This window comes from Nothobranchius furzeri, chromosome 9, assembly GCF_043380555.1.
Source record: "Nothobranchius furzeri strain GRZ-AD chromosome 9, NfurGRZ-RIMD1, whole genome shotgun sequence".
Classification (NCBI taxonomy): domain Eukaryota; kingdom Metazoa; phylum Chordata; class Actinopteri; order Cyprinodontiformes; family Nothobranchiidae; genus Nothobranchius; species Nothobranchius furzeri.
Genome location: NC_091749.1, coordinates 58,218,591 through 58,290,679, shown reverse-complemented (window position 1 = coordinate 58,290,679; position 72,089 = coordinate 58,218,591). Strand labels below are relative to the sequence as shown.

Sequence of the window (72,089 nt, the reverse complement as noted above, 5' to 3'; positions counted from 1 at the left end):
AATCACGTTATTGATTTAGCAATGCAGCTTAATTTCAGATGCTTTAAGGATGATACTAACTTGTGTTATAGATGGAGGAGTAGCACAGAAACACTTCTAGATGAGGAGATAAGGAAAAAAACTGCTGATTACCAATACTATGCACAAACAAACCTGTAACTGCAGTTTCGTTATTTATGAATTAACCTTAAGTAGTGAATTAATTCTTAGGATTTCTTGTGCGAGTAGTGTTCCTAAAAAAGAAAGAAAGAAAGAAAGAAAGAAGGTAAGAAAGACAGGTAGTTTAGGTAAGGGACAACCTGAAACTATTTGGTTGAATTGATAGTAAAAGTGGTTGTCCTAATTTCTAATTGGAGAGATCACACCGCAACATGAGTTTAGAACGGCAGTTATGGGAAGTTTTGTTGGATTAATTTGATTACACGCTTTAGGTCTTATTTTTTTTTCTTTCCACTGATTTAGCGTTAGGTTAAGTGTTTTCACACTTTCGCTTCAGTCTGACATTTGCTTGGTGTGTGAGGGCACAGAGACGTGTATGGACCGTGTGTTTGACTGTGTTTGTCTTGTTTGTTTGTTTATTTATCTATATGGGCGTGGCTGAGCCTTGAGAAACATCAACAAAGCCATTGGGCTATTCTGAGTAAATTGACCAATTCAACTTCAGGATCCTGAAACAATTTGGCTATAACCTCTAATTGATGAAGGACATCTTAAGAATTCATTGTACAAGGCTTCCTCTCCAGTGTTGCCGGAACTGTTATAAAACCCATGCATGGTTGTATATTTTAGTTTGATCATTTATACTCATTGAATTATTGTTGTTTGCTTTGTGTTTTAATTTCTTTGTAATTTTTTCTCTGTGACACAGGTGAAGATGCTGGTGGCAAAGTGGATCCCACTCATTTCTTTCTCCCACACACATTCTTACTCTCTCCCTCTCTCTGTGTGTGTATGTGCATGTGTATGTGTTTGTGTGTCTGTGTGTGTCCATGTCGTGATGTCACTGTACCTTTAATTGCGCTTGCTGTTCGTAACTGTATGTGTCTGATGTTGAAGGTATCAGAGGCTAGGGTCAGTAAGAGCTAGGACATTTTTGTGCATAACCTTTAATCCCTAGGCGATCGGTTCGGGGAACTTCTGGTCCGGCCGGAGTGTGAATCTTCCTACCAACTATCTGCCAAGATCAATTGGACTGCACAAGCCGAGAAAGCCTTCATTGGACCAAAACTACACACACGAAGAGGCTTCGCCTTCGGTGCCAGGCGTCTGGGTCCTGCTAAAAGTCACCAAAAGGAAGTGGACGGAACCGAGGTGGACCGAGCCATACAGGATCACGGAGAGGACGTCACACGCTGTCCGGCTGGACGGGAGGAGCCTAACCTGGAAGAGAAGCAGCCGACATCTGCCTGACCAGAAAAAGTACCCAAGGACCAGGACGAGAAGCAGCTGACATCTGCCTAACCAGAAAAAGGATCCAAAAACCAGGAAGAGAAGTAGCTGACTGCAGTAGCGTGCCAAGCTACCAATTCTGCGGGACGAGGTAGCATGCCAAGCTGCCACCACATCCTGCAGGACGAGAATCGTGACATCATCACCCCCTGCAGCTGCCTGGAGCCAGTGAAGGGACCTCAACAGGGGGAAGAAGTAACCACCCTATGAACATTCTACAAGGGTTCTATTTAACACCCTCATTTATTTTACAAGGGTAATATTTTACACCCTCCACCTGCTGACCCAATTATCCAGATGCCCTTGTTACTAGCCAATCCTAACATCTATTTGGGAGGGGAACCCTCTGATGATAGTGATGACTCTCATGATGAAGAAGATGATAGAGTGTGAGAATGTTCAGTGATTTATGTAACAATCCCTTCACCTGTTCATTTCTATGAGTTTTTGATTGTGTTGTTTTTATTTTTTGACCATTGATGAGCTAGGCATGCTCACACTGTGCCAAAAGGTGTTTGTCCCAAAATGGGAAGACATGGGGGAATTTTCCCTATTAACGTACGACAATTAGGGTTTTTCGCCCTCATACGGTGAGCATGCGATCCGTTCATGTTGTAACATGTTCAGTCAAAAATATGATCATGTTTTTGTATTAGTTTACTGCTAGAAATATGAGGAAATGTAATCTGATTGATTGTTTGTATTGGTATTTTAAAACTTTGCTTATTAGATTCTTTTTGATGAAATTTGGTGTTGTTGTTTTGATTTCCTACATCTTTGTTGAACTCTTAAAAGAGTTCAAAAGGGGGATTGAAAATATATTCTCATATGAGCTCTTTTATATTAGTATAAGCTCTTTTATATGAACAAATATGTATCTCTCACTTATGCTCCTTATATATTATCATGAATACATTATTATATGCCTTTTCTTGGAATCTTGTTATAATATCGAAAACCTCTCTGTGCCTTTTCTGCTCAAGCTGAACAGCTGCATAAGGGAGTGAAAGTGTTCCTTCCTTCATTTCCTCAATACAAGAACAACTGTCTTTGTTAGCAAAGGATGTTGCAGGATGTGTCCTGATCATCTCAAGGTTGCAAGTCCTTGGGATGAATTGGTCTTTCATTAACAAGGCTATTAGCTGACGTGCGTCTGCAGGTGCAGATGGCAGAATTACGTGTGTGTATGGTAAACTACGTATGTAACATTCCTGTAATCTTCAATAAAAATCAGCCGTTTTCAGCAGAACGGCGAGAGTCTGTCCGAGGCAACTGATGGGAGCAGGTCGCGGGACCTGCTGTGTGTTGCAAAGGCTCTCCCCCTCTCGAGCGGTGAAACAGTGACTGGACTCATTTGTCTCCTCATTCTACCAACTCAAAAGGTGTTTAACTCCATCTTCTCCGTACCCGTGCTTGGTCTAACAGAAGAAAGACCAACAGGGACCTAAGGTGATATTCTAACATTTATGTAAGTGAACACTTGATAAAGTTCAGAGTAAAAGTTACAACATACTAAATGCATATGCAACCTTCTCAGTTTTCTGAAATATATTTGATGACAAATTTCTTGATAGGTTGATGTTACATTGAAGAAAAACATAAACTATCTTAAAACTAAAATCATTTTGATATGTTATTGCACAGATAAGCTGTATTGTTGAATCCCAGCAGTATGGGGTTTTCGGTTTGTTTGTTCTATTTTGTTCCTCGCAGGTACTCATTTTCTCTCTGCGGTTGAGTTCCTGCCAGTTCACCCCCAGTTTCAGCTGCTGAACGTCATCAGCTTATCTGAAAGTAAGATTTAAAAGACCCTATCATCTTTGGTGATCTCATGCCTACACAACATCCTTTGTTCTAATGGTGAAATTAATGTAAGCTGATCTTTTACCTGCTGACCTCTATAACTTTATTCCTGTTCCTAATTACAAAGAAACACCTGTGCAGAGGAGGTGTTTTGAAGGTGACAGTTTCTGCTTATCAAGCAACAATTGACAGCTACAATAAAGCCTGATTCATGCTTCTCAGTCAGCTCCAACAGGGAGAGACACGCACGGACGGAGACGTTTAGCTCTCATACTTCTCCGTCTCCTGGGGAGTGTTGCAAAGCAATTCCCGGACCAGACAGCAGAGGGCAGAGAGCTGTTCTGTGGTATCCTGTCATGTATCGGTCCAAAATAGTGTGATGATATTGTGTTTTTTGTACATAAGAGACTTTTTAACAGATACATTTGTCTCATTCTCCTACACCTCTTCATGGGCTCGCCACCTCTAAACCCACGATTCCTGTCATTTCCGTCTACAAATAAAACGCTTGCTGTGCATCGTTTCACTCCTCCAGTCACGGGGAATAAAAACGTTCATGTTTTTAGAGATTTTTTGCGAGGTGTTCTTCAAGTTTCCCCATGTCTGTCGCTAGTTATCCTCAGCTCTTTGTTTTTGAGTGCGCAATGGCGGCGCCGTAGACGACAACGGCATGCTGACCAATCACAAGCTTGCGCTGTCCGTCTCGTTAAACAGATGTTTAAAAAAGTGGGCTCGACTCCGTGCGTACTTGCGTGCCTGCTGGGCCCTATGCAAGGACGGATAATGGAGTTGTGTGTCTCCGCACTGACGCAGGAGAAGCATGAATCAGGCTTAAGATCAACCCTCCTATATTCATGAAACCAAAGAAGTCCAATTGCCTTCTTTAAAAATCCATTTGATGTCATACTGAACAACTGTTGTATTTGATTCTAATTTGAATGATTCTGTTTCAGGTGGAAATGCTGTGTGATTCCTGTGTCCTGTGGCCCATGGCCTGTGTCAGCCCGGTTCTGGATATGGCCTTGCTGAGTTCTCTGTAGCAAGGTTTTCTGGCGCTTGGGGCCGTTCCAGAGTGCACCTGGTCCTTGGCGGTCTCACACTTCATATCCCAGCACACGCACGAAACCATGCTTATTGATGTTTGTTGTTCATGATGTTTGTGGTTCATGGTTTACATGTTTATAGTTGTTCATCCCACGTTTTCTTGATGACTCTTAGAAATGTTTCTTCACAGGTGCAGCTGCTGGTTGCTGTTTTTATGTTGGTTTCCTAGTCGTATTAATTTTTCTCCGATTTACTTGTTTATCCTCTATCAGCAGTCTTTATTCCAGATTGGTTCAGCATTTACATGCTGATGTGGCGATACATAACCCAAACCAATATTACTCAAGGGGAACCTCGTACACAAAAGGCTCCTCTTGATAGAACAAATCTGTTCAGCACATTCTGACAGACAGACCACCATTCTTCTGTCATGTTGCTGTACAGGACATTTTTAGTTTTTCTATTTAAAAATAAGTAGTATTACATTTAAAGAGCAATACTTTCACGTTATCATTTTCCAAAACTTTCTGTATACCTGTATTTTGTTGTTTTTCAATAAAGAATGACAAATTATTTAAGTTTGGTTTTTGTTGCACACAAATATCTACAAAGCTAATATTTACATAACAAGTATGATTGGGTTTTGCAATACGGCACTCTGTTTATTTTAGTAAGATTTTTAAACCAAGTATAGTTATTAAAGAACACATTTCTATTGGCTGCTAAGAAACTGTTGGGATTTAAAATGGGCCTGTTGTACAAATAACTTGTAAATGATTATTCCTCACTTTGTAGTCTTAACCAAAGAAATTCCAGTAATTGAGCAAAAACATTTATTTTTTACACTACATTTAATAAAACAACAGGGCACAAAGTGTCGACACATTAAAAGAAAAAGTAAGATATTAAAATGGGCCCAGAGAGCTGCAGAGTGAGTGTAACATAGTGGTTTGAAGGAAGAACAGATCAACAGTGTAATGGCTACAGATAAATTAGATCATCCACACTGTTGGGTAGATAACCCGGAAGGAGAGGACTGTAAGGTGTTGAATCCGGTTTGCAGCTGCCACTCCCCGGAGTGTCGGCCAGAACACTACTCTAGGCCCGGATGGCGATTCAGGAAGAAGACACCGAAGACACCCAGGATGATTTAAACGCTTGTATTGCCTCCACACAGTCAAAGGTAACAGGCTTGTTGGAGGAGCAGGTGTTACATAAAAGTTTAGGTACAGGTGTGTGTGTGTGTGTGGTCTCTGAAATGAACAGAAAGAAAATAGTACATCACTAAAATGTTCATAATAGTAACTCAAGAGTACATCAACAGAAACACAGGTAGGAAAGAAACGAACGTCCCCTTTGCTACCATAAATCAGATATTACCCACATCCCATATATAAACCCACTCAGCACACAATTATCCCCAATCACACGGCAGGAGAGCTAGCCTAACTTAGCTTAGCTTAGCACTCGCTAGCGACACAAACAGAAACCTCGTCATTTCCCTCTAACTTCGATTACAGTCACAAACACATTTTATCCGCACAGCCTCACACATCACAGACTTACGTTGCTCAGTAACGCACACTTCTCACGAAATGACCACTTCTCTGCTGGTAATCGGGAGCGAACACACTCATATAGATCTCACCCACGTATCCACCTGTCCAAAACCTCTCCCATCCAAAGTGGTGGGTTGACATCTACAGGTCACTCTAAGCAACTACAGGTGAACAACTGAACAGAATGGAAAGGAGAACTCAAAACTATGGGGCCTTTTGTACAGCCGCCCCCAAATGTATGAAGTACATTTGCTCACAACAAAAGGTAACTTCTCTAATAAAGTCACTGTGACTGTCCTTTGTCTTCGTCCGGGAGGGCAGGCAATACCACCAGCCTCGCCACAGGCCGGGTGAAGGTCCTGTCTCCCACCTTGACGTCAGCAGACCTGATGTGCCCATCGGGACTGGGGTGGACCTTGGAGATGCGACCCAGGAGCCAGGAAGCGCGGGGTAGCTGAGGATCTATGATCATCACCACCGAACCTTCGGTGACGTCCGCGGGGGATGATTGCCATTTCGGGTGAAGCTGTAGGCTCGGAAGGTACAGTCGGATGAATCGAGACCAGAAGTGGTCAGCCAGCACCTGAGAGTGTTTCCATCTGCGGTGACTCAGGAGCTCTTCTTTAGGGTAAACGACTTGAGGAAGCGCCCCATCAGGCCGCCCCATCAGAAAACAGTTGGGGGTCACTGGTGTTGAGGGTCTGACCTCATGAGGAAATTACTATGCAGTGATTTTCTCCAAAATGACTGTGCTTAAATTGCTCTGAAAAGCAAATGATCACATCAGCGCCAAGAAACTTCATTTCCCATGATGCTTTGCACACGGAAGCATTGGGATGATGTCACCGCCTAATACCAGAAACACATTCTGCGCATGTGCGGGAGGCGGGAGCTTGGAGCTTTCCCGTGACTTCAAAGACTATAAATCTTCAGCAAAGACAAAGGAACCTTGTTCTTTTGCCCAGGATACCTGGCGGTAAGGACACGCTTGTCGAACGCTCCGACAACTTGAGCACGCGGAAGCTCTAAGTGCCCAAGTTGAGCCCACGGAACTGCTGGAAACTACACTCCAACTCCATCGGGACCTGACTGGGAACGAGCGGAGCTCCATCCAGCTCTCAGAGACACTGTAAGTTGTCAAACTCAGCACAAAAGAAACTTCGTTCTCTTTGTGTCCAGCCCGTGGAGAAACACTCCCGGAGAACGCCAAAACAGCAGAGAAAGCCATCAAACCGACGGACGACACCAAACTGCGGAGAAACACGGAGAACCGTCAAATCAAAAGAGGGAGGGACGCCTCGCTCTTCTGGTGATCAGAAACTCATCTCTTTCTCTCATTCTTTCCTTCTCCCGTTTCCTCTATAGTCCAGAATAAGCAATAAACCGCTTCTATTGCTTAAAAGTAGCTTCGTGTTCTCCTCTTTCGTTCCCAAACACGTCCGTCGGGTCATTTTGAATAAATAAACTGCTTATTGATCATTGTTTGGTATCTTTAAATGTTTTCTGCTTGGCCACGTGGTTAAACTAAAAGATATTATTCGTGATTAATCCTTTGTGTTGTTTCATGATCCTTTGAAATGTTTTGAGTGAATTTAAGGTTAAGTTACTGATGATTCTAAGTGCCTTGGAAGTTACAGTGCAAGTTGCCACTCACACTTTAGCCAGACAAAGGGGTCAGCCATCTTGCATACAGACTCCATTTTAGAAACACACACACACATACATACACACAAAACACCTTGAACATTATTTTGAATATACATCCTTTTATTATATCACATGGTTATTATTCATTTATGCCACTGTTTATTCATTTGACAAATTGTTAATTAAACGTTATAAAATTCAGATTTTCGTCTCCAGTAGCTTTGTTGTGTCGAAGAGAAGTCTCTGCTCCGAGGATTCTACGAACTTCAAGAAAGACTGATAAGAGTTTTGGATTCAATTTTTCCCCGGTTAAAGGGGAATGGTGCCCCGTATATCTAAGAATATCTTAATTAATTAATAAATCAGTAAATATTCCCATATTTACAGAATTTATTGAAGAATCCAAAAGTAAGTTAAAGCTTACGAATTGTTCGCTCCTAATAACCCCAACATTAATTGGTGCCCCGTGTGAGGCTTGGATACACAGAGATTTCTATCCGGCACAAACAAACAAATAAATCCAAAGAGCTTGAATTAAAAATAATCAGTTGTTCAGCCTTGAACCAGCAACAGAGTGGTGCTGATTTCGCTGAGCAGGAAGCTGCATCGAACTCTCACCAGTAACTCAGTGCTTCTTTAAAGGTGCAACGTGTAAATTAATTCTGGTTGACCTTTTACGTTAAAATTCAGTTTTTCCTTAAAGGTGCAACGTGTAATTAATTCTGGTTAACCTTTTAGGTTAAAATTCAGTTCCTCATTAAAGGTGCAGTATGTAAGTGATTCTGACTAACCCTTTTAGGCTAAAATTAACTGCTAATTTAGCGACTTTAACTCACAGTGGCTATTATAACTAACTGAAACCTTCACTCAAAGACTGATAACACCCTGTTTGCTAATATTCTGAAGGAATAACTAGCATATTTAACACCACAAGTGTTGTAAGACGTTGCTACGGCAACGCACCAGCTTTTGCTAAAATACTGAAAGGAATAGTATTTTAAGCGTCAGTCACGGCATTCCGTGCAATCTTAAAACGCTAAAACCTGTGCGCACAAAGGTTAATTTAGTGTTTTTCTGCTACAAAGCTAGCAGTTGCTGCCCAAAAGGTGCAGCTTGAGCTATCTGCAGAAGCTCTACTAGGCTATTTTTGGTTCGGTTGTTAAAATGGAGGGACAGAGTAGTGAACTGACCAACTCCCAGCAACCAGGTGGTGCTGCGGCCCACGAATGTGAACCTGGCCTACTTTCTGGACAAATATTGTCCAAACTGGTCGCGGTTGCTCGAGAACCCGACTACCCTTCTAGGGAATTCACTGAAGAACAGCTTGACGCTGTAATTGATCAAATAGAAAACCCGGATGGTACAAAACCAATCCAGGTTCACTTAGCTAAGTTAGCCCTGATCCTCTATCAGAGAGGACTCCAACATGATCGAGAGATCATGAACCTCCAGAGTATGCTAGCTGAAAAACAGCAAAATGGAAGTCTGAAGGATGAGGAGGAAGACAACAGTAGCACCGATTCTGGGGAAGATGGGGAGAAGACCCCGCCCCCCTCTGCTGATGACAACAGACAGTGGGAAGGGGGGAAACACCATGACTCTCTGGACGGACGCACGCCGCAGGGGAGAGATGAAGCTTATCTGTCCCAACCTGCGGCCCCGTTCCCTACACACACTATAGGGCATTCAGGACCACCTAGGGGCCGAGGGCAGTTCGCCCTCGAACCCCAGGTTGGACCACCACCCTCATCTTCACAGCCTTCTCAATCAGTGAGAAGTCGACCAGCTGAGCGGCACCTCTATTTAGACCGCTCCCCCAGTCCACGAAGGGTGCAAGGTGCCGATTGGGGTTATGCACCCCAACCTGCACCTCAACCATCCACCCATCCTAGCTACTCCGGTATTCGGCATGCCGGCAACCAGCTGCATGACAGAGCATACTACTCAGACGTGCCCCGGGAGGAGGACCTCCCAGGACACCCACGTGACGTGCCAGCAGCCCGCCACAACATGCCGGACCCCGATTTGGGCCCCAGGAGTCAACATTGGGAGCCCAGAGCACACCAGCGATATCCAGCGCCCTCTGAGACAGACCGTGGGTCAGAGTCAGAGGATGACGCGCCTTACCGTGAGTCAGGGCTCCGTGTACGTCAAATTGAATCGCTAGCTAAAGACATAGAACGCTTTGATCCTAACACCGGTGAATCCAATGTCGACGATTATCTCAGGGAGATAGAACGTTGTCTGCTTGACCTTCCAGCACCCTCTTCAAGGGAAAAGCTCAAGCTAATTTGGAAAACCACATCTAGAACGGTGCATGGTTTCATGGAAACTCTACCACCTGACATTCGAGATCGGTACTCCTCGCTCTGCCGAGCGTTGAGGGATGAATACGCCACGTATGCAGACTCTGCGTCAGCTACAATGGGGGCCTTCTCCATCAAACACGGGAGGAACGAACCCCCCAGAGAGTATTATCGCCGACTCAAAAGTGCTTATTTCCAAGGTCGAAACGGCCCTGGGCTCGAGGAAGACCCTGCCTTCAGATCCCTGTTCATTCACAACCTGCACGAGTGTGTTCGATCCGAAGTCTCAATGTATTGTCGGATGAAAAAACTGACAACTCAGGAGATTAGGAGATATGCTCAACAGGCTTGGGAAGCCGGCGGAAAGCCCCAAAAGCCTGACGCACATCACCGCGTCATGCACCTAGCTCCCGACGCCGAGCCGCGTTTGGAGCTCGAAGGCACAGAAGCTCCACCCACTAAGCCAAAGTCCGCCAAACCTAGACCTGCTAAACCGCGAAAGCAGTCCCAATCTCCTCAACAGGGAAAGGGGGGTGCTGATTGGCCACCTAGGTCTGGACAATCAGACAGGAAGTGGCCCAACCAAAACCAACGGCAGGCAGGTCGGAACAGTGGAAGGTTTAAGGAGCGCCGCCAACAGGTAAGTCCCGAACGCAAGTCCGCAGGTGAGTACTTGACCAAAGCCGACCTCCAGGAAATGTTTCAGAAGTTCCTAGCTAAACAGAAGGAACAGTTGAGATCTGCCGATGAGACCCCTGCACCAAAGTCTTCTTCTAAGAAGCCAGACCCAGAGCTAACGTCCGCATGACTAGGCGTGGCTCAACCCCCCAGCGTGGCCAGGACCTACCTGATCAGCTGGGGGAACACTACTGGTAGATCACAGGAGTCTCCTGAAATCTACCCCCCAGAGAAACCTGATACTAATTTTCTGAAGTTCCTTGGTGACTTAACAAACCATGATCATGCTCGCCGTTTGTACTGTAGCACCAACGTAGGTGGATGCATACAGGTTGATGCTCTGCTGGATACCGGCTCAGAAATCACCCTGATGTGCTCCACACTGTTCCATCGCATGTCTGACACCATGCGGTCGCTCGGGAAACCAGTCCAGGTAGAACCCTGTGACCTGAAAATCACCAGCTACACCCAGACCCGGGAGTGCATCACTCACCGGGCGTGGCTGGACATCACCTTCCAAGACATGACTCTGGTTCACCCGTTTTATGTCTGCCAGCTAGACACTGAACCACTTCTCATTGGTCAGGACCTGCTTGAACGTCTAGCTCCCCTCATCGACTGCCAGAAGGGTCAACTTTGGGCTCAGGTGGACACACCTAAGCCCTGGAACCCAGATAGCAGCCGACCATCCTCCATTCTTGAAGTCAGCCTAAGTGAGCCGCAAAACCCTTGTTCCAAGGTCATGCCCCTCCCTACGGCTCCCACAGACGATGTCCGCCTGCAAAGGCACGAAACCGCTCCTGGAACTCCTCTCTGCACACATTCATCTTTTCTCTGCTCGCTGAAGAACGTCAGCCTGCAGCCATATGCACCACACATAGTTGGTGGTCTCACCATCAACTGCACCCACATCTCAGAGGCTCGCCTTGCTCTTTGGTCGGAAAAGTCAGCCATCAACCAGCAGACGTTTGAACACCTGCGTCAGAAGGACCCCCTGCTGGTCAGCGTGACACGTAGCCACCGGCTCTTGTCAGCTACTTGGCCGCAGAGGCTCCTGAAAGCGCCAGAGGTCTGCTCCCTGACTATCCAGCTTGGAGCAAGACAGCTCACACATACATTCAGCATCATACCACAGCTTGATCCACCTGCACTCATTGGAGCAGATCTGCTGGTTCGACTCGGTGCCCAGCTGGACACTTGCAATCAAGTCCTTTGGGCCCGGGCCACACCATCCTCTGAGCCTCACTCAGAAGGCCCTGAACACTTGCTGTCCGGACAGACCATTCCACAGGCCTGCCGTGCAGTGGTTGAGGCCCGCACGGTTCTGCCCCCACTGGTCAAAGGAGTGCCTGTTTGTCTGACTCTGATGAAGTATCAGAAGCTGCCAGGCACACAGGCCTTCTTCCAGCCATTACCACACTTCTTGGAGCTCAACTTAGCCGTCTGTGGCACGCCACTCTTGGAGCTGAACAATCGTTCTGCCTACTTGTTGGTCGAAAATCCGACCCGGAGTCCTATCCACATGCCGGCAGGAAAGCCCTTGTGCATGCTGATGGATAGCTCATTCCATGGCTTCAAACTTTCAGTCCCCGTGATCGGACAACTTCCGTTGTTCTTGAACGACAGACAGGTTGGTGTAGACACATTCAGTACTTTCCCCTCACAAATGATTACCATCAAGCGGCATGAAGCCCTTCCTGAGGAACCCATTTGCAGTGCAACCTTAGATACTGACGGCGGTCAGTGTCTAACGGTTTTTGCAATAAATACTCAACCCTCTGAGTCACCGGTTGAAAGCCCGGATCACCAGAGACCCTCCTCCTCTGAACCTTATGACGGCTTCGAGGCCGAAGTCAGCCAGAAGCTTGACAAAGCGGATGCGCTGGAGTCAGAGGAGCAGAGAGCAGAGCTTAGAAGCCTGTTCTATGAGTTTCAGTCCGTCTTATCCAGGGACTCCCTGGACTGTGGACTCACAAACCTGCATACGGTTCGCATTCCAACTAACCCGAATGCCCCTCCTACTTTTGTACGTCAGTACAAGATTCCCCTCGCTGCTTATGAGTCGATCCAGGAGATCCTCGATCAGCTGAAGGAGAAAAACATCATCAGAGAGTGTAACTCCACTTACAACTCTCCCATCTGGCCGGTTCTGAAACCGACTGGAAAATGGCGTCTCACCATAGACTATCGTGCACTGAACAAACAAGTGCCTCTCTCCAGGTGGCCTATGATCCATTTAGATCAGGAGCTAGCCAGAGTCAGAGATGCTCGTTTCTTCTCTACGGTTGACGTAGCCAACTGCTTCTGGACCATGAAGGTTGAGCCGGCGGACCAGTATAAACTGGCTTTCTCCTTTGGAAATCGCCAATATACTTGGAACCGCTGCCCGTTTGGCTACTCTAACTCACCTGCAGAGTTCAACATCTTCCTCCACAAAGCCATGTCAGATGCTGCTTCCAGAGGGAACCTCATATATGTCGATGACATCTTGATGAGGAGTCGAACCTTCGAGGAGCACCTGGCCGAACTCCGTCACGTGCTGCAACAGCTCGCTGACGCCGGAGCTAAATTGGCGATTCTCAAGGGACAGTGGTGTCGAACCAAAGTGGAGTATGTTGGACTGCTGGTTGGCCCTAATGGAGTCGAGCCCCAAGCGGGACGCATTAGAGCCATTCAGGACATCAAAGCCCCAGCTAATCTGACTGAACTCAGGAGCTTCCTCGGAGTCTGCAACTACTCCAGGCAGTTCATTGAGGAGTACGCTGAAACAGCGAGGCCCCTCACTGAGCTGCTTCGGAACGACACACCTTTCGTGTGGGACAGACCCCAAGAACTCTCCTTCCAGTTCCTAAAACAGAAGTTGGCGTCCGCACCCTGTCTGGCTTACCCAGACAAGGATAAAGAGTTGTACATAGAGGCTACTTTCTCCTCTCACTGCCTGAGCGCTGCTTTGAAGCAGAAACACGATCAGGACATGAGAGTTGTGGCATACGCCAGCAAGCCTCTGAGCAAGGTGGAACTCCAGTTCTCAGATTGCGAGAGAGCTCTCCTCTCTACAGTCTGGGCCGTCGAACACTTTCGTAGTTACATCGGTGGACAGAAAGTGATCATTGAAACGTGTCATCAGCCTGTCACCTTCCTAAACAGCCAGCGTCTGCGCGAAGGAAGAGTGTCAAACAGCCGCATTGCGACGTGGATGATGGTGCTCCAAGGATACAACATTGAGGTCAAGTATGGTCAGAACACCAAGCTAGCGCTAGGACAAGGGCTAGCAAGCTGCCAGCACTGTGACTCTGACTCCGTCATGGGCCCCCTGGACACACCTGCCGCAGTCTACCCAACCGCATCCAATCATCGCTACTTTGATGAGAATGTTTGCCAAGGGCTTCCGAAAGTTTACACTGACGGATGCGCCTACCTTCACGAAGGCCAGCTCCGTGCCAGGGTTGGAGTCGTTTGGGTGGACTGTGACACCAAGCAACCAAATCACTACCGGTTGGGCCAAAAGTCTAGTCAGTACGCCGAAATCGCTGCAGTGTTGATAACCCTCCAGCAGGCGGCAGCCTTGGACATCACTCAAATCGTCCTTTGCTCTGATTCAAACTACGCTAGACACAGCTTCATTTCTCACTTCCCCATGTGGAAGGAGAACCACATGAAAAACGCCAGGAACAGAGACGTGAAACACTCGGAGTTATTCCTAGCGTGTGATCTGCTCACCACTGAGAAAGGCATAATGGTCTACTGGAAAAAGGTCAAAGGTCACTCCAGGACCATAGGTCCGGAGAAAGATGGTAATGACGAAGCTGACCGCCTTGCTAAGCTCGGTGCTGACCAGGGAACCTGTTGGGAATTCAAAGACGAGTGGCTTCCACCCAAGGCCGTTCACGAGGTCTGCGCGATTACTCGTCGCCATGCTAAACAGGCAGACGAACCTCGGACCGTTGAGGTACCCGTGTTTCTAGGCAGACAACCACATGACGCGGACCTAGTCACCATGCAGGAACAAGATCCTGACCTGAAGCTCATCCGCGAGCTCCTCCAAAAGGGCCCGATGTCTAAACAACCATCACCACCTATTGGCGCAAGCCAAGATTTGGTAAACCTGCATCGTCAACTCACGCACCTGAAACTACAAAACGATTTGTTAGTTTACATGCCTGACGATCACCGCCCGCCTCGCTGGGTTGTTCCACTCGACCACAGAGGAGTGATGCTTGCCTACGCCCACGACACTCCGGTTGGAGGTCACCGCGGAGCAAAAGCTACCCTCGCGTCACTGACAGAAGTAGCATATTGGCCGTCGATGTCCAAGGACGTACACAGCTATGTCCAAGGCTGCCTCGTCTGTGCCCAGTTTCAACCCTCCCAGCCGCTTGCTAGAGCACCACTGCAACGCAGGGGAATAACCTTCCCTTGGTCCCACCTGCAGATCGACTGGGTTGGACCGGTTCCCAAATCGGCAAGAGGAAACAAATATATGCTAACTGTAACTTGCAGTTTCACGAAGTGGGTGGAATGCCTTCCAGCGCCAAACGATACAGCCGTCACAACCGCTGTACTGCTGATTAACCACGTTTTCAGTCGATGGGGACTTCCACTCTGCATTGACTCTGACCGAGGAACTCATTTCACATCCAGTGTCATGACGTCCCTGTTTGAACTTCTGGGAGTGGAAGTGAGATTCCACCTCCCCTATCACCCACAGTCATCCGGACAGGTCGAACGGATAAACCGCACGGTCGTCTCCATGCTCAAAAAGTACGTCTGCTCCACTGGGAAGGACTGGGACGTTAAGCTCCCTCTGGTCCTGATGGCCATACGGTCCACTCCCCAGCGATCCACGGGGGTTACGCCCTTTGAGATGATGACCGGCAGACTGATGACTCTACCACTGCACCTCCTGTATCACCCAGAGGATGTCAGTGTTGCCACTGCCTATACCGCTTATCAGTATGTGGCAGACTTGAAAACACACCTCAGAGCTACGTTCGCGCATGCTCAGAAGAAACTGGAGACCAACGTAGAAGGCGCTAAAGCCTACTACGACCAAAAGACAACCAGCCGCGAATACGAGGTGGGTGACAAAGTATTCTACTTTCGGTTCGCCCAACCGGCACGCAAAGCTAAGAAGTTCCTGCCCTGCTGGTCAGGACCATTTGAGATCGTGGCAAAACTCTCTCCAGTTGCATACAGGTTACGCATCACCAAAGCGAGACAGGAGCCTGTCTACAAATGGGTGCATGCGAACCAAATAAAACCCTACGTCAAACCATCCCCGCGGGTACAGAGACCAGACTCCCCGCAGGAGGTAGACGTAGCCTCTACATAGTTCTATGCATGGAAATGGAAAGGGGGGGAAGTGCACATTTAACCCACTAACATGTACTAACCGACAAAGAACCAGGCCCCCCCCCCCCCCCCCCCCCCCGCCGTCCCTTTCACTAACCAAGAGAACCTTCTCCTCCTAGAACGCTAACAGGAAGTACTTACTAAAACCTTACAGGGTACTCTTGTAACTGTCAACCTACATTCTGCTCTGATTAATGAATCTCTACGTGCAATCAAGACTTTGTCTGACACCATACATCAGGATATTGTGTACACACGAGTGGTGAGAGATTTGATGCAGGACCTGCTCAGGGAAGTAAGTTCCACGCTAGACAGCTTGGTTGAAAGTCGTATTTCCCCATACTTACCCCTCTACTGTGCACCTTTCACAAATCCACCTAGCGTACAGCCTAGGTAGTGCAATTCCCATTCACGTTGATGCAGAAAATTAGAACTCGGTTTCCTGTTACGTTCCCATTATTGTGACACCTCACATCTATAGGTTTAAGTCGATGCTAAACTTTGGTATTTGAAAGGACGGTAGGCATTTCCACTTTGAACTAGAAACCTGGCACTCCATCATCTCAACCTCGAACAGCATGACTCAGAGATTGAGATCATGGACGCTTTCCAGGGTTATAACTTTGCCTTCGATTTAGAAATTGACCAACAATTACTGATTGAAGGAACCAAATTTGTTAAGTTCACACAAACCCCGCGTGAACTTACTTTGATGCCCAAGACGCTACATTGACACAGATTATACCACCTTAATCTGCACATTGGTCGCCCTGGGGATGGGATGGCTCATCACGGCCGTGATTGCTTATTCCACCTACAGGCGTGTTAAGAAACTCCAAGATAAGATGCACTTGCTCACCTACGGTGTGCCTCGTAACTGCGTTCGGGGAGACTCCAAGCGTGAATGTACCACACCTGTCTAAAGGGGGTGAGCAACATTTTCTTTGTTATTCTGTAACCCGAAGAGTAGTTCTCACTTTAGTCTACCTCACTTATTTATCTGAGTGTTGCAGTATGTCACATTCTTTATAAGCTACACACTGAATGTATGACCTAAGAATGTATTTTATGAGACCTCAAGGTTGCTATGAATTTTCTTGGATGTTATATGTTTTTTTGGGGGGGGGGGTTTCTGTATTTTTTTGTTTCTTACTTGGTCACATATTAACTAGTGGTTATGTGCCGGCCCAGCTCAGTCTGTCAATGACTCTGTCTGACGCACCAGCACATTGTAGTACCTCTTAGTTTTATGGTCCTTGTTTTAGCCCAAAGACTGTCCTGATCCGCCCTTTGGACCAAAAAGGGGGGAATCTTGGGACCACATAGGTCAATGCGCGTTTGCGAACTATGGACCTCGTACAGCACCGCGTGCTCCATAAACTGAACTGTATGGCCGGCGGTGAGATGCCTTTGTGTCCCCTCGTGGAGTTAACCGCCCACCGACCTTCCTCCTTCTACACTACTACCTCTCGCATGGACGACATCATCATTGCGTACCACCTGCGTGAGTGGCTTCTTCTCGTTATGCGCGTTGGGGACTATCCCGTTTCCTATCCTCTTTTGTTTTGTGCCTGACCAGGATCCAAGACAAAGACAAAGACCAAAGGCGCCAGGATCCAAGACAAAGACCAAAGACAAAGGCGTCCAAGGAGACCAACGTCCTAAGGGACAAACCCACCTGTGCTTCCGACAATCAAGTCGACCTACGTTCATGAGGAACAAACCCATCTGTGCTTCCGACGATCGAGCTTTGGGCGCGATCCTCGAAACCAAAAGGTGGAATGTTGAGGGTCTGACCTCATGAGGAAATTACTATGCAGTGATTTTCTCCAAAATGACTGTGCTTAAATTGCTCTGAAAAGCAAATGATCACATCAGCGCCAAGAAACTTCATTTCCCATGATGCTTTGCACACGGAAGCATTGGGATGATGTCACCGCCTAATACCAGAAACACGTTCTGCGCATGTGCGGGAGGCGGGAGCTTGGAGCTTTCCCACGACTTCAAAGACTATAAATCTTCAGCAAAGACAAAGGAACCTCGTTCTTTTGCCCAGGATACCTGGCGGTAAGGACACGCTTGTCGAACGCTCCGACAACTTGAGCACGCGGAAGCTCTAAGTGCCCAAGTTGAGCCCACGGAACTGCTGGAAACTACACTCCAACTCCATCGGGACCTGACTGGGAACGAGCGGAGCTCCATCCAGCTCTCAGAGACGCTGTAAGTTGTCAAACTCAGCACAAAAGAAACTTCGTTCTCTTTGTGTCCAGCCCGTGGAGAAACACTCCCAGAGAACGCCAAAACAGCGGAGAAAGCCATCAAACCGACGGACGACGCCAAACTGCGGAGAAACACGGAGAACCGTCAAATCAAAAGAGGGAGGGACGCCTCGCTCTTCTGGTGATCAGAAACTCATCTCTTTCTCTCATTCTTTCCTTCTCCCGTTTCCTCTATAGTCCAGAATAAGCAATAAACCGCGTCTATTGCTTAAAAGTAGCTTCGTGTTCTCCTCTTTCGTTCCCAAACACGTCCGTCGGGTCATTTTGAATAAATAAACTGCTTATTGATCATTGTTTGGTATCTTTAAATGTTTTCTGCTTGGCCACGTGGTTAAACTAAAATATATTATTCGTGATTAATCCTTTGTGTTGTTTCATGATCCTTTGAAATGTTTTGAGTGAATTTAAGGTTAAGTTACTGATGATTCTAAGTGCCTTGGAAGTTAAAGTGCAAGTTGCCACTCACACTTTAGCCAGACAAAGGGGTCAGCCATCTTGCATACAGACTCCATTTTAGAAACACACACACACATACATACACACAAAACACCTTGAACATTATTTTGAATATACATCCTTTTATTATATCACATGGTTATTATTCATTTATGCCACTGTTTATTCATTTGACAAATTGTTAATTAAACGTTATAAAATTCAGATTTTCGTCTCCAGTAGCTTTGTTGTGTCGAAGAGAAGTCTCTGCTCCGAGGATTCTACGAACTTCAAGAAAGACTGATAAGAGTTTTGGATTCAATTTTTCCCCGGTTAAAGGGGAATGGCGCCCCGTATATCTAAGAATATCTTAATTAATTAATAAATCAGTAAATATTCCCATGTTTACAGAATTTATTGAAGAATCCAAAAGTAAGTTAAAGCTTACGAATTGTTCGCTCCTAATAACCCCAACACTGGATCAGGATCACTGATGTCGGACGGGACATAACCTAGTGGTGTGGAGTTTAAGATGCCCTCCACCTCCACAAGGACCGTACGTAGGACCTCCTCTTGTACGGGTTGAGATCCTACTGTAGTGTAGAGCGCCGTCTTAACAGATCTAATCTCCCGCTCCCACACTTCCCCAAAATGGGAACGACTGCGTTAGGGCTAGTATTAAGGTGTGGCATGTTCTGGCGGCGAAGGAGGGGGGTGGCATAGCGTTTGATGCCCTCAACATCCACACGAACTGTCTTCTGCTCCAGCAGGTTAACTACATAGTTATCTTCTTTTGACCGAGTAACCACTTTGCCTTCTGGTACTGGGACAACATCTACCTGCCATAACTTCTCCACATGCTTGAGTAACTCACTCATCTGAGGAGGGATGGCGGTCGTGAATAGGCACTGTTGTGGCAGCGAAAAGGAACCGATAAGGCTGGAGGGGCCCTGTAGTGTCCACCCTAACCTGGTGCGCATAGCAGCGGGACCACCCGGTGGACCGAGACGAACAGCTTCAGTTGGAGTGATGAGCTGTGGATGGTCACTGCCAATGAGAAGGAGGGTTTTGACCTTCTTAAAGGCCTGGAGAGGCAGGCCTCTGAGGTGCCTGTACTTCCGCTGCAAGGACTCCACCGGATAGGTGCGCTCGGCTAGGTCGATACGGGTAGCGGTGAAGGCATTGCGGACCTTGTACCTCAGCTTAGGTTCACCACCCGTGGAAATCTCGAATGAGACACACGAGCCATGCAGATTTAGCACATCTTTTCTGATAGTGCGCAATGGAAGGGTCTCTCAAATGCCTTGAAGGTCAAGGATCTGGGCAGCGGTGGGCAGCAGCATAGTCCTCTCTGACCCATCATCCAAAACTGCGTGAGTGCTCAAGGTCTTGCCATTATGGTGAAGAATGACTGGGACAACCTTTAACAGAACTTGGCTGCTCTCTGTAGGACGGTCGAGGTACAGGACGCCTGTAGGATTCCCACTTTCTCGTGGGGGAGCAGACTCTGGGCCTAAGGTCTGTAATGGCTTGGAATTAACGTTGGGAAGGACGTACAAATGACGACCCTGACACAGACTGCAGGGTTTCTTGAGGGTGCACTGGGCTGCCTGATGGGAACGAGCGCAACGCCAGCACCTCGTGTTGGTCTTTATCCAGTGTGTGAGCTGTTCTCGACTCAGCTTAACGTTCTCTGGACACTGACTCAGGTGGTGAGCACAGTTATCACAGAAGGCGCAGTAGGGCTGCTGCCTAGCTTTGTTTGGAGTGGTACCTACTGACCTGGGTGAGGTCTCTGCACCGTGAAGAACCGCAACAGGGCGTCTACTTGGTCTGACATCACGTTTCTCCTTGGTGATCATTGGAGTGGGTGAACCGTCATAGCCCTGACACCAGGATTCGTACTTTAACCAGGTAGACAGGTCGTCCAGAGTGTATGCCTAACCAGAATGGCTGTACATGCACCGACGGAAATCAGCTCTTTGTTCTGGAAGGAGTTTACCCAGGAGTCGAGCCATATGGGAGCCACACTGTAGTTCGACCTCCCCATCTGTGCCCAAAGTCTTCAGCATGCCCACGAGCGACTGGATGTGGAGAGAGAATCACTCGAAGGCAACTGCATCCCCTGGGCAGATGTCAGGTGAGTCCATGACAGCAGCAATACTCCGCAGGGCGAGCTGATGGGGCTGTCCAAGCCGGTCATTAAGAGCATGCATGGTGTCACTGAAGGGCGTGGCAGAATGGAGATAAGCGTCCGCTATCAACTTCGCTTCCTCTAAGTGGAGGTGATCTAACAAGACGTGGTACTTGAAGAGCTATGAACTCTCCGAGGGCAGTAAGTTCTCTAGCGCCATCTTCAGTCGGGCGAATTCTCCTGGATCACGATGTGGGAGCTTGGGAATGCTTGGACGAGGCCCCCTGTAGTTCATATCCAGGGCCGCAGCCAAGCCAAAGGGTCTAGGCATCTGGGGGGCAGAGAAAGGAGTGGATGGGGACGGAGTCGGAGCTGGCAGTGGTTGCAGTGGAGGGAGGTGTCCACTTGGAGGCGGCGCTGGAGGGTAGGTGGGCCTTAGCTGAGGAGACGTGAACCTCGACTTAGATTCAGGTGGGGGAATGATCCGGCCCTCCTGTGCAGTCATAGACTCCCTCTTCAGAGCCTGAAGCTCTTTCATCATCGTGTCGATGCGGTCTGTGACTGGGCTTTGACTGGGGACAGGTTCCTCCGTGAACGCAACCGGAGGAGGTGGTAGAGGCCAGTCCTCTTCCTCATCAGTAGGGGGTGGCTGGAGATGAACAGCAGGGCTTCTGGTCGGTGGATTGAGCTGCAGATTCTCCGCACGGTCCAACAGCTGCAGCAAACTAGCATGAAGTGCCTGGAAATCAGCCAGCCCAGCTCTCATCTGGTCATGTGATTGCTGTAACAGGAACCTTTCACGTTGCACATCCTCCAACTCTGCTCTCATTGGTGTGATTTGGCTGTATGAGCGGGATTCAGAGGGGTCAGACGGCGGATGGTGGGAAGAACGGGTGTCACCTCCTATTTCACTTTCCTCCCGGTAACCTGCACCAAGCCAGGGGTAGTCAGTCTCATAAGGTTCATATCGTAGGGGACTACGTACATTACGCCGTGGGCACGCACCAAGAGCTGAGAAGTTCTGAATGTCATCCATCTTGTTAGGGTAGAAGCAGCTTACATCCGGCTCGAAGGACCACTAGTATTGGGTAGATAACCCGGAAGGAGAGGACTGTAAGGTGTTGATTCCGGTTTGCAGCTGCCACTCCCCGGAGTGTCGGCCAGAACACTAATCTAGGCCCGGATGGCGATTCAGGAAGAAGACACCGAAGACACCCAGGATGATTTAAACGCTTGTATTGCCTCCACACAGTCAAAGGTAACAGGCTTGTTGGAGGAGCAGGTGTTACATAAAAGTTTAGGTACAGGTGCGTGTGTGTGTGTGGTCTCTGAAATGAACAGAAAGAAAATAGTACATCACTAAAATGTTCATAATAGTAACTCAAGAGTACATCAACAGAAACACAGGTAGGAAAGAAACGAACGTCCCCTTTGCTACCATAAATCAGATATTACCCACATCCCATATATAAACCCACTCAGCACACAATTATCCCCAATCACACGGCAGGAGAGCTAGCCTAACTTAACTTAGCTTAGCTCTCGCTAGCGACACAAACAGAAACCTCTAACTTCGATTACAGTCACAAACACATTTTATCCGCACAACCTCACACATCACAGACTTACGTTGCTCAGTAACGCACACTTCTCACGAAATGACCACTTCTCTGCTGGTAATCGGGAGCGAACACACTGGCTGTGTCCGAATCCAGAGGAAGGATGCTTGTAAGAGCGCATTTTGAGGTCGATGACGTCAAAGCGCAGCGACGAGTACTGTCCGAATTCCAAGAATCCTCAAACGCGTCCTCGCTCCACCCACATTTCGAGGATGGGTCTGATGGATCCTCACAGGAGCAAGGATATCCCAGCATGCTTTGCACGCCGGCCGCTGGACTCGACACTCGCAACAACGGCGGACGGAGCGGGACAGCAGTACAGCTTAAAATGTAAGTTAGTTAAAGAAATAGCGGTCAAAAAAATAAAATACGTGTTTGGGCACTTTTGGTTTGTTTTTCATATAAGATATAATACTGCAAATTGTTTTTTTCATGTAATTTAAGGCTAAAACATGCCCCACCGAAAACCAGCTTGAATGTTTAATAGGAAAAAACCCACCGTAAACTAGCTTGATCCCAGCAGGCGTTTTAAAAGAAAATAGCGGTAGAAAACTAAGCTGAAAGCGGTTCTGTTTATAGACATTTTTCGTTTGTATAAGTACATTTTAAGCAGAAATCAGCGAGAACGAGCTCGTATGGTGGTCCCGTCATAATTCCTGTGTGTGTGTGTTTATTTAGCGAATAAAGCTTCTCATCATTTGTTTTAAGGCTAACACCCCACCGTAAACTTGCTTGAAAGTCTAATAGGAAAAAAACTCACCGTACAAGAGCTTGCATCTTATGTAATCATGTAACGAACGCCAAAAATAACGAAAACTAAGTTTAATGTTTATTTAAGTTAATTTTTAAGAAACCACGTTACTGATTTAATGTTTTTAATTTCATTTTAGGCGGAAAAAAACACAGAACACAATTTTCATCTCCCATGTTGATAAATTAAAATAATGTTTATTGCATGTTTTATCAACTATGATTTATAATCTGACTTTGTTCTTCTATTCCTCTCTATTCTCATCCAGAACCAGTACCTTTAAGGAACATCTGTAATTTCATTATGCCCACAGTGTTCTCTGTTGTTAAATGACAATAAAGCCTTGTAATTCTAATTCCCTTTGTCTGTAGGACTGCAAGTATCCAGGGTCAGGAGAGGGAGTCAGCGGAAAGCCCACTGCTGAAACCTGGCCCTGGTTTGTCCCCATGGACGAGGTGTTGGGACAGAGGCCTTCCACTATGCCTCCTGTCCTTATTGCTTCCATTCCCGAGGACACTCCAGGGCCAAGTGCAGCAGTGGGTGAGACAGAGGACAGGGAGAGTGGTGGAAGGAAGCAAGACTCCTCATCAGGGAGAAAAAGGAGAAGGGCTGATGAGCTCCTTGACCTGATCAGGGAGGACATGAGACAACAGAGGGAAGCGGAGGAGAGAAAGAAGGATGGACAGATTTTTAGCATTGATGGAAAGGATGGCAGAGAAATGGTTTTTTTTCTTTTAGTTTCTTCTGGTTCAGATTCTATATATGTGTTTGAATGTTTTTGTTATTTGTTTCAATGTAATAAAATTTCTATTAATTGATAACTCTTTTTTGATCATTAACAGTTTTATTATTCAGTTTTTAACAAGTAACAACATAGTAAATAAATTGTAAGGGAACACTGTAAGGAATAAAAGTAAAATATATACAGTAAACTTGGAAAGCAGGGAGTCTTTGGTGGTGTTGCTAAATCTACTGAACATGGATCATCGAGGTGGATGGAGTGCAGGAACCGAGATCCGTGGCTGAACGTTTCTGGTTGGCAAGTGGAACATCAGACAGAGTGGTCTGCAGAGGGTGCTTCTGGATGCCTCATCTCACTGACCACTGCATCGTCCATCAAAAGGGTTTGCTGGGCTGGCTCAATCGACGGCTGTCACATCACTAACATTCAGATATATGCAAAAAAGGAGATCATGAGTATAATACTTGTAACTCTAGCAGATAACAGGACTAAATGATTTTTAAACTAGATTCCTACGTAAATTACTTGCCTGTTAACAGTAATTGTGATCTGGTGGTACTTCCTCCAGAGCAGACACCTCAGCAGAAAGTTGGTCCCGCCAGAGGGCACCACTGACTGCCTCCAAACCAGCCTCCCCCTCATCTTCTGGAGCATCATCCTCCAGTTCATCGTCCTGCACCACAATGTCACCAGCACTGAGGCAGATGTTGTGCAGGATGGTGCATGCTGTGATGACCTGTAATAGAGATAAAAATTTAATTTATATTTCATTCCCAAACAAAGATTACACCCAAAGTTTATTTCCACTTTGTGTTAACTTACATGAGGAACAAATGTGTGGTGGACCTCCAGCGCTTTCAGGAAGATGGTCCTGAACCTGGTCTTCATCATTCCAAAAGCATGCTCGATGATGCAGCGTGCCCTGGAATGATGGCTGTTGAAACGCTGGGCTCCCACACCTTGAACCACCCGTTTGTAGGGGGTGATGAGGGGGAGTGGATGTTGGAGACATGGATGAAGTGCCCTGGAGGAGGAAAGGCTGAGTGGCGTGCCACAGGCTGACTGCCTGTACAGTGGGCTGTGCCGGAGGACCCTGGAGTCGTGGACCGACCCAGGCCAGCCCACATAGGTGTCGATAAAGCGGCCCTGATGGTCACAAACTGCCTGCAGGATGATAGATGGGAACAGTTTCCTGTTTCTGTAGCACTGACCATCAGTACCGCTCGGAGCCTTGATCCGAATGTGCAGCAGTCGATCGCACCTGCTGCTTTCATGAAAGCTCTGTGTCGAGCCAGCCCAGCAAGCCCACGAGACACAACCTCCATCTCCTCTGGGGTTTTGGGGAGGTGAATGACCTGGTGGAGGATTGCGACCACATCCTCCGTGACTCAATGGACGATGTCGTGGACAGTTGAGCGAGGCATCCCAAATACTCTTGAGACCACTCTGTAGAATGTTCCACTTGCCAACCAGAACAGAAACACCAGGGTCTCGATTGTGGCACCCCAACCATGTCGCCGATCTTGGTTCAGGAGATTTAGCAACACCACAAAAGACTCCCTGCTCAGACGAAAATCTGGCCTGGGATCTTCCTGGTTAAAAAAAACGGTCCAGGACTGGCACACTCATGTTTATCCTACAGTACAGGGGTCTGTTCTGTTAAAAGAAAAGTAGAGAACAATAAAACAATTAAAAAAAAACCTGTATAAATGCTTGAGATTTTTAGAAGAGAGCTAGGCATTATTATGCATAAGTTGAAAAGGACAATACATATTAAACACATTGTAATGCTACTTTTACTATGAAATTTATGCACAGAACCAAGCATTATGATCAAATACAAACTTCTAAAATGTCATTCCATTAATTATTTTAGATGAATATAGGTTAAATTAACTATATGCATGTTAGTCTACTCTATACTAATGTGTATATTCAGCCACATGTCTTTCTGTTGCTTAAAATATAAATGAAACTAGCACTAAAGTTAACATGTAATGCCTGAAAGCTGGTTCACTAAACAAAAAATAATTTTACCTGGATATGGCTGCTTCTCAGCCTTAAATACAAAGGCCGGTGACGTCTACTAAGCAGTCGCAGCTCCTCAAAAACCAAAAATAAAAGGGAATACTGCAGTGGATCCATTTTCACCTCTGACTAGCTTGTTAGCTTGTTAGCCTGTTTGACGCCGTCACGGTAGCTAAGCAACTGGACCTGGGGGCGGGAATAAAAACGAGGCTAGTACTGTCCGAATTCAGAGCCGCTGACTTATGTTTATGTATTTAGCAGACGCTTTTGTCCAAAGCGACTTACAAGTGATAATCGGCATTTTGCCCTTGAGGCTAACTCCCTGTTTTAGCGGTCTAGCAAGGACCGGCGAGGACCCGTACTCACAAGCATCCTACCTCTGGATTCGGACACAGCCACTCATATAGATCTCACCCACGTATCCACCTGCCCAAAACCTCTCCCATCCAAAGTGGTGGGGTGACATCTACAGGTCACTCTAAGCAACTACAGGTGAACAACTGAACAGAATAGAAAGGAGAACTCAAAACTATGGGGCCTTTTGTACACACACATTAGCTATAACAGTCAGGGATATGTTTATCCTGTTTGCCTGAAAATGAATCTGTCATAAAGGCCAAATTCAACAGCAGCGAGACTCCCACCTGGAAGTCTTTCATTGCTTTTGGAGCTGGCCTTTAAGACAATCGGCAATATTAGTTAAAATATATCATTTCCCCTATTAGTGAAATGAACTCTGGGTGTGTCCGAATCCAGAGGAAGGATGCTTGTGAGTACGAGTCCTCGCCGGTCTAGCAAGGCCGGGTCCTTGCAAGACCGCTAAAACCGGAAGTATCGCGTCAGACCCGTGCCACAACCCGTGCACGCGCATTGGGTCCACAGCGCGCGTGTGAACGGGACTCGCGAGCGAAAATATACATGGCAGCGCGCGCGTGAACGGGACTCGCGAGCGAAAATATACATGGCGAGAGGTCATTTGTGCACTGAGAGGGAGCAAACTGTGTCTATGAGTGCACAAGGATGTGCACAAGTGACAAACCTGCGTGCGCGCGTTGCCAACGAGCACACGGCAGAGGAAAACGTGCGCGCGCGGCAGCCTCTCTGCGCGCTCGGCAGCCTCTGCGCGCTCGGTTTCTAATTCCGCTCGCTCGGCTGTGAGGAGTTTTGGCACTCTGGAGGCGTGGCCTGTGGCAGATCTTCCCTGTCCTCTGATTGGTTAGTTTACCCCGCACTTTACCCTCTAGCTATCTATATAAAAAAATCTGAGATTCAGCAGTTGCTGTCATAGCTCAGCTGGGAGAGCGGGTGACTCTCACTCTGGAGGATCCAGGTCCGAGTCCGGCCAAGGAACATAGTGTTGATGTCATATTATTCTTTCCTAATTCCTGTGATATTATTTTACAGTTGTGACCGTTCAACTGTCATTAAACGTCCGAATGTTTGCTGGGCAGTGTTTTAAAAAGTGCACATAAGCTAGATGGTTTTAACCAGGTAAAAATAGACTTGTGGGTGTAGGTATGTTCAAGTTTTAAAAGTTCTTGCCTCATTAATGTATTGTTTATTTTTTTCAGCATTTAATTGACAAATTATCCTTTCAAATAATTAATTGATGAGTTACTTAATTGTCCATTTAGAATTGTTGAATGGACTGAGTCAAGTTTGGTGCACTTTATATATTTCAAAACCTGTTTTTTTTTAAATTATGCATATAAATAATTTTAATGTTAATTTATTGAAATATTTCTATTTTTTCATTACCTCACCCTTGTTTTGACAAAAACAAGACCTTGCTGGATAATATCACGGAGAAACTATTTGTTCACAGTACATGGCTCAGTGAGGATCTGTATACCAAAGGAGGAGATACTCAGAAATCTGTCTGCAGATGGTTACAACCCAGACTGGAAGTGGTGGGCTGTAATAAGAAAGGAGACCAAACAGAGGAGTGGGGGGTTCAACAACTGATTTATTTAACCAAAGTAAGGATTTACTAAAGCAAGTTAGTGAACAGAAAATGGCCATCTCAAGGTTTTACTCGGATGTCCCTCAGCAGGGTGCAGCACTGTTGAAGGTCATCTGAATGAAAGCTTGATATGTAGGTTCTTTATGAAAGTGTGTAAATATACAGTGTGGTTGCCGTACATATTTTGAGGTTCTCAGACATCAGGCTTCTTTGCCCAGGCCTTCACTAGTGGGCTATTTTAAAAGTTGGTAAGGAGAGAAACCACAGCATATAGCTGATTGTTTACAAATGCAAGGAGGGGAATAACAATCAAAAACCTAGTGTTCTTGGACCAGATGAATGGAGCGCTCCACATGCACTCAGAGATGTTATGGCTTCTGTTTCTATAACTTTACATGCAGACATTTGAGGCTTGCCAGAAAGAAAAGCTGGCCTGTACACTTTGCAGGGCACAATGTCATCAATGAAGAAACCCCTGTCTACCATGATGACCATCTCTAGTTGTAGCATTTTCAACACACCAGATTCCCAGGTTGGTCGCTGATAGTTCCAGCATACAGTGCTGAGACAAAGGTCACTGGCCTATGTGGCACAATCCAAATGAGCCTCTTCAGAGTGCAGTTGAACTTGAGGAAAATATATGACTCTGGAAGAGAGGGGAATATGGCCATTGACACCTCAGATCAGTGCAGTCAAGAATTACTGGTGTTTGGGTAGTCCTGAACGTGTTGTGATGCCCCCACCGTCTCATTGGGTTTTCATTTGTGTTTAATTGTGTTTTTCTTCTGTTGTAGGCAGCTCGTTAAGCAGCCTTGGAGGCACCTGGGCTCAGGGTGTGGTGCTGCCTACAAAGCCTACTGTTTTTCTGCTTTCACTGGGTCTCTCCTGTGTGGTGGAGAGTCCTCACTGGCCATTTTCTGTTCACTAACTTGCTTTAGTAAATCCTTACTTTGGTTAAATAAATCAGTTGTTGAACCCCCCACTCCTCTGTTTGGTCTCCTTTCTTATTACAGCCCACCACTTCCAGTCTGGGTTGTAACAATCTGCAGACAGATTTCTGAGTATCTCCTCCTTTGGTATACAGATCCTCACTGAGCCATGTACTGTGAACAAATAGTTTCTCCGTGATATTATCCAGCAAGGTCCCGTTTTTGTCAAAACTAGGGTGAGGTAATGAAAAAATAGAAATATTTAAATAAATTAGCATTAAAATTATTTATATGCATAATTAAAATAAAAAAAACATGTTTTGAAATATATAAAGTGCACCAAACTTGACTCAGTCCATTCAACAATTCTAAATGGACAATTATGTAACTCATCAATTAATTATTTGAAAGGATAATTTGTCAATTAAATGCTGAAAAAAATAAACAATACATTAATGAGGCAAGAACTTTTAAAACTTGAACATACCTACACCCACAAGTCTATTTTTACCTGGTTAAAACCATCTAGCTTAAGTGCACTTTTTAAAACACTGCCCAGCAAACATTCGGACGTTTAATGACAGTTGAACGGTCACAACTGTAAAATAATATCACAGGAATTAGGAAAGAATAATATGACATCAACTCTATGTTCCTTGGCCGGACTCAAACCTGGATCCTCCAGAGTGAGAGTCACCCGCTCTCCCAGCTGAGCTATGACAATAACTGCTGAACCTAAGATTTTTTTATATAGATAGCTAGAGAGTAAAGTGCGGGGTAAACTAACCAATCAGAGGACAGGGAAGATCTGCCACAGGCCACGCCTCCAGAGTGCCAAAAGCCCTCACAGCCGAGCGAGCGGAATTAGAAACCGAGCGCGCAGAGGCTGCCGAGCGCGCAGAGAGGCTGCCGCGCGCGCACGTTTTCCTCTGCCGTGTGCTCGTTGGCAACGCGCGCACGCAGGTTTGTCACTTGTGCACATCCTTGTGCGCTCACAGACACAGTTTGCTCCCTCTCAGTGCACTAATGACCTCTCGCCATGTATATTTTCGCTCGCGAGTCCCGTTCACGTGCGCGCTGCCATGTATATTTTCGCTCGCGAGTCCCGTTCACACGCGCGCTGTGGACCCAATGCGCGTGCACGGGTTGTGGCACGCTTTAAACGTCATACGGAAGCCTCGTTTTATTCCCGCCCCCAGGTCCAGTTGCTTAGCTACCATGACAGCGGCAAACAGGCTAACAAGCTGGGAAAATGGATCCAGAAATCTGTTTTTTCCTTTTATACTTTTTAGTTAATGACCTGCTTAATCTCTGTCGCCGACGTTATTATTTAAGGCTGAGAAGTAACCATATCCAGGTAATTTTTTTTTTTTTGTTCAGTGAACCAGCTTTCAGGAATCATATGCTAACTTAGCTAGTTTCATTTATCTTTTAAGCAACTGAAAGACCTGTGGCTAAAAGTACAAATTACTATAGAACATACTAACAAGTAGATAAATAATATTGCCTAAATAAATTTTTATTTACTAATAAAAATATTTGATCTTCATGCTTATTTGTGTGCATAAAGTTTGTATACTGCATAAAATAGCATTGAAATATTAATTTTTATTGTCCTTTTTATCTTAAGCCTAATGCCTGTATCTCTTTTAAAAAAGCATTCATTTAAACATTTTTACAGGCAGTTTGTGACCATCAGGGCCGCTTTATTAACACCTATGTGGGCTGGCCTGGGTCGGTCCATGATTCCAAGGTGCTCTGCCATAGCCCACTGTACAAGCAGTCTGCCTATCCTCCTCCAGGACACTTCATCCTCGCAGATGGAGGGTACCCCTGCCTCCAACATCCACTCCCCCTCATCACCCCCTACAAACGGGTGGTTCCAGGTGTGGGAGCCCAGCGCTTCAACAGCCATCATTCCAGGCACGCTGCATCATAGAGTGTGCTTTTGGAATGATGAAGACCAGGTTCAGGACCATCTTCCTGAAAGCGCTGGAGGTGCACCACACCTTTGTACCTCATGTAAGTTAACACACAGTGGGAAAAAATGTTGGATGTATTCTTTGATTTACAATTAAATATATAATCATGTTTTGTCTGTATTCCAGGTCATCACAGCATGCACCATTCTGCACAACATCTGCCTCAGTGCTGGTGGCATTGTGCTGCAGGAGGATGAACCTGAGGATGATGTTGCAGAAGATGAGGGGGAGGCTGGCTTGGAGGCCGTCAGTGGTGCAATGTGGCGGGACCAACTTGTTGCTGAGGTGTGTGCTCTGGAGGAGGTACCACCAGACCACGGTTACTGTTAGCAGGCAAGTAATTTATGTAGGGATCTCTAATTTAAAAAAGCATTTAGTCTTTTGGTCTGCTAGTTACACGTTACACGTATTATATTAATAAATCCATATATCTCCTTTTGCATATATCTAAATGTTAGCGATGTGACAGCCGTTGATTGAGCCAGCCCAGCAAACCCTTTTGATGGACGATGCAGGGGACAGTGAGATGATGCATCCAGAAGCACCCGCTGCAGACCACCCTGTGTGATGCTCCACTCTCCAACCAGAAAAGTCCAGGCACTGGTCTCGGTTCCAGCACTCCATCCCATCTCAGGGATCCATGTTCTGCAGATTTATCACCGCCAAAGATTTCCTGTTTACCAAATTTAAACAGTCCAGGAAAAGTCACTCAGGTTAATCCTGCTTTAAATGCACATACTTGTTATATTGTTGTTATCTTCAAATGATTTTTATGTATCAGTTTTCCCTCACCATTAATTTATCCTATGTTGTTACTTAAAAAAAATCTGAATAATAATAAAACCGTTAAAATGATCCGAAAGGAGTTATCAATTAATAGAAATTTTATTACATTTCATCAAATGTCAAATACATTCCAACAAATATAAAATTTCATAACAAATATCTTGAACCAGAACAAAAACTAATTTAAATTAAACTATTTCTCCACCATTCTCTCCATGAGGGCTAAAAATCTTTCCATCATCCTTTCTCTCCTCTCCTCCGCTTCCCTCTGCTGTCTGATGTCCTCCCTGATGACGTCAAGGAGTTCATCATCCCTGCTGCTCTTTCTTTTTCTCCCTATGTTGTCGGCTGACTCTCACCACTCTCCCTCTCATCTGTGTCCCCCACTGCTGCACTTGACCCATCCTAAATAGATGATAAAGAGAACAATAGAAGAAAGAAAACATGTCAACTGTATTAATAAAATAATGATAAACTGTACTTTTCGCAGCAGAACATAGATGGAAATACTATGCTCATATAATGTGTAATGGATTTACTCTTGTACCTCCATGCCACCGTGCTAAAAACATTAAATCAGTAATGTGGTTTCTTCAAAATTAATTTAAATAAACATTAAACTTAGTTTTCGTTATTTTTGGCGTTCATTACATGATTAAATAAGATGCAAGCTCTTTTACGGTGAGTTTTTTCCTATTAAACATTCAAGCAAGTTTACGGTGGGGTGTTAACCTTAAAACAAATGATGAGAAGCTTTATTCGCTAAATAAACACACACACAAACGGGAATTATGACGGGACCACCATACAAGCTCGTTCTCGCTGATTTCTGCTTAAAATGTACTTTATACAAACAAAAATGTCTATAAACAGAACCGCTTTCAGCTTAGTTTTCTACCGCTATTTTCTTTTAAAAAGCCTGCTGGGATCAAGCTAGTTTACGGTGGGTTTTTCCTATTACACATTCAAGCTAGTTTTCGGTGGGGCATGTTTTAGCCTTAAATTACATGAAAAAAACAATTTGCGGTATTAGATCTTATATGAAAAACAAACCAAAAGTGCCCAAACACGTATTTTATTTTTTTGACCGCTATTTTTTTAACAAACTTACATTTTAAGCTGTACTGCTCTCCCGCTCCGTCCGCCATTGTTGCGAGTGTCGAGTCCAGCAGCCGGCGCACAAAGCATGCTGGGATACCTTGCTCCTGTGAGGATCCATCAGACCCATCCTCGAAATGTGGGTGGAGCGAGGACGCGTTTGAGGACGCGAGAATGAGTATTCTTGGAATTCGGACAGTACTCGTCGCTGCGCTTTGACGTCATCGACCTCATAATGCGCTCTTACAAGCATCCTTCCTCTGGATTCGGACACAGCCTCTGTCTGACAAAAATATCCCTGGACTGTCATGTCTGATGTGAGGATGCACAACAACTGCACCATTTAAACTAGAAATAAAAGTAGCCATTACACTGTTGACGAACCTCCGGGCCTTCTCAATTTTGGCAGGTTTTACACCTGCCCTCCATCTACACCTTTGGGTGATGGACGACATGATGATGGTCATATGAGGGTGGAGAAGGTGAAGCCGGTGCAGGTCCTCCTTCATCATGTTGACCAGCTTCACACTGCTGACCACCCCCATGTCATTGCCGCCGCAGTGAATGATGAGGACATGAGGAGCTGCTCTTCCATGAAGGGAGTGAAAGAAGGGGAGAAGGTCTTTCCACCTCAGTCCGCCCCAACCAAACCAGGAGACACAGACGTCAGGGAGGCCAAGGTTGTCTCCGACGGTCTCTGCAGCTCTCTGGGCACCACGCCTCACGTAGCTGTCTCCAATGATCCAAATGGCTATGGAGAAAAAATTACAGGTTTGGCCTAGCTGTTTAAAGTACAAAACCATACATGAAGTGGTCAAGACAGGTACTTGGTACTTACACTTACTGCGTTGTGTAGCTGATGTTGGAGACACACAGGCTGCCATGGTGTCCTTTTAACAGATCAAAGAAAAAAATGTAATAAAAGAATGAAACTTAAAAACTCCCAGACCTCATGTCATATTTACTAATCAGCTATGGCTGATTTATTGTTTGGATCACAGCGAGTTACACTAATTCTAATATATTTTTATTTCTATTATACATAGATACTTTTTAACTGTTATTTTCATAAGACTGTTATCAGACTCTCTTGTTCTGGTTCTCATGATAATTCCGTGTCTTCCAGTAAGTTATCTTGTGCTTTCTTCATCTGTATAATGTCTTTTTACTTTTGGTGAATTGTACTGAGTCCAGAATAAAGGCTAGTTGGATGTACAAGATACAAACAGTTATTACGTTTTGGAAATACATGAAATGTATTTAGGCTGCTAATTTAGCTCGAATACTAATAACTGCCGTGTTTTCCGGACTATAACTCGCACTTTTTTACATAGTCTGGCCGGTCCTGCTACTTATACTCCGGAGCGACTAATTTAACAAAATATGTAGGCTACACCGCGCTGCTGCGGGCCGACTCCGACCCGCCCAAGAACGACTTCCCCTGTCCCGCTGGGAGGGTTTCAAAAACCGCCTTCCTCGACTGGAGAACGTGGCGCGCTGCTGCGAGCCGACTCCGACCCAAGAACGACTTCCCCTGTCCCACTGGGAGGGTTTCAAACACCGCCAGCATCTGCTGTAGCCAGTGGCGGGGTGCTGAGGGCCGGCTCCAGCCCAGGAATGAGCTCTCCTCGCCGGCCGGGAGGGTTTGAAACACCGCCATCCTCTCCTCTGCTGGCTGGAGACCATGGCGCGATAGCCCGGAAAATACGGTACTGAAAACTTGCTCAAAGCAAAATGTTTTCATTACGGAAATAAATTATAAACTTACCAATTTAATACTTTTTTAATCCAGGTACTTTTCACGAAAAGGCACCGAAAACCTCCACCTAAACTTCGTGTGAGGTTCAGGTCGATGGGTGTTCCACAGTTAGCTCCGGTTGGGTTGAAGCTAGGTGGCTACATCCGTTAGCTCGGCTCCCACCTCCGCGTTAGCTTTGGGTTAGCCAGGGTTAGCTTCAGGTTAGCTTGTAGCTAGTTCGCCCGGGTGTCGTCAGTCGATCCCAGCCTTACAGCCGCACCCTCAGCTCCTCCTCTCTTCCCTTTTATGGAATTGTCTGGGCTGGACGGAACCTGTGACACGGTCAAAATGGCGGTGGTGGCCACCTCCCATTATAGACAAAAAACGTGTTATTGGAGCCTATGGAATCGAATTGTCCAGTATGTACAGTCTATGGTTACAGCAGCACCAACTGTTAAGGGAATAATTTGAAGAAAATTTGTAACAAAGGTACATGTCTAGATTGTAACCTTCGACCACTAAAAACCACAAATAAAATGGGAAAAAACTTGGGTTCCAACACTATGCAGCATACTGCAAGAGACAGACATATTATGTAAATCTGATATAGAACGAGTACTGAGCACATAATGAATATTGTCAGCTAAACTGAGGAGTTGTACACTCTTACTGCAGAGGGGATGAATGACCTATGGTAGCGTTCTGTTTTACGGCGCCCCATTTTGAAACTGACAGAGAAAAAAAAACAGAAAAAGAGTTATGTTGACCTTTTTTCCTCTTTGAGCGCATGCACGGTGGCAAAACCAGACACAGTTTGGCCTGCTTTCAATATGCAAGTACACTTCTAAGTTTACATACAAAATCCCAGATATATTAACACTTTACCATTCAAAGACAGGAGGTTTAGAGAGAAACTTATTGCAGACAAAATCAAAGTTCTTAAAGCCCGTATGAGCTCTGGGATGACGGAAAATGTCGGTCTGATTTGCCTCGTCTCTTTATTCTCTCCTCTTGTCAGAATCAGAAAAACTTTATTTAGTACGGCTCCCATCTACCTGAATCCTCTTGCCAGAGGCGGTTTTACAATTAGGCATAGGTAGGCGGCCGTCTGGGGCCCCCTTGTGTTGGGGGGCCCCCTAGCCCTGACCGCCGGCACCTAATGCCACAATATTCTTATTACCAACCAGTGGCCGCGGACGGGATTGGACATGCGCATTTCTCATTACCATAATTCCTGAACCGTTCAAGATATCATTAAAATTTCTAAAGTGCTGAAAAGATTTAAAATGGGGCTTTTCGTGCATATACAATACATCACGGTAGCCACCGGGATTCCCTGTCTTGAGCGCAACGAATCACAACACAGATTCAGAGACGTGCTGAGTTTGTCATCCAAAATGCTCCGTTTTATAACTTTTGAATGGCTGATCAGATTCAAATAATTCCAACGGTTCCTAAAAGTACATAAAAGCAGCTTTCCAACGATCTGTAGCAGTGGTTCCCAAACGTATTTAGCCGTGCACCCCCTTCTATGTCCCGACCATGTCGAAGCACCCCCCAGTCCCCACATCAGGGCATGGCTATATATATATATATATATATATATATATATATATATATATATATATATATATATATATATATATATATATATATATATATATATATATATATATATACAGTATATATATATATATATATATATATATATACAGTATATATATATATATATATATACAGTATATATATATATATATATATATATATCAGACATCAAGCTAAACAGACAGGGTTAACAAAAATATGGTCGACCTTTTTCCCCATCACTTTCATTTTTTAAATAGTAATTAATAAGCATTCGATACCATTACAATTTCCTTTGATTTAGTTTTAAATAAATATTTAGAGTGCCCAGGTAGCACATAAACAATGCAGTTTAACGGTTTTCTTAAAGTAGGAACGTTTAACCTGTGCGGCCAGAGCGCTCTCCTTCCTTCTGCTCTGCGTAAACCTGAGCTGATCACCTACTTGTGCGTAATCAAATGTCTATAGGGGAAAAGATGGAGAAGCCATGAGGTTCACTTTTGCCTCAGACCGACTTATTGCTGTTTTATGGTGTGGCTGAATCACCTCTCTCTCTAGCAAACACATAAATTCAGTTTTACAGCTATTGAGCCAAAATAGTGCTGAAAGGAATTCACACACTCGAAATGTGAAGTTATGGCAAAAACAAATCTCGACTTTAATCCCATGTTCCAGTATAAGATCATGTTAGTTCAAAACTCCAACAAAGAACGCTACAGTTCCCTATGTTGGCACAGAAAGCATAAATGTCCTTCTAGTTTACTTATGCTCACCTTTTAATCTTTTAATTTTACATGTTTCAAATTTTTTTTTCTCTTCAGCATGTGTCAGTGTGTGATTTTACATTTTTAATGTTTAAACGAACATTGAAATGAACCTGTTTTTAAGTATCCACCAGAGTTCCTGACAAAAACAGACAGTTCAGACAAACGCTGCACTTTAAACAGCAGGCCTTGATATTCTTTTCCTCCTGCCTCTCTCGCTCATCGCGCCATCTGGATGCACCGATTTGGAATGTGTCTGTTTGTTGATTAAATATAATCAGACTCGTATAAGATGGGTTGTGATGAAGTCTGTGATGCCTGTTCTGCTGCTGGTGCAAAGCCAGAATCCTAAAGACTCCTGCAGGTGCGTCCAGCACTGCTTTTGAAGCGTCATGAACAGAATGATCAGATTTGTGTGAGTAGTTCATGCAAAAATAAGACATCTGCAGCAGCGCTGGATGCAATAATGTCACAGCATCTCCACCATGACTCTAGATTTTATTTTCCTAATTGTCCTAATGAGATAAGTGCACTTGCAAGTCACCGGGACCATGAAGCCTGAGCTGAGGGAGAAGAAAGAGGCTGACATGAATGGGCTCTGGTTTTTACTCAGTTACTGACGTAAGTAAACAATTTACTGAAGAAGTGCCTCCGAGTTCTGAAGGGATCTGACAACAGGAGTCAGACAATGTGTGTGGAGAGAGAGAGAGAGAGAGAGAGGGGGAGAGAGAGAGAGAGAGAGAGAGAGAGAGAGAGAGAGAGAGAGAGAGAGAGAGAGAGAGAGAGATGGTGCCCAGGTCAGTGATCTCATATTACAACCTCCCCATCCCGTCTCAGAAACAGAGAGAAACCTCCACAGCGTGGTCAGCCAATCGTTCTTGCCATTCCTGTCTATAAATAGCATCTTGAGATTCCCCCATTCATTTAGCCCAAATGTTACAACAAATAGGTCTCACATCGCAGCCGTTTGCCAGAGTTGCAGCTAATTAATATCTCCCATTTTCCTAAAAAAAAAAAATAAATAAAAGAATAAAAAGAAAACAATTATTTCCTTATTTTAAGGCTTCTCTATAATTAGATGTTCTGTGCCACACTTTAACACGTCCCCCACTTAGTGGAGACCTGAGTTCTGGCCTCTCCTCCTGAACTTAATTGGCTAATTAGGAGGGCAATGAGATGAGAGGCCTGCTTTTCAAACTGGAGATCAGCTTGGGATCAATGAAAGACAGATTTATGCTAAACACATAGCAACAATGGCTCTGTGGGGGCTGACAACTCTCTGTTTCCTTATGTCATTAGACTGCAGCAACAAATAGCTGATTATGGGTGTAGATGGCTGCAGAACACAACCTTTTCCAAGAGTTTCAACAAGCTGCAACTTCTATCAGATCCATACACTTCCTGTTTGAGCCTTTATAACTTTTTTTTATTAAAACTGATAGAAATGTCAACATGTGAAATATAATTACACAATATAGCGGGGATTTATCTTACAATCTAAGCCTCAGGATGGGTGAACTAAACGTCCTTGGACTTGTTTATGCAGAAAAAAAATTGTTGCACAGATTAACTAAAGATGCTGCATCTCTATTCATGTGTGAGTCAAAGCATGAGTCATTTTAAATATGTTTCAAAAGATGGAAGATGGATTCTACTTGTTACATTAAGATTTAAGAGAGGAGAAGAGGTCCCAAAAGTCACAGCAGCATCTTTATCACAACGAGAGACAAGAGGCTCACCTCAACCCACTGCCCGTTGTTCTGCACCATGAGGACGACACACGGGTCTGACTTGTTCAATGTGTCTCGGTCCAGCAGAGCTTTGCACGACACTCGCAGCTCCACTTTGGTGACGCAGGTCGCCGGGCCGGTCAGGCTGGTCGCAGGAGAGGTCACTTCCTGCACGTCATTCATCGTGGTCCAAGGTGAGAGGAAGCTGCCGGCCAGCAGAACAGTGCTGTGAGATGGTATCACTCCAGGGGGGTTAGGGTGGGGTTGGAAGATGAAGTGATCGGCTGCAGGATCTGAGTTCAGATTCAAGCGAGACAGACCCTTTTATTTTGGTGCAGATGTCACAAAAACAGAGATTCTTGTTTGAGTCAAAGGAGAAAATAATTAAATAAGCTGATGCGACTGCCTGTCAGAGCAACGCCGTTGGGGGGGAGGATTATCTCACCTCAGTGGGGACGAGGGACAAGACATAAAGGTCACAGGCTTTTAAGAGTCTGGGTCAGATTTCTGCAAAGACACGTCTATAAAGCCCAAACTGAGAGGGAATTTGGTTTAAAAAACTAATCATTATTGTTTATCAGACCTCTTAAGTATGATCTATGAAACACTCAGGTGAAGAACTTAGCAGACATTATTCTATAGGGACATTTTTACCACCAACGTGTGACAAAGACACAAGTTGTTTCAATTTATTTATATGAGTGCATGAAAACTTAAACCACAATAACACATAAAATCTTATTTTAGCATCAACGAGTTAATTTACAAAAAGTAACCAGCGGAAAAACATCACACATCTCTCAGGTCATGTTTCAGGTTTCTTGAAAACTTAACTTTCACATACAGTAGCACTAAGGGTACCCTGTGTTTTAGACCTGAGACTACTTTTGTCCTTCACTTGTCTTTTAAGTTCTTTTCTTTTCAAAAGAAAAATATGCACATCATGCATTCAGGAACAAGGACTGGATGGAAAATGAGTGGAAAAAAACAAGTAGAGACCAGAAATACTGGAAATGTCATAAAATGTCAGGAACAGCTGATCAAGAAGAGCTGATGAGGAATTCTTGTTCCATAGAAATCAGGACATTAGAAGAGCCTATTTGTGGAAATCCAGACTTACTTTTCTAAATAGTTTTAAATGATTTACACTGCAAGTGTTTAAGCATATTAAGGGTTATAAATGATTTTCTGCATTATTCCTTTTAATTTTAGGTTTTGTAATATACTTTTTCTTATTTTGTCCATAATCACATCAATTTCAAGCATACACAAAAGATCAAATATATTCACTTGCACTAAAAAGGGTTAAATCTAACCATACAAGCTAAACACCTTGTTTAGGTTTAATTTGAACGTCAGCAGCCCTCCAGAAAATCAGGATGAGGAGATCTTCTACCTGAGGTCTCAGAGTCATTTTGGTGTGAGGGACAATTCAATCATTTATCAAGGTTTCTGTATGGGTTCGGGCTGCACAAATCCATGATTATACAGGCTATGATGATATCTCACAACCTAAAAGGACACCGAGATGTTAAACGAGAGACTTTTATTTTGGTAGGCTCCTTTAATCATAGTAACTCCTTTATATTTCATTTTGATTTAGCTTTGTTTATTTAGCATTGATTCTAAATAGTTATATTTAACAATAAATTGGAATATTTCATGAGTTATTTTATTTTTACCATCTGCGCCCCATTAAAGCCGTCCAACAGCCGCCCCGCTGAAGTGCTCATGAGCAACACGGTTAGACGCAGCTGCTTTAAACGAGAACAGAGTATGAGACGGTGGGCTAAGTGTCCCCATCTGAGTCTCCTACACGCAGAAAAGTGACTGATCCCTGGGACAGGAGCGTGTTTTTACTTTCAGCACCTTGGACAGAGTCCGCGGTTAGGACGGCAGAACCGGTTCTGCTCAGAACTTCATCTCCAAACGGACCCGGCGTCACGGTGGACGAAGCAAAACTTAAAAGCACCAATGAACAACATGAAGGCGAAAACAACTCAGCGGAGAAGAAAAGCATCTGAGCGGGTGGTTAATTATTCATCACTCAGGGATCATTTTCTCTAAAAAAATTTAAAAAATAAGCTCGCGAACAAGAATGAAACACTCTTCCTACCTGCTTGGTGCTTCTAGCTCCTGGAAACTCTTGTTTAATCCGCTCCCACTGAACACTGGTTGATTTTGGTCTGCAATTTCTCCACTGAGTCTCATTGGTTCCGCTGGTGAGGAGGGAGTGGGCTCGGCTGGGAGGAGACGGGCGGTAGAGGGCGGATGTGAGGGTGGGCTGTTACAGGAGGAGGGGAAACATCTGATAGCCCACAAAAGCTCCACACAGATAATGAAATCCATAAAACACGTGATATCTTCTTTGTTCATCTCAGTTATTCTTAAAATTTGGATAAGACTAAAAGTGAGCAGGTGCTATACTTTGTCTGTGGATTTGTGCACTTTCTATCCCTCATCCCTCTAATTTTGACTTATTTTTCCAAACTTCAGGACAGGCACTTCCATAAACCTTTGCTTATGGGTGTGAAGAAAGTTGGGAAAATTACTAAGAGGAAGTTAACTCTTGCTGTGATTTAATTAAAATGGCAACATTCAAACTTCTAATATGCAAGTTTATTGTGATTTTCATTATCATTTGGGATGTTCAATATCGGCTTTTTTACCTATAGAATAGAATTTATTGATTACACAATGGGTAAATTCACTTGTTAAGGCAGCACATACTTACAGAGTTAGGAAATATTAATAATAATAATAATAATAATAATAATATTATTAATAATAATAATAATAATAATACAGGTAAATACACAGGGAATGAGGCTATTACCGTAACCTTCAGCACTCAAAAAATGAATTAAATAAAGTAAAAGCAGGAAATAGAAAATACTTTCCACAAAGAACAGCATTAAGACACGGATATAAAAATGTGCATTAGGGTATTGCACAGGTATTGAATATAGCTTTGATGTTAGCATGTGACAGGATAGTGGAGTGACACAGTTTTACTGCAGTGGGAATGAATGACCTACGGTCGCATTCGGTTTTGCATCTTGGATGTCTCACCGATGTGCTCCAACTCTTAATTTCTGATAGTAACACAAACCAATGCCAGTATAAAGAAAATAAATATTTTAGGTAACTAAAATCACATATCTCCCACCATGCTTAAACTTTAAACATTTTCTGTGTAAAACACCCAGAGGAGTCAGAAGTCTTAACATTCCTTTTTCAGGCAGGAACTATAGGCAGGATTTTAACTGCATCATCTCAAATGTTTTACTCGAGTAAAAACTACTTAAAGTATCAAAGTAAAATCTAAGTTTGTAGGTTTATATCACAGCACTACCACACCTCACCAAACAAATACTTTTACTAGAGGTAATGATGTGAATGTTAACAACTTTGAGATACTCTAAGCTACCTGCTTCAGTTGCACATACCTACGCCAATTGAAAATAATGCATTTAGTGCAAAGAAATTACATTTAAAAAACCACATGTGGATGGTGCAATTCAATAAGAGGAGACATTTTTAAAATATAAGGAGTGGAAAGTGTAGATAATTACCTGAAAAATAAAGTTGGATCATTACAAAATTGAAGTATAAATACTCCAAATTTCAACTTAAAGCGACAATGTGTAGATTTCTTTTACCATTGATCTCTGGATATATCATTCGAAATATTGTTGAAATTTAACTAAATGATACCCCGGAGTTGAAAACTATTAGCGGCTTTGTAATATATAACCATACCAGGTCTAAAATACATGGGGGTCTAAATCTCTGGGCGACACCATATTAGATGCAGTTTCCTTCTACGTGAGCCTGTGAGGACAAAAGGCATTTACTGATTTGTAACAAGCAATTACAAAACTTTCACCATTCATGAATGTTGTTTTACAGAGTTACCTCTTAGCTCCTTCGTCAGGGATGAAAGGGAGCCTGATGTGCTTGTCTTTTTGCTAGAGGTTGAACGATCTGACAAAGAACTCGATAAAAATTGAGCTTCATGGGATTTTTGACCCTAATGGCCACCCGTTGGTAAGATCTTACTCAGACACAAAATCACAGCTTGTTTGCAATGATTTAGGTATGTACTGCCCTTATCACCAGGAAAAATGCACACTGTCACTTTAAGTAAAGTAATTAAGTATTTGTACTTTGTAACTTGACTCCTTTGATTCAAACAGAACTCTTGGTCAAGGACTGGAAACAAGCAATCAGAAAACATTTTGAGAAATTACCGTTACAAAGTTTGCTGCACCAGTTTTTACATGATGTCAGTTTGTACAAACTCTTAATGTTATTTAGTGTAATCTGATTAATGTATGTATGCACACCATAGTAGATCATGTTGGAAACGTATTTCGGGACTTTTTTGTTGCCAACATTTAAGAACAGCAGCAGTTGAAAACCACAAGCTGTCATCCAAAAGGTGATTTTATGATCATTTTGAATCAAAGCTGAGTGATTTAAACAAGAGGAGGATGTGTGAGGGCGTGTCGAAGCCAATCCAGAGCTAAAACTGACAACATCACCTTCATTTGGGAGCTTAAAGATATTCAGAAATCTCTTATCTTTGTTAAACACGCGTTTGTATGCGCTGACAGTAAAACTGATCTTGAATCAAACAAAAGATTTTAAATCTCTTTATTTCTACTGTGTGTATGTTACATAACGCATTGTTCCTACGATGTTTGGACTTGAACCTTTTTCTCAGTCCACCCACCAACGTATTATTGTCATGAATGCATTTCTAGACATTGCATAACATCAATAGACTGAACTGACTAAACAGTTTAAAATGAAGGCCTGATAAAGGTACCAAACTTTATTTATTAAATGCTCTAAAACAGACTTGATGACTTTTAGCTTTACAGATGGTTTTAAGATCGTATTAATCCAACTTGTCCTTTAGAAAGAACAAAAAAAACATCTTGTTAAACTTTGTTTTCAAACAGCAGAGTCTGTAGGAGACTTTGAAAGCAGGAAGGAAGGTCGGTCTAATCATTCCACCGGCGTGAAAAATAAAACACCTCACCTCTCTGCTTCTTGATCATCTGATCACTAAACAACACATAAAGCTGCTCACGGATTGATGGTATTCTTGAAATAAATCAGTGTTTGAACCTCACTGCCTCTTCTTGCATAGATTGGTCAGAAATGTCTGCTCTGGGGGACACACCTGAGCCCTGTTACGCCACAGCTCCAAATAACGACCATCTGCTGCTACTGCTGTGTCACTTCAGCACCTCTCAGGACATTTCCACGAGTTTACACATGGATTATCTATTCATGCCCCCCACCCCCACCCCACACAGTGTGGCGCTGCTGCTGACCACACTGCAGGATCTCTGATCACCCCCACTTCTCCTCTCAGCCCGAGCTTTCTTCTAACATTATTGACACTTTTCTACCAACAGCTCCCCTGAGCAGTGATATTTTTGGACATGGATTTTTGGAGTTTACTTCAGCAGACCCAGTTTCCTTCAGGAGTTTTGTGACTGAATGACCTGAAAACATTCTTTCTATTCACATATAAAAAACTTTACATCACTACGATAAAAAATGACTCCAGACATGGTTGGAACTAAGAAAGCAAAAAAGGATTCTGTCATAAATATGAAGCGTATTCTGGCAATAATCTACCAGACACCTGAAGTTGGATTAAATAAACAGATGGTTATTTAGAAATGGCTTCCAGAACTAAACTCATCTGCTGTCAGTCTTTCCTGATAGACACTAAACTTCTTCTTAGCTTCTGAATTAAATTTAACAGCTGATGATCAAATGTTGGTGAAGAGATCTAGATGAATGAAGGAGCTGCTTAGGTGATTTAAAACACATTTAGTCAACATAGAAACATTTATCAAAATCCTGTTAAATTAGATACTGGAATTAATGATGGATCTTCAGGACCAGATCATCCATCCATTAACTCTGGTCCACATCAACCAAACTGTCCATTTAACACCATTTAGAGAATTATTAATGTTCAGGCTGCTCTGGGTCAGGGACACTTGCTTTTACACACACACACACACACACACACACACACACACACGCACACGCGCACACGCACATGCACACGCGCACACACACACACACACACACACACACACACACACGAACTGGAAGCCCCAAGGTTAAAGTGGGTAACACCACCTAAGGTGGTTGAGAACTACAGAGCCAAGCTCCTGTGGCACTTTAGGTCCAAACTGACAAAATGGTGATGGGGAGCCAACCGGTGGACAAACAACAGAAGACAGCCATTGTGGTTGATGTGGCAATAACAAGTAATGGCAACATCAGGAAAATGGAACATGAGCAACTAGAGAAGTACCAAGGCCTCAAAGCAGAACTTGAGAAAGCCTGGAGAGTGAAGACATCAGTGGTGACCGTGGTCATCGGGGCAGGAACCCCCAAACTGGAGGACTGGCAGAGCCCTCAAGCTCCCAGGCCTCTGGTAGAAGACCCAAGCTTGGAAGGATGAGACCACCTGCGGAGGGTGAGATGGGAACTTTTACACATAAATGTTTTGCCAAAATGTCTCAACTTGATTCTCTTTTCAGTTCATCACAACTCAATAAAATATCACACTGAATGAACATCTTGTTTTAAAAGACCTGTAGAACCAAATAATTCACAATATTTTTGGTTACTGTCTGCCAGCACATAATTTTTCATCTCATTAAAAATGTATTCCTCCTCACTGAGAAAAGCCTACAGGGAGGAATCTTCCTTCTATCCACCTTTTGACCTTACAGGTGTCAGTCAAAATACTGAAATTCACAAATCCTTATTAGTGTAGTCTGAACTTCAATGTTTAAACATTTCAAATGCTATAATTGGTTTACTCTTGTCCAAGTAGTTAAATTATATATTATAAATATCAAGCCTAAATTTATCCAATTAAAATTAGATCATTAAAACTGAACTTGCAGCCCCTCAGTCTCTTTTAGACACAAAACTGTGACTCTTCTGCCCCCTACAGGTGGACAAAATACTTACACACCCACTCAAACCTGATGGTTCTGCTCAGATTGATGCAGTGCCTTTAAATCGGGGTGTTTTCTATTCATTTCAAACTAAATCACAAAACAGACATGCAACCTCATTTCAGTGTTGCTGTATACAGTGTGCAATTTGTAAAAAAAAAAAAAGCAATGGGGGTCATTTTTTACCTTTTTATTCATGAAAATTATAACACTTGTATGCTGATTGCAGGGTGTTTTGTACATAGGTGTCCCCTTATGAAACTGATGGAGAAAAAACAAACAAAAAAGTTATGTTGTCATCTTTTTTCATCTTTGTGCGCATGCACGGTTGCAAAAACAGACACTATATGGCCTGCTATCAGTATGCGAGTACACTTCTAAGAAAGTTTACATACAAACACCCAGATCAGTTTACCATCCAAGGAGGTTTAGAGAGAAGTTATTAAAGCCTGTAAAAGCTCTGGAATGACAGAAAACGTCGGTCCGATATATATATATATATACATACATATAAAGCCTTTGAGCTAGGCATAAAAATATCCATCCATCCATCTTCTGAACCCGCTTGTCCACCCAGGGTCAAAGGGGGGCTGGTGCCTATCTCCAGCGGTCAACGGGCAATCAGGCGGGGTACACCCTGGACAGGCTGCCAGTCCATCCCAGGGCAACACAGAGACACACAGGACAAACAATCACACGCACACACACACCTAAGGACAATTTAGACAGACCAATCAACCTAACAGTCATGTTTTTGGACTGTAGGAGGAAGCTGGAGTACCCGGAGAGAACCCACGCATGCACAGGGAGAACATGCAAACTCCATGCAGAAAGATCCCAGGCCGGGAAGCAAACCCAGGACCATCTTGCTGCAAGGCAACATTTCTATATATATACATATATAGACATATATATATATATACATATATATATATATATATATATATATATATATATATATATATAAGGGAAATTAAAAAAACTGTCAGTTAATGTATTCACAAAATGTACCAAATTGAGTGTACTAAATAATTATGAAAAGGTAAATTAAATCAATGATCATGATCGCACTGGAATTTAGAACAAGAAAACGTTTAAAATTAATCTGTATGTGTGTCTGACAAATTGTATTCAAATTGTATATAAATTGATTATTTCTTCTGGAAAAGGGGGCAGAAATTATAAGATGTTTTTCTTCATTCTGCTCCTTTTCGTTCAAATTTGATTTGTTTTTATGTATTTCTTATTGTTTATAGGTTTTATTTGTTTTTATTTTGAATGAAATAAAAAAGAGAAGAAAAAAAATATATATATACCCCTCCTCTATACAGTGTACATTTTCAGTGACTTTATCCCTTCCTTGAACAGACTTTGTCCATAACAATACCATCAAAGCAGTATTGCATTACTGGAATTCACAAAACAAACAAACCTATCTTCACCTGTGTCACCCATATTCTAACCTTGTACATGCCTAGCTCAAAGGCTATTAGATTTTTCCTCATGTCATCCGTTGTAGGGATAATGCCTCCCTTTCCTCATTATACCTGGTCATCACATCGCTTTTATTTAGGTTTTTAAATTGCTTAAAGTTTACTGCATTTTTAATTTCCTCTGCCAAGTTATTCCACAGTTTCACTCCCCTCCCTGAGAGACACATTCATTTGAATGTGCTATAGGCTATAGGCTGATACAGTTTTTTGCTCCCTCGTAAGTTGTAGTTATGAGAATCTTTATCTTGAAATAAGTTTAGAACATGGCGGGGCAAAAGATGCAAAAGATGCTTTATACATAGTTTGGTTAATTTAAAATTGACTAAATCGTGGATCTTCAAGAGGGACTGCACACTATCAGAAAATGTAACTCCAACCCAGTCAAGATTTGAAATATGGTATGATTGTGGGAGTTGCCAGGAGGCACGGAGTGTCATGGCCAAGTGCCGGGAATTTCCATCTTGGGAGGGAGGGGGAGTGGGAGGACACGGTACTGATGACGTGACATTGCACCAGCCCCAGTCAATTGCAAATTTTAAATGCAGTAGCCACAGTTCAACCCACAGGGGGCAGCACTAAGACGTTTTTAGACCTAGATTCTAGATTTAATCAAGTTTACACAAATGTGTCAAAAAATGCACAGAAACAGAAAGATTGCATTTGTAAAGACCCAGTTTATAAGTAAAAAGAACAGTTTATTTTTGGGTTTAGTTACTCTTTAAGGTTAAATTATTTAAAAACAGTAAGTTGAGCACTGTATTTAGTTGAATAAATTCTAATAGCCAAGTTTGCAAAGTAATTAACAGAATCAAAATGGTTTTATAAAGCTTTTGGTTTGGTGTGTCCTAAGTGCCTAAATACTCCCAACATCACAAAAAAAGTCAAACCCCGCTGTCTTCCTCTCACCTTTAGAGGAGAGAGTCATTAAACGTCTCCTCAGGTTTTATTATATTTGTTATTTCATTTCTCCTTCTACCTGTCGGAGTAAAGCCCTTTGGTGATCCTCTCGGGATGCATTGTCTTGGCTCTGCATTGGCGTCCTTCACTCCAGGAAATGCCGGCACTAGTTCCATGTCCCTCCAGCCGAGCGTCTTCAGAGCGTCTGCGCTCACCTTCAACAGGGACGGGGTTGCAAGATACCTCAAGGGAGTCCTGAACAGGCATATTTCACTCATCAGCACTTAGAACAGACTTTAAACAGCTGAGGTAGACAAAAACATGGATGGTCATCCCTCTGGTAGGTGTGGCTGCTGGAGAGGACCACAGTCCTGGAGAAGCCGCTGGATTTGATCCAGGAAACGAGCATCTGACGGAACTTCTTAGACTTTATCTGCAGTGAAAACAAAGTTTATAGGATATTAATTCAGCTGATGTTATAAAAACTTACTGAAAAAAGAAAAAAATAAACAATTCACCTGAATAATCGGCACTTTGACTTGAAGAACTGCCAACATCTGTTCTGCTGCTGTGAAAACTAAACAAAACATTTTTCATTTTTAACAGGAAGTAATGAAGTGTTCGCCCTGCAGAGTTCTAGATCCAATAAAGGACAGTAATGAGACGATACCCTCTGCAGGACAGTGCAGCGCCTCGGCATCCTCCTGAGCTGCTGTACGGGTCGTTCCCGGCCATCGGGATCAGACAGTCTGTGTTTAAGTAACCCACTCTGCTCAGGTTGAGAGTGGAAACGACGAGGTCGACAGCCAGCTGACCCACGTTACACACAGCTACCGCAGGCTAGGAAGAGAGACAAAAAAAGTGAATCAGCATTTTTATCTCCAGCTTCTCAAAAGTCAAGATAAGCTGCTTGTGTTCTCTCAGAGCGGAAATGAAAGAAAGAAAACAATCTCTTATATAGTGCCTCTAAAGATAAAAATCGCGTTCACATAAACAACAAGAAATAGATTCAAGTACAAAAAAGCTTTAAAAAAATAAAAAGATCAAAAATATGTTCGAAATGAGAAAAAATTTGTGATTGTGATTAAAAAACATAAAATAATAATGTAAGGAAAGGAAGAGAGAAAATGAATAGGAAAGAGGGAATCAGTGAATAGTGGAATAAGAGCGGAATAAGGAGAGAGTGGTGACGAAGGTCACGCCAAAGCCAGCTTGAACAGGTGAGTTTTCAGCTGCTTATTAAAGGAGTCCACTGAGTCCACTGATCTCAGGCTCAGGGGAGAGAGTTCCAGAGTCTGGGGGTCACAGCAGCAAATGATCTGTCACCTTTGGTCTTTAGTCTGGTGCTGCACAACCAGTAGACTTTGGTCACTGGACCTCAGGGACCTGCTGGGGGTGTAGGGACTGAGAAGATCACCAGCGTATGATAGTGTTTGTCCATGTAAGGCCCTAAAGACCAGAACCGGGATCTTGAAATGAACGCTGAAGTTAACCAGCAGCCAGTGAAGCTGGAGAAGCGGGGTGATGTGGGTGTGTTTGGAGGACTTGGTCAGAAGCCGAGCACAGGCATTCTGAACCACCTGTAGACAGTTCCAGGAGGTTCTGCTCAGACACGTGAAAAGAGAGTTACAGTAGTCTAAGCATGAGGAGATGAAGGTGTGGATAACTGTCTCAAGTTCAGAGCGGGACAGAATGGGACTCAGCTTAGCAATGTTCCTGAGATGGAAAAAGGAAGAGCGAACGAGAGAACTGACATGAGAATCCAGGGTGAGAGCTGGGTCAAAGGTCACGCCAAGATTCCTGACAGAGGTTTGGCGTGGGAAGCAAGCTGACCAAGAGAGTCTCTGACTTTGGGAACCAGCTTGTCTGGGGCACAGATGAGGATCTCAGTCTGATCTTCATTCAGCTGAAGAAAGCTCCCAGCCATCCAGGTTTTGATAGAGTCTAAGCAGGTGTGTAACAGCTGCAGCTTAGACATCTCATTCAGCTTGAAAGAGTTGTACAGTTGGATCATCTGCATAAAGATGGTAGATTCCTTTAAAGGGGCTGGTACCCACGTACTACAAAGTACACATTTAGAGTACATTACTTTTACCTCATCTCAATGTTTTTATAGACTTTTCTTTCAGATCTGATCAAAAAGTTATAAAATAATGTCACACATTGGCCAACAGTAACAAATACAGCTCTTTATAACTGCATTTGTTTTGATCTGTCTGGACAAAATAATAACTATAAATGAATCCTTTAATACTAATAATAAATACTCAAATGCATGATCTACTACTTAAAGTGATGATGTGCTTTTTAACAAACCAAGGGAAACAATTCATATTTTATACACTTTAAACGCATCGCTTATGCAATTAATAGTTACAATTCAATTCCCCTTTTTAAAATGTGCTTTTTTATTTTATTTTTAAGAAATCAGTTACAAGAAAATTACTGAAAAGAAGCTTTAAAGAAGAAAAGTACAATAAATCAGATGCAACTCCTACCTAAAAAACACATTAGCAAACATTTTGATTAGCATTATTTTACCAATACTCTTATTAATTCCAGTTGTGACACTAAATTTCTATAAAAACAACTCTGATTAGCGATAAAAATAGTGACTATAAGACAAAAGTACCAATAAAATCATAATAAAACAAATGATTATAAGTAAATGACAGGATTAACTATCCAGTCACGCTCACCATGACGAGGGTGAAACGTTTGAAGGCGACCAGTAAGTTTTGTGAAGAGATGAACATTCTGCTATTAAGTAGGAAATCACTTTAAATTAAAAAAAATATGAAAAAAATATAGCTAAATAGAATAAAATCCGACAGCTTTCCCAAGTTTCATGCTTTCTGAACCTTGTTTAGATTGAGGACCTAAACAATTTTAAATTGCTTAATGGTGCCTGACAAAAAAAAGAAAAACAAGGCTTAAGTTAAAAAATAAACATGGTAAAGTTGATTGTATGTTCCTACTCTTATTACTGTATATATAATGCGATGGTAATGAACATTAAGGTATATTCATAATTTTATATGTGCTTTGCATTTTATTCAGGCAAATCAGCGGACCGCGTCTCCAGGGAAACAGCTCTTTAAAGTAAAAAAAAAAGCGTCTCCAAGCCTGTGGCGTAGTAGTCGGTCTGCGCATGCGCATTTCCCCTAAATTGCACTGATAGTCGCGCACACCCGCACGCAACGCAAACGTGACGCAGCAACGTTTGGAGCATCATCACGTGGTATCGAACCCAGTGACGTTCTTTGTGACATCATAGCTGATCATAGCATTAGGAGTCAGTTCAGCTTAGCATTGCAGGCAAGAACATCTCAGAAGATTGCTCATCTCAGAGTTTAACAAGAGCTTTGAAAATGTCGACAGATTTTAAGATTACAGAAGGAGCAGCAATTATAAGTGAGTCTACAGTTTACCAAGTTTTGGAAATCTCAAATGTGGATGCTAACTGTGCAGTTTTAGCACGTTGCAGAGTGGAAGAAACGGGCAATATCTTTGATTTGAAATGCATTCCTACAAAACATCTTTTGAATTACAAACATGAAGCAAAGGTACTTCATTATCTCAAAGATCGGTATCCAGGAGAAAGTAACTTTGTCAAGATCATTGAAACATTTGGTTTCCAAGATTGGTTTTGCTTTGTCTTTGAAAAGTTAGACATGAGATTGTCTGATTTTGTGAAAAGCAGAGCTAATAAACGCTTTAGCATGCAAGAAATCAAAGTGTTCGCACAGCAAATGCTTACAGCCTTAACTGATCTAGAGAATGTTGGCATCATTCATATGAATATAAAACCAGAGAACATTATTGTAGTCAACGATGAATCACAAACGTTTAGAGTGAAGCTGACTGGATTTGATGGGGCTGGAAAAACATCAATGCTTTCACAAATGACCATACCAAAGAATTGTGGATATAGTGCGCCGGAAGTGTTATTACAGTGTCAACTGGATGAAAAAGTGGCCATTTGGAGTGTAGGAATGACACTGGCTTTCATTTTTCTTGGCCATCCACTTTATCCAACGTGCTGTGATTATGAGTACATGAGAAAGATTGTGGAGGTTAACGGTTTGCCTCACAGAAAGTACCTTGATCAGGGCGAATGTACCGATCATTTTTTTACACTAGATTCAGATTGGAGTCTTCAAACTCCAGAGGAATATTTACAGAAGTCAGGGAGACAAGTTTGTTGTGGCAACTCATTTTATAAGGACTTCAAATTTCTTAGTTGCTTAATTTTGGAAGTGGGCATACAATATCATAATTTTGAGGAAGTCATAGCTTTTATCCAGTTGCTTAAGAAAATGCTATTTGTGAATCCAGAAGACAGAATATCCCCAGCTGAGGCTCTGAACTACAATTTTGTCAGAGAGGACTTTTCAACCAGCAGCCGTGAAACTTCAGGTCGTGACCTGGGCACACCAGGCAATGTTTCAGACGAAGAAAATAATTACACAGAGGAAGATTTAATTATACATGAAGGGGTTACTTTTGGATTGGAAAGTGAATATTACCTTGAAGAATTTCTAGCAACGGGGTTTATTGGAACAGTTGCAAAGTGCAAAAAAGTTGAAACGGAAGAGGATTTGGCAGTAAAAATATTCGACAAAGTAGTGAGAGAGTATGGTGAGCAGGAAGTGGAGATATTAAAGGCTATCAGTAGTCTTGACCCAGATAAAAATCACATAATCAGATTTATTGATAGTTTCACCGACAGGGGTGTCCTTTTTATTGTTCAAGAGCTGTTGGATGAAGATTTCATTAACTTTCTAAGACAGCGAGAGTGTAAACCTCTGACTCTGGCTGAAATTAGACCCATCGCTGAACAGATGTTTGTAACCCTCAAAGCTCTGAAGAGTATTGGCATTACCCACTCAGACATAAAACCAGATAATTTAATGCTGGTTAATCATGATTCACAACCATTTAAGGTGAAGCTAATAGATTTTGGTTTTGCATATAGGACAGGTGGTTCACCTGAGACCTCATTAGTGCAGAATGAGATGTACAGGGCACCGGAGGTTTATTTCGGTCTTCCACACGATGAAGGAATAGACATGTGGTCCGTTGGGTGTATGATGGTATTCTTATTTAAAAGTCAGCACCTGTTTTCACTATGTGAATATGAAAATGTCAAGAGGATTATAAAGCTCTGCGGTCTGCCTGAGAAAGATTTGCTAGATAAGGGTTTGAGAGTCAGACTCTTCTTTACGAAGCTCCACAATGGCTCTGACGATTCTTGGAGAATTAATACAAGGGAGGAATATGAACTGGCCACAGGAGAGATAACTGAACCCTGGGATGAGACTATCGAGTCTCTCGATGACCTACTGAAATGGGTGTCAGAAGAAGAGAATCCTACAGAATTTCAAGACCTCAAATCTTTCATAGACCTTCTTAAAAAAATCCTAGTGGTGAATCCGGCCAAGAGAATCCTGCCAGAAGATGCATTAAAACACCCATTCATCACAATGGAGCACCTTTCTGGTACGAACTCTTATGTGACAGAGTCACTGAAAATATTACAATTATGCCAACTCACTAGCCAGTATAGTGATACAGAGAAAGATAATGATGAGTCAGACTTAGGCCAGACAGGATCAGAAAATGAAATGAAAATCTCAAAGGTAAAATTAGAGAAAGACAGAATCCCATCAGATGATGCAAAAAGCGACCCTGTCACAATAGAGAGTCTTCCTTATACTAGTATAAGGTCTCGTATGACTGGGGGAGCTAAAACACCAGCAGGAAATCAGCTTTTTATGTTCAGTGATTCAGAGGATGATGAGGACAAGTCAGCCTTACACAAAATGCAAACATCACCCTTAAAATTAGAGAAAGGGGTTCAAATTATCCACCAATCAGATATTTACAGAATCGAAGTTGTTGGAAGTGGAGTTTTCGCTAAAGTTGTCAAGTGCAGTATAAAGGGAACAGATAAGATGGTAGCTGTTAAAATATTTAGAAAAGACGTGCACAGGGATGCAATAGAGGAAATAAATGTGTACTGTAATCTCAAAACTCTAAACTCTGACGAAAACAACATCATCAAATTTATTAAGTGTTTTATGTACAAGGACTGCATTTGCCTAGTTTTTGAACTTTATCATTCATCACTGTTTGAGTTTGTGAAAAAAAGGCATTGGAAAGCTTTGAGAGTGGATGAAATCAGACCTATTGCTCAGCAGATGTTGGTCACCCTCAGGGGCCTGAAAAGCATTGGTGTTGTCCATTCAGACATAAAACCAGATAATGTCATGCAGGTAAAAAATGATTTGCAGCCTTTTGAGGTCAAGTTAATTAATTTTGGGTTGGCTTTTGGAACATCTAACTTATCTGTCTTTAGAAAAGTGCAGCCTGATGGTTACAGAGCCCCAGAGGTTTATTTGGGACTTCCATATGATGAAAGTATAGACATGTGGGGTCTTGGCTGTACATTAGCGTTTATGTACCTAGCCACACATCTGTTTCCAGAAAATGATTACCAAGTAATGACGGTAATTGTAAACCTTTGTGGTTTGCCTGATGAAAAAGCACTTCATGAAAGTAAGCACGTCAAAGATTTTTTCATTCTAGAGCCGTTTCAGTCAAGAAATTATTGGAGGTTAAAAACCACGAGAGAATACGAAAGAGACACAGGAAAGTTGTGTTATCCATTGGACCCGTTCTATAATAATTTATTTTCTCTGGATGATTTAGTGGAAATGGCAAATGAAGAAAACAAAGCTGGACTAGAAGATTCAAAAGCCTTTATTGACCTTCTTAAGAAGATGCTAGAGGTGGATCCAGCAGACAGAATAACCCCAGATGAGGCCTTAAAACACCCTTTCATAACGAAGGAGCCTCTTCCGTGTACTAGTTTAATGTCTCGTGTGACAAAGGCAGATGAAATACCATCAGAAAACCAGCTTACTAATGCCGATTGTGGTACAGAGGGAGACAAAGATGAATCGACCTTAAATGTGACAGAATCAGAACATGGAATGGAAACATCAACCTTAAATTTAAAGAAAGGGGTAAAAATCCTTAACGAATCAGACGTTTACCTAATTGAGGACGTCCTTGGATGTGGATGCGAGTCATACGGACAGCGTGTCAAGTGCAGAAAAGAGGGAAGTGATAAGTTAGTAGATGTGAAAGTAGTTAGAAAACAAAATTACTTGAAAGCAATCAGAGAGGTGAATTCATATGACAGCCTCAGTAAGGTTAACTCACAAGGAATGACGTATACTGACTGTTTTATCTTTAAGGACTGTTTTTGCATTGTTTATGAACAGTAAGTACACTAGAAGTTAATATTTTACTGTTTTGGCAGTTTTTATATCATTTATACAATATACTTGATAAGTTGCATTTCTTGCAGAAATAATGTTAGCTGGAGCGTCTCCATATGAAGGTCCGAAGAGGTTTAGCGTCACAATTTATACCCTTACCTTTGACAAGACAGCAGAGCCTGGGCAAAACCGTATAAAGTGTTTTTAGAAGCGCCAAACCCAACTGAAACAACAATTAAATGAATCATGATAAATCGTGATAAATCGTTCAAGAAAAAATTTTAAGAAATAATCTGCTATTTTTCTGTTATGTTTTCTAGTTAGTAGAAATCAGGCAGGCAGTAATTTTATCCATATAAACTTTAGTATAGCAGGAGGGGCAAGCATACATTCAGCATTCATCTCGTAATGATGAGCAGAACTTCCCCTGAACTTACACTACACCTCTCTCTAGTGAGATTGGTGAAAAAAGCTGGGCGGGCGGGCGGGGATAATTTTTTTCACTTTTTATGAAATTTACAGCATGCTTTTGTATGCTGATTGCAGGGTATTTCGTACATAGAATAGAAAAGACTTAGATCCCATAGTAGGGAAATTCACTTGTTACCGCAGCACCAACTGTTAAGGGAATAATTTGAAGAAAATAAGTAACAAAGGTACATGTCTAGATTGTAACCTTCGACCACTCTTCTTTACGAAGCTCCACAATAGCTCTGACGATTCATGGAGAATTAATACAAACGAGGAATATGAACTGGCCACAGGAGAGATAACTGAACTCTGGGATGAGACTATCGAGTCTCTCGATGACCTACTGAAATGGGTGTCAGAAGAGGAGAATCCTACAGAATTTCAAGACCTCAAATCTTTCATAGTCCTTCTTAAAAAAATCCTAGTGGTGAATCCGGCCAAGAGAATCCTGCCAGAAGATGCATTAAAACACCCATTCATCACAATGGAGCACCTTTCTGGTACGAACTCTTATGTGACAGAGTCACGGAAAATATTACAATTATGTAAACTCACTAGCCAGTATAGTGATACAGAGAAAGATAATGATGAGTCAGACTTAGGCCAGACAGGATCAGAAAATGAAATGAAAATCTCAAAGGTAAAATTAGAGAAAGACAGAATCCCATCAGATGATGCAAAAAGCGACCCTGTCACAATAGAGAGTCTTCCTTATACTAGTGTAAGGTCTCGTATGACTGGGGGAGCTAAAGCACCAGCAGGAAATCAGCTTTTTATGTTCAGTGATTCAGAGGATGATGAGGACAAGTCAGCCTTACACAAAATGCAAACATCGCCCTTAAAATTAGAGAAAGGGGTTAAAATTATCCACCAATCAGATATTTACAGAATCGAGGAAGTTGTTGGAAGTGGAGTTTTCGCTAAAGTTGTCAAGTGCAGTATAAAGGGAACAGATAAGATGGTAGCTGTTAAAATATTTAGAAAAGACGTGCACAGGGATGCAATAGAGGAAATAAATGTGTACCGTCATCTCAAAACTCTAAACTCTGACGAAAACAACATCATCAAATTTATTAAGTGTTTTATGTACAAGGACTGCATTTGCCTAGTTTTTGAACTTTATCATTCATCACTGTTTGAGTTTGTGAAAAAAAGGAATTGGAAAGCTTTGAGAGTGGATGAAATCAGACCTATTGCTCAGCAGATGTTGGTCACCCTCAGGGGCCTGAAAAGCATTGGTGTTGTCCATTCAGACATAAAACCAGATAATATCATGCTGGTAAAAAATGATTTGCAGCCTTTTGAGGTCAAGTTAATTGATTTTGGGTTGGCTTTTGGAACATCTAACTTATCTGTCTTTAGAGAAGTGCAGCCTGATGGTTACAGAGCCCCAGAGGTTTATTTGGGACTTCCATATGATGAAAGTATAGACATGTGGGGTCTTGGCTGTACATTAGCGTTTATGTACCTAGCCACAAATCTGTTTCCAGAAAAAGATTACCAAGTAATGACGGTAATTGTAAACCTTTGTGGTTTGCCTGATGAAAAAGCACTTCATGAAAGTAAGCACGTCAAAGATTTTTTCATTCTAGAGCCGTTTCAGTCAAGAAATTATTGGAGGTTAAAAACCATGAGAGAATACGTAAGAGACACAGGAAAGTTGTGTTATCCATTGGACCCGTTCTATAATAATTTATTTTCTCTGGATGATTTAGTGAAAATGGCAAATGAAGAAAACAAAGCTGGAATAGAAGATTCAAAAGCCTTTATTGACCTTCTTAAGAAGATGCTAGCGGTGGATCCAGCAGACAGAATAACCCCAGATGAGGCGTTAAAACACCTTTTCATAACGAAGGAGCCTCTTCCGTGTACTAGTTTAATGTCTCGTGTGACAAAGGCAGATGAAATACCATCAGAAAACCAGCTTACTAATGCCGATTGTGGTACAGAGGGAGACAAAGATGAATCGACCTTAAATGTGACAGAATCAGAACATGGAATGGAAACATCAACCTTAAATTTAAAGAAAGGGGTAAAAATCCTTAACGAATCAGACGTTTACCTAATTGAGGACGTCCTTGGATGTGGATGTGAGTCATACGGACAGCGTGTCAAGTGCAGAAAAGAGGGAAGTGATAAGTTAGTAGATGTGAAAGTAGTTAGAAAACAAAATTACTTGAAAGCAATCAGAGAGGTGAATTCATATGACAGCCTCAGTAAGGTTAACTCACAAGGAATGACGTATACTGACTGTTTTATCTTTAAGGACTGTTTTTGCATTGTTTATGAACAGTAAGTACACTAGAAGTTAATATTTTACTGTTTTGGCAGTTTTTATATCATTTATACAATATACTTGATAAGTTGCATTTCTTGCAGAAATAATGTTAGCTGGAGCGTCTCCATATGAAGGTCCGAAGAGGTTTAGCGTCACAATTTATACCCTTACCTTTGACAAGACAGCAGAGCCTGGGCAAAACCGTATAAAGTGTTTTTAGAAGCGCCAAACCCAACTGAAACAACAATTAAATGAATCATGATAAATCGTGATAAATCGTTCAAGAAAAAATTTTAAGAAATAATCTGCTATTTTTCTGTTATGTTTTCTAGTTAGTAGAAATCAGGCAGGCAGTAATTTTATCCATATAAACTTTAGTATAGCAGGAGGGGCAAGCATACATTCAGCATTCATCTCGTAATGATGAGCAGAACTTCCCCTGAACTTACACTACACCTCTCTCTAGTGAGATTGGTGAAAAAAGCTGGGCGGGCGGGCGGGGATAATTTTTTTCACTTTTTATGAAATTTACAGCATGCTTTTGTATGCTGATTGCAGGGTATTTCGTACATAGAATAGAAAAGACTTAGATCCCATAGTAGGGAAATTCACTTGTTACCGCAGCACCAACTGTTAAGGGAATAATTTGAAGAAAATAAGTAACAAAGGTACATGTCTAGATTGTAACCTTCGACCACTCTTCTTTACGAAGCTCCACAATAGCTCTGACGATTCATGGAGAATTAATACAAACGAGGAATATGAACTGGCCACAGGAGAGATAACTGAACTCTGGGATGAGACTATCGAGTCTCTCGATGACCTACTGAAATGGGTGTCAGAAGAGGAGAATCCTACAGAATTTCAAGACCTCAAATCTTTCATAGTCCTTCTTAAAAAAATCCTAGTGGTGAATCCGGCCAAGAGAATCCTGCCAGAAGATGCATTAAAACACCCATTCATCACAATGGAGCACCTTTCTGGTACGAACTCTTATGTGACAGAGTCACGGAAAATATTACAATTATGTAAACTCACTAGCCAGTATAGTGATACAGAGAAAGATAATGATGAGTCAGACTTAGGCCAGACAGGATCAGAAAATGAAATGAAAATCTCAAAGGTAAAATTAGAGAAAGACAGAATCCCATCAGATGATGCAAAAAGCGACCCTGTCACAATAGAGAGTCTTCCTTATACTAGTGTAAGGTCTCGTATGACTGGGGGAGCTAAAGCACCAGCAGGAAATCAGCTTTTTATGTTCAGTGATTCAGAGGATGATGAGGACAAGTCAGCCTTACACAAAATGCAAACATCGCCCTTAAAATTAGAGAAAGGGGTTCAAATTATCCACCAGTCAGATATTTACAGAATCGAGGAAGTTGTTGGAAGTGGAGCTTTCGCAAAAGTTGTCAAGTGCAGTATAAAGGGAACAGATAAGATGGTAGCTGTTAAAATATTTAGAAAAGACGTGCACAGGGATGCAATAGAGGAAATAAATGTGTACCGTAATCTCAAAGCTCTAAACTCTGACGAACACAACATCATCAAATTTATTAAGTGTTTTATGTACAAGGACTGCATTTGCCTTGTTTTTGAACTTTATCATTCATCACTGTTTGAGTTTGTGAAAAAAAGGCATTGGAAAGCTTTGAGAGTGGATGAAATCAGACCTATTGCTCAGCAGATGTTGGTCACCCTCAGGAGCCTGAAAAGCATTGGTGTTGTCCATTCAGACATAAAACCAGATAATATCATGCTGGTAAAAAATGATTTGCAGCCTTTTGAGGTCAAGTTAATTGATTTTGGGTTGGCTTTTGGAACATCTAACTTATCTGTCTTTAGAAAAGTGCAGCCTGATGGTTACAGAGCCCCAGAGGTTTATTTGGGACTTATGTGGGGTCTTGGCTGTACATTAGCGTTTATGTACCTAGCCACAGATCTGTTTCCAGAAAATGATTACCAAGTAATGACGGTAATTGTAAACCTTTGTGGTTTGCCTGATGAAAATGCACTTCATGAAAGTAAGCACGTCAAAGATTTTTTCATTCTAGAGCAGTTCCAGTCAATAAATTATTGGAGGTTAAAAACCATGAAAGAATATGAAAGAGACACAGGAAAGTTGTGTTATCCTTTGGACCGGTTCTATAATAATTTATTTTCTCTGGATGATTTAGTGGAAATGGCAAATGAAGAAAGCAAAGCTGGACTAGAAGATTCAAAAGCCTTTATTGACCTTCTTAAGAAGATGCTAGAGGTGGATCCAGCAGACAGAATAACCCCAGATGAGGCGTTAAAACACCCTTTCATAACAAAGGAGCCTCTTCCATGTACTAGTTTAATGTCTCGTGTGACAAAGGCAGATGAAATACCATCAGAAAACCAGCTTACTAATGCCGATTGTGGTACAGAGGGAGACAAAGATGAATCGACCTTAAATGTGACAGAACCAGAACATGGAATGGAAACATCAACCTTAAATTTAAAGAAAGGGGTAAAAATCCTTAACGAATCAGACGTTTACCTAATTGAGGACGTCCTTGGATGTGGATGCGAGTCATACGGACAGCGTGTCAAGTGCAGAAAAGAGGGAAGTGATAAGTTAGTAGATGTGAAAGTAGTTAGAAAACAAAATTACTTGAAAGCAATCAGAGAGGTGAATTCATATGACAGCCTCAGTAAGTATAACTCACAAGGAATGACGTATACTGACTGTTTTATCCTTAAGGACTGTTTTTGCATTGTTTATTAACAGTAAGAGGACACTAGAAGTTAATATTTTACTGTTTTGGCAGTTTTTATATCATTTATACAATATACTTGATAAGTTGCATTTCTTGCAGAAATAATGTTAGCTGGAGCGTCTCCATATGAAGGTCCGAAGAGGTTTAGCGTCACAATTTATACCCTTACCTTTGACAAGACAGCAGAGCCTGGGCAAAACCGTATAAAGTGTTTTTAGAAGCGCCAAACCCAACTGAAACAACAATTAAATGAATCATGATAAATCGTGATAAATCGTTCAAGAAAAATTTTAAGAAATAATCTACTATTTTGCTGTTATGTTTTCTAGTTAGTAGAAAGCAGGCAGGCAGTAATTTTATCCATATGAACTTTAGCATAGCAGGAGGGGCAAGCATACATTAAGCATTCATCTCGTAATGATTAGCAGAACTTCCCCTGAACTTACACTACACCTCTCTCTAGTGAGATTTGTGAAAAAAGCTGGGCGGGCGGGCGGGGGGTGGGGATAATTTTTTTCACTTTTTATGAAATTTACAGCATGCTTTTGTATGCTGATTGCAGGGTATTTCGTACATAGAATAGAAAAGACTTAGATCCCATAGTAGGGAAATTCACTTGTTACAGCAGCACCAACTGTTAAGGGAATAATTTGAAGAAAATTAGTAACAAAGGTACATGTCTAGATTGTAACCTTCGACCACTAAAAACCACAAATAAAATGGGAAAAAACTTGGGTTCCAACACTATGCAGCATACTGCAAGAGACAGGCATATTATGTAAATCTGATATTGAACGAGTACTGAGCACATAATGAATATTGTCAGCTTAAACTGAGGAGTTGTACACTCTTACTGCAGAGGGGATGAATGACCTATGGCGTTCTGTTTTACGGCGCCCCATTTTGAAACTGACGGAGAAAAAAAAAAACAGAAAAAGAGTTATGTTGACCTTTTTTCCTCTTTGAGCGCATGCACGGTGGCAAAACCAGACACAGTTTGGCCTGCTTTCAATATGCGAGCACACTTCTAAGTTTACATACAAAATCCCAGATATATTAACACTTTACCATCCAAAGACAGGAGGTTTAGAGAGAAACTTATTGAAGACAAAATCAAAGTTCTTAAAGCCCGTATGAGCTCTGGGATGACGGAAAACATCGGTCTGATTTGCCTCGTCTCTTTATTCTCTCCTCTTGTCAGAATCATTAAAACTTTATTTGGTACGGCTCCCATCTACCTGAATCCTCTTGCCAGAGGCGGTTTTACCATTAGGCATAGGCGGCCGCCTGGGGCCCCCTTGTGTTGGGGGGCCCCCTAGCCCTGACCGCCGGCACCTAATGCCACAATATTCTTATTACCAACCTGTGGCCGCAAACGGGATTGGACATGCGCACTTCTCATTACCATAATTCCTGAACCGTTCAAGATATCATTAAAATTCCTAAAGTGCTGAAAAGATTAAAAATGGGGCTTTTCGTGCATATACAATACATTACGGTAGCCACCGGGATTCCCTGTCTTGAGCGCAACGAATCACAACACAGATTCAGAGCCGTGCTGAGTTTGTCATCCAAAATGCTCCGTTTTATAACTTTTGAATGGCTGATCAGATTCAAATAATTTCAACGGTTCCTAAAAGTACATAAAAGCAGCTTTCCAACGATCTATATCATGAAGCAATCAGAGTTAGGGAAAATATCGCTACGAGGGGAAATCCTGTTGTACAGCCTGATTGAAACAGCGGAGCGCAGCACGGTGAAAGTAGATAACGGAACGGGGAAGCTAATTAGCATAAAAAGCCAGCATGAAATTATGGAAATGCCTCAAAGAAAATCAACACGATCCATTAGGTGTCCCAGAAGGCTTATATCTGAAGACAGTGACCACGAAGAAGGACAGATCTCCAGTGAACCAGTCTTTATTTATTTTTTTATTTGAACAACCCTCAGCTATTTGCTAATTGTAAGATTCAGCTTCATTCCAGCATTATTTATCTTTTTACAATAAATAATTATTTTTGCTAGAACAAAAGTTTTTGATATAGCAGTGCACGGTGTGCAAGAGAAGCACCCCATGGCAGTGTGAGGTGTGCAGGACTCTGCCTGCAGCTGGAGAGAAACTGCTTCAAGGTCTACCACATCAAATAAAAACGTCTGAAGGGACTTCCGGGAAAACGGAGTAGGGTAAGATGTGCCTGGAGGCTGCTCTCCGAAATAAAAGGATAAAACCCCAAGAAACTCGCATTTAGATAGACCAAACAGAGGAAATCACGCGATTGAGAGGGGACAGAAGCAAAAGAGGAAGACAAGAAGCAAAAATGCCTAAAACACAGGACAGACACAACGCAGCAACAAAAGCTAGTAGCACTGCGGAGCTAGCTAGCACCGGCTATGGAGCTAGCGCGACCACGAGTGACTTATTGAAAGCCCTGGAGGTACTTAAAAAAGACCTGAGGGAAGACAATGAACATCTGCGGAAGGACATCATCTTCCTGCGTCAGGAGTTGACTAGCAAACTCAATAACATCGCGGAGGAGATGCAGGGACTGACTGCGAGAGTAGATGAGGCGGCGAACCGAGTGGGGCCGGTAGAGGACGCCATGGTGGAGCTAACGGAGGCGATTGTTACATGGAGTTAAAGGCAAAGGAATATCCAAAATAAGCTGACAGATCTGGAGTCCAGATCGAGGAGGAATAATACTAGGATTTTTGGAGTGGCTGAAGGAGAGGAAGGGACATCGATGCACCAATACATAACAGACTTTCTGAAAAGCAAGCTGGCCCTACCTGCTGAGCTGGATCTCCGGATTCAGCGAGCCCACAGAGTCTTTGCATCCACTCTCCGCAGCGCGCAACCGAGGCCAATCATCGTAAACTTCCAGGAGTTCACAACTAAAGAACGGATCCTAAAAGAAGCCTGGAAAAAAGGCCCGATTCAAGTAAAGGATAAGAATATCTATTTGATCATGATTATGCAACAGAGGTGGCCCAAAAGCGCAGAGAGTACCAAGGGATCAAGAAAGCACTGAAGGAAAGAGGGATTCGATTCCAGACCCCATTCACAAGCATCCGGATCCACTGGGAGGATGGAGCTCGAGTATACGGCAACGCATACGAGGCGGGGCGGGAGCTGCAAAAAAGAGGTTTAAGCGTGGAGACACCGGCAACATCGACGGAAGAGGAGGAGATCACAGCCCGCCTGCATGAGATTGTTAGCTGGCGCCGAGCCCCCCCCCAAACGGCAACGCGAATCATCGGCAGCACAAAGGGCGAAGGACAGGCTGAGAGGATACCAGAGACCAGGGGATAAATAATTTGAAAAAGGCAGGAAATTCATTATCTACTAATGGGAAGGGGGAAATCCTCATACGGTGAGAGGAAGGGGAGAGCGGCACCGGGAGGAGAAGATGAGTTGGACAGATAGGATGAAGGCAAGTGCCAAACCTTATATAGGGCCCATTATGGGAGGACTAGCCCTATACCCTCCAACTGGGAAAGGGAGGGAGAAGTATCCCTTCCACAAGGTGGGAGTTCCAGGGTTAATTATTGTTCATACTGTTGGTTTTGGTTTTATAGTTGCACAGCTGGGTTGCACAGCTGCTATTTAAACTTACTGTGGTTGTTGCTCTTACTGAGGGATCTACTGATATGCGGTACATAGGGAATGAGTGGGCGGGCTAATTTGAAAATAATGACTTTAAATGTGAATGGTTTGGGTAACCCCATTAAGAGGAGTAGAGTCTTAACAAAGCTGAAGACAGAGGACGTGCAGGTGACTTTTTTACAAGAGACGCACATGACAAAGAATGAAAATGAAAAATTTAAAAATTTGGGGTATAAGAACTCATTCTTCAGCTCATGCAAAAATAGCAGGAGAAGAGGTGTAATAATACTTATATCTAACAAGGTTAATTTTGAGTTGATGGAAGAAGTGAGAGACAAGGATGGCAGATATGTTTTAGCTAAAGGGAGAATTGACGGTACGGTGGTAAAACTGGTGAATGTATATCTTTCCCCCAGAGGCGGACCCGAAATTTCTGCAAACATTAATGGATAGAATTATATCCTGCAGTGAGGGGATCTTGATTAGCGGGGGGGGGGGGGGGGGGAGTTGGAATACAATATTTAACAAAGCTAGAGATACCACAAGCACGAAAAAGTAGAAATAATAGATCTAGAAAATTGATAATATGATTAAAGAATTTGGGCTATGCGACGTGTGGAGGAAGATGCACCCTTTAGAGAAGGATTTTACTCATTATTCAGCAGCTCACAAAGTACACTCGAGAATTGATTATTTCCTGGTTAATAATTATGATGTTTACTGGGTGCAGGCCTGTAAAATAGGGACAGCAGAAATTTCTGATCATAATGTGGTGAACATGATAATAAAATTAGAACAACAAAATAAACGCACACAGTGGAAATTGAATGTCAGCATTCACAATAATGCATCTGCAATACAAGACATTAAAAATGAAATACAGGACTGTATAAAAAACAATAAGGACGGGGTAATAGAGCCAACAATTATATGGGACACAGTCAAAGCAGTGATGCGAGGTAATTTAATATTAAGGATGTCTTGGCGGAAAAAAGAGAAGAAGTTAACACAAAATAAATTGGAGCAGCAACATAGGGAATTAGAAAAATTACAGCACAGAGATAAGAGTGAGGATTTAAGAAAAAGCATTGGCGACATTAAAAAACAATTATTAGAATTATCAAGGGAAGAGATAGAAAAGAAAATGAGATTCACTAAGCAAATATTTTATGAATCAGGCCCAAAAGCAAGCAGGATATTAGCAAAACGCTTGAGAACACAACGAATGAGGAACACAATCAATAAAATTCGGAACTCGAAAACTAAAAACTTAAGCTACGACCCAAACAATATATTAAACATATTTCTAGATTATTACAAGACTATATTTGAAGCCCGAAACGACCAACAACAAAGAAATAGAAGAATATTTGAAAAAACTCGATCTCCCCTCCATTGGAACATTTCAGAATGGAATCTTAAATGCACCAATTACTAAGGATGAACTAGATAGAGCTATTAACAGGCTGAAATCAAACAAAAGCCCAGGAAGCGATGGCTATCCAAATGAATGGTACAAGATTTTTAAAGAGGAACTTACCCCACAGCTACTAGACTCATTCAATTGGACGCTAAAGAATGCTAAAAGCCCTATGTCGTGGGAAGAGGCTATAATTACGGTCCTGCCAAAAGGAGGAAAAAATAAGGAATATTGTAACTCTTATCACCCCATTTCGATTTTAAATGTGGACTACAAATTATTCACATCCATAATCTCCAGAAGATTGGAACTCTTCCTCCCGGATCTGATAGACCAGGGAGGGGTGCGCGAGCTGCCGTTAGGGGGTGACGCGAGGTGAAAAGTGTAATGGCTGCGGAGCTCAGAGAAGTCTGTCAAAAGTCACCATTAGCGTAGCCAGAAACTCATTTGTGGGTGGGCCTAAGAAAATGTAAGTGGGCCCAATAAACGTAATTGAAAACAAGTATATTTTGCTTGTGTGTGTGTGTGTGTGTGTGTGTCCTCCGCACATGCCCTAGCTCAGGGGTCGGCAATTCGCGGCTCTTCCATCCATCTGATGCGGCTCTCTGTGCTTGTAAAATAATGAATGGATATTTAAATAAAATGCTTTATATTTTACTGCTTTAATTTTACATCTGTAAGTTAATTCTAAATGTAAAGATTGTCTGCGTAAACCTGAACAGGTCCGACCCAGTCTACTGTGTGACCGGGTTGACGGGTCACGCTTGTGCGTAATCATATAGGCGCTTTCTGAGCTGAAGACGATGTGAGATTCTGAGACTCTCCTCAGACGCCACATTGGAGACAGGAACAAGCACAATTCAGCCAAAGTTTCATCATCAGGGAACATTTTCTAAGTGACAAGTCTCGCTTCAGTCGGAGGAATCTTCCTGCATGCGCTCTGGTTCTGCGACGTGCTCCAAGCCCCTCTCCACATCTTCAGCTCGCTGTGCACCTTATGTACGCGCTGACAGTGAGCTGCGCTGAGCGGTGTCCAGCTCAGATGTTCAGATGGGAATGTTTTCTTGAGTGATTTAGCTACATCTGCGATTTGCGAAACGAATAAAGTGTCAGTTCATCTGCATGCGTCGGGGTAATTCTTTCTATTCTTTCTCCGTCAAAATAAACGGCCAAATACGGGAACTGTCCGGTCAACACAAGCCCTGCTTTTAACCGTTTTGTTTTCTTGTGAAAATTGTTACAAATTAAACTCGATTAACACCAGAGCCAGGCGCATTGCGCCGTTATCTCCGTCACTGTAAATGAGGGAAAAACAAATTGATCGGATCCTTTTCTGACCTTCTCCACCTACAAAGTTTAATTACATCAAACGTGACAGAGCCTGGATTTGTATTCTGAACAGTCTAAACATGTTTTAAAAAGAAACGTATGACAAAAGGGGCACCTGCTCAGTAAAACCATCAACAGGGTGAAACATATCAAAATGTTGTAGGCAGAGACGGGTAATGTATTTATTTCTCTCTCTCCCGGTAACCGTCCCAAATGTCCAATTTACCAAGTGGGAAAAACAAATGAGCAATTTTATCTGGAAAGGGTCGAAACCTAGGATACAACTGAAAACGCTTCAACTAAAGAAAGATGACGGAGGGCTGGCTGTCCCAAATCTAAGGGAATACTATTTAGCAGCACAGATCAGATACATAATATGTTGGTGCTCCACAGAATACCAGGCCAAATGGAAGAAAATAGAGCTCAATTATGACACGCAACCCCCATAAACAAAACTAGGAGAGAAGACCTCCACAAATTCTAGCAGTCAAAATCACATAATATCCACAACATTAAAGATTTGGTGGGATACGATTATCAAATACAAAATTGTGGGAGATAACAAGGAATTGATTTGGCTATCATACTCCCCAAGTTTTGGAGCCGGCAAGTTGGATAACACCTTTGAGAAGTGGAGAGATAGGGGAATCACAGCAGTGCACGTGCTAACAGAGGGGGGAGAATTTAAAACATTTAACAAACTGAAAAGGGAATTTGATCTGGATAACGGGGATTTCTTCAGATATTTACAATTGAGACATTTCTACTATTCATAGATAAGAAATTCATTATCTCAGGAGGGGAATGAGTTAATAAGATTGATTACAGGTACTCATAAAACGTTACCCACGAAGGTCGTTTCAAAGATATACAAATGTTTGCAAAGATGCAATGGAAATGACTCTCAACACATTTAAAAAAGAGTGGGAATCAGAACTGCAAATAGAGATGTCTCAGGATGAGTGGCACTCGATGTGCCGAGTGCAACATACTTCAACTAGTTCACGACAGTGGAGGGAATATGGATGGAAGAACCTCGTGAGATTCTTTATCACGCCGCAACTTAAAAGTAAATGGACGGGGCAGCCTCAACAATGTTGAAGGCTTTGTGGCCACATGAACGCCAATCACTCTCACATCTTCTGGCGATGTGGAAAGGTTCAACCATTTTGGGAAAACATGGTAAAAATAATTTAGGACATTTTGAATTATAAAATCGTTACAGACGCACGATTGCTGTATCTGGGGCTATGGCCGGCGGGATGTATTCATGACGGGGACTCATACCTGTTCAAAGTGATGACAGTGGCATGTAAGAAGGTGATAACAAGGAACTGGTTGAAGAGTGATCCCCCGAGGCTCGAGCACTGGTGGAAGCTGATGGAGGAAATCTTTATCATGGAGAAAATGACCCACTATATGAAACTGCAAATAGGAAAGTTTTCAATCCGCTGGAAGAAATGGACTGCGTATAAGTCTTGCCAACTGACTGAGTATAAGATGGGCTAATAGGTGAAGCATAGACATGTTCCCACTGAAGAGAAAGATTAACAAGATGAGCACTCCTGCAGTAAGGAGTTGACCCCCCACCAGTTCAGTATTTGTTTTATGGGGGCTTTCTTTGTAATTTGTTTGTACGTTAGAAAAAGAAACATAAAGAGTATTTAAAAAAATGTCTGAAAGTTTACAAAAGTAAATGGTCTTCAAAACTGCTAAAAAAGATACCAAGGTTCAAACTTTTTTAAGAATAGATGCATTACAGTTCAAAGTTTAAATCGTTTGCCCAGTAATTTTGAAGTTCCTGTTCAGTAATAAATGTAAAAAATTCAAATCCATTTTTTGCTTTTTTCACTTTTAAGCTGATTTTTTAAAGGCTTTAATAGAAATAAATTCTAAATACAAACCATACACTGAAAGCTGAGGTTGTTCTGAAAAAATGAGAAGAGTTACACACACTTTGCACTTTTTATTACAATTTTACAGCCATAAGATTAAAAAAATACCAGGCGGCCCTGTTATAATTATGGTCATAAGAGGGTTATTAAGATGGCGATGCACAAACTGGAAGTGATTGGTAGTTATTCCACTCCAATCCAGTTGGTGGCGGTAATGCACCAAATTGTTGTTTGCCAAGTGCCATAAGACCACAAATAAGAAGAAGAGAGGTGCGAGCGTTCTCATCCAGAGTGTTGGGTCTTCCGTCTCTACTTTCTCTTCACAATATCCCACAGATTCTCTATGGGGTTCAGGTCAGGAGAGTTGGCAGGCCAATTGAGCACAGTAATACCATGGTCAGTATACCATTTACCAGTGGAAGCATAAGTGCTCCAAAATCTCCTGATAGCTAGCTGCATTGACCCTGCCCTTGATAAAACACAGTGGACCAACACCAGCAGCTGACATGGCACCCCAGCCCATCACTGAGTGTGGGTACTTGACAGGACTTCAGGCATTTTGGCATTTCCCTCTGCCCAATCTTCCTCCAGACTCTGGCACCTTTCCGAATGACGTACAAAATTTGCTTTCATCCGAAAAAAGTACTTTGGTCCACTGAGCAACAGTCCAGTGCTGCTTCTCTGTAGGCCAGGTCAGGCGCTTCTGCTGCTGTTTCTGGTTCAAAAATGGCTTGACCTGGGGAATGTGGCACCTGTAGCCCATTTCCTGCACACGCCTGTACATACTCCTCCTTGAACCGTCACCTTATAGTGGTGGAGGAGTTTGAGTGCCCTAATGATCCTAGGAGCTATGTTGTCTGGGGCACTTTGTGCCCCTGGTAGGGTCTCCCATGACAAATTGGTCTTAGGTGAAGGGTAAGACAAAGAACGGTTCATAGGATCTTTCATGGATGAACTGTCAAGGAGTCGGAGTACCCGGCCCGGAGGGTTACCGGGGTCCCACCCTGGAGCCAGGCCTAGGGTTGGGGCCCGTGAGCGAGCGCCTGGTGGCCGGGCTGTCGCCCATGGGGCCCGGCCGGGCCCAGCTCGAATCGGATACATGGGCTCATCCAACTGTGGACCCATCACCCGCAGGAGGAACATGAAGGGTCCAGTGCAGTGTGGATCGGGTGGCAGACCGAGGCGGAAGCCTTGGCGGTCCGATCCCCAGACAGGGAAACTGGTTTTTGGGACATGGAACGTCACCTCGCTGGCGGGGAAGGAGCAGGAGCTTGTGGCAGAGGTTGAGCAGTACCGGCTAGATATAGTCGGACTCACCTCGACACATAGCATTAATTGGCTCTGGAACCCAAGTCCTTGAGAGGGGTTGGACACTCTCCTTTGCTGGAGTTGCTCTGGGTGAGAGGCGGAGGGCTGGGGTTGGCTTTTTGTTAGCCCCAAGACTCTATGCCTGTGTGTTGGGGTTTACCCCGGGGGACGAGAGGTTAGCTTCCCTGCACCTTCGGGTCGGGGAACAGGTCCTGACTGTTGTTTGTGCTTATGGGCCAAATATCAGTTCAGAGTACCCACCCTTTTTGGAGTCCCTGGGACGAGTGCTAGATAGTGCTCCATCAGGGAACTCCATTGTCCTGCTGGGGGACTTCAATGCTCACGTGGGCAATGACAGCTTGACCTGGAGGGGTGTGATTGGGAGGAATGACCCGCCTGATCTGAACTCGAGTAGTGTTTCGTTATTGGACTTCTGTGCAAGCCACAGTTTGGCCATAACGAACACCATGTTTGAACATAAGGATGCCCATCGGTACACTTGGTACCACGGCAGCCTAGGTCGCAGGTCGATAAGACTTTGTAGTCGTATCATCTGACCTGCGGCCGTATGTTTTGGACACCCGAGTGAAGAGAGGAGCGGAGCTGTCAACTGATCACCACCTGGTGGTGAGTTGGATCAGATGGCAGGGGAAGACGCCGCGTAGACCTGACAGACCCAAACGCATAGTGAGGGTCTGCTGGGAACGCCTGGCAGAAGAACCTGTGAAGACGGTCTTCAACTCCCACCTCCGGCAGAGCTTTGACCGCGTCCCGAGAGCAGTGGAGGACAATGACTACGAGTGGGCCTTGTTCCACTCTGCGATTGTTGAGGCGGATGTTGCTAGCTGTGGTCGCAAGGTGGCCGGTGCCAGTCATGGTGGCAACCCCCGTACCCGCTGGTGGACACCAGTGGTTCTGGGAGCCATCAGGCTGAAGAAGGAGGCCTACAGGGCGTGGCTGGTCTGTGGGTCTCCGGAAGCAGCAGACAGGTACCGGATAGCCAAGCGGGGTGCAGCAGTGGCAGTTGCCAAGGCAAAATCTCGGGAGGAGTTTGTTGAGGTCATGGAGAAAGACTATCGATCGGCTCCAAAGAGGTTCTGGCAAACTGTGCGGCGCCTCAGGAGAGGGGGGCAGCAACTCGCTCACACTGTTTACAGTGGGGATGGGGAGCTGCTGATGTCAACTGGGGCTATAGTCGGACGGTGGAAGGAATACGTTGAGGAGCTCCTCAATCCCACCTACGTGCATTCCAAGGAGGAACCAGAGCCGGGAGACCCGGGGGTGGACTGTCCAATCTCAGAGGCAGAAGTTGCTGAGGTAGTCAAACAACTACACAGCAGCGGAGCACCGGGGGCAGATGAGATTCGTCCTGGGTATCTCAAGGCTATGGATGTTGTATGGCTGTCGTGGTTGACACGTCTCTGCAACATTGCGTGGTCATCAGGGGCAGTTCCTGTGAAGTGGCAAACCAGGGTGGTGGTCCCCTTCTTTAAGAAGAGTGACCTGAGGGTGTGTTCCAACTATAGGGGGATCACACTCCTCAGCCTCCCTGGAAAGGTCTACTCCAAGGTACTGGAGAGGAGGGTCGGATCGATAGTTGAATCTCAGATTGAGGAGGAGCAATGTGGTTTTCGTCCTGGCCGTGGAACTGTGAACCAGCTCTATGCCCTTGCAATGGTGAGGGGGGGGGGGGGCATGGGAGTTTGCCCAACCAATCCACATGTGTTTTGTGGATTTGGAGAAGGCTTATGACCGTGTCCCCAGGGGCACCCTGTGGGGGACGCTCCAGGAGTATGAGGTGGGTGGCTTTCTGTTAGGGCCATTCAGTCCCTTTACCAGAGGAGCGTGAGTTTGGTCCGCATAGCCGGTAGTAAGTCGGACCTGTTCCCGGTGAGGGTTGGACTCCGCCAGGGCTGTCCTTTGTCACCGGTTCTGTTCATTACCTTTCTGGACA

The 72,089-nt window shown here is 43.3% G+C and overlaps 2 protein-coding genes and 1 pseudogene across 9 annotated transcripts; all 3 read right to left on the bottom strand.

The window, feature by feature from the left end:
* Nucleotides 1–19,844: 19,844 nt before the first annotated feature.
* LOC129153045 (uncharacterized) lies at nucleotides 19,845–21,794 on the bottom strand. The gene is made up of 2 exons (XM_070554989.1): nucleotides 21,692–21,794; nucleotides 19,845–21,613 (listed from the first exon to the last, which is right to left on the bottom strand). Exons 1-2 carry the CDS (start codon nucleotides 21,720–21,722, stop codon nucleotides 20,868–20,870), a joined length of 777 nt encoding a protein of 258 aa, XP_070411090.1. The 5' UTR covers nucleotides 21,723–21,794; the 3' UTR covers nucleotides 19,845–20,867.
* LOC107395341 (uncharacterized) lies at nucleotides 21,727–48,016 on the bottom strand. Of its 8 annotated transcripts, XM_054732116.2 has the most exons (10): nucleotides 47,877–48,016; nucleotides 45,594–45,668; nucleotides 45,421–45,497; nucleotides 44,753–44,908; nucleotides 40,517–40,684; nucleotides 38,410–38,605; nucleotides 33,423–33,474; nucleotides 32,956–33,335; nucleotides 32,598–32,867; nucleotides 30,773–31,891 (listed from the first exon to the last, which is right to left on the bottom strand). In XM_054732116.2, the coding sequence occupies exons 4-9, from the start codon at nucleotides 44,815–44,817 to the stop codon at nucleotides 32,601–32,603; spliced, it is 1,128 nt and encodes a 375-aa protein (XP_054588091.2). In that variant the 5' UTR covers nucleotides 44,818–44,908; nucleotides 45,421–45,497; nucleotides 45,594–45,668; nucleotides 47,877–48,016; the 3' UTR covers nucleotides 30,773–31,891; nucleotides 32,598–32,600. The 8 variants fall into 8 exon arrangements, with proteins under 8 accessions (XP_070411084.1, XP_070411088.1, XP_070411086.1 ...); XM_070554983.1 differs by lacking the exons at nucleotides 30,773–31,891; nucleotides 32,598–32,867 and adding an exon at nucleotides 21,727–22,014; XM_070554987.1 differs by lacking the exons at nucleotides 30,773–31,891; nucleotides 32,598–32,867 and adding an exon at nucleotides 21,727–22,014 and having other exon boundaries at nucleotides 40,517–40,643.
* Nucleotides 47,520–50,886, bottom strand: LOC107395338 (proteasome assembly chaperone 2-like; annotated as a pseudogene).
* Between the last annotated feature and the right edge of the window lie 21,203 nt (nucleotides 50,887–72,089).

Bases quoted from the DNA above. Each gene is read 5' to 3' on its own strand.
- LOC129153045 (XM_070554989.1), bottom strand. From the start codon at position 21,722: ATGGATGACATTCAGAACTTCTCAGCTCTTG. The intron at 21,614-21,691 runs GTGCGTGCCCAC...GGCTTGGTGCAG, and splicing joins TCAGAACTTCTCAGCTCTTG to GTTACCGGGAGGAAAGTGAA.
- LOC107395341 (XM_070554983.1), bottom strand. From the start codon at position 44,817: ATGACCACGGTCACCACTGATGTCTTCACTCTCCAGGCTTTCTCAAGT. The intron at 38,606-40,516 runs GTAGGAAGAGTG...GCTGGCCGGCAG, and splicing joins GAGCTAGAAGCACCAAGCAG to CTTCCTCTCACCTTGGACCA. The intron at 22,015-32,955 runs GTAATGGCTACT...TGTTCATTTCAG, and splicing joins CCCGGAGGTTCGTCAACAGT to AGACCACACACACACACGCA.